Here is a 52,557-nt window from a genome sequence, read left to right on the forward strand (position 1 = left end):
AATGACAAAATAACGAATTTTTGGAGGAGAAAGAGGAAAAGTATACAGAAAATTATTGAAGAGTGCGAAAAATGAAAAAATGAGAATAAAAACGAATGGTAGAGAAATAGAAATTGATATAGAGCTATGGTGAAACAGTAGAAAAAATGGAGAACGGTAGGACCACATATTAACAAAAATGAAAGAAATAGTTTGGGCTGAAACTTGGATTATAAAAGATACCATACTTGTCGACCGGGCCGAAACGGGCCGTCACGGTCCGGTTCGTAACTCGCGTCAAAATGAAAATTATGTGCTGAAAAATATACCAAAATGTAGATCTTGACGAGTTCTATCTGCGTGACCCACTTCGGACCGCATGGCTATTTGTTAATATGCATCGTGCCGGGCTAGAATGTCTTTTTTGGCCATTTTCGCGTTTTTTTGGCACTTTTTCCCGGCCCGCGGCACATTTACGAATAGGCATCCGGCTCGTAGTAGGTCACGGACATAGAACTCGTCGAGATCTACATTTTGATATATTTTTCAGCTCATGCAGTAAAAACCCAATGTTCAAAATGGTAAAAAGTTGAAACAGGAAAAAAATTGAGATGTTATAAAACGTTTTATTCTAATTTGCTAATTGTAAGGGAAGCACAATTAACTTAAAAGCTTAATCTTGAAATTCTTTTTTTACTATGTTCAAAAAGTTTTAACTTGATCAGCCTTTTTTTTCCACGGAGAGAGGAAATATTGAAAAAGCAGTATGAGAGATAACTCAAGGACGCTTTAAAGAAGTTTGGAACAGTAAAAAATGAGTATACGGAAATTAAAAATAGCAATGAGAGCAGAACTAACAACTGAAATGGAAAAGAAAGATGAACCTTGAAACAGAAAGTTTTTCAAAGTGCGTCATAGGGAATATAGATGAACAAACAGTAACGATACCGTATTATAGATGATTGAAAAAAAATGAAACAGAAAATTTTTTGTTGTTGAAAAAATGTCGAGGGATTGCGTCAGAGAAAGACGTATACAAATATCAGGAAAAATTGGTTCCCGTGAGAAACGGATAAGGTAGTGAATGGAAAGAGGAAAAATAGAAATAGAAAAAATATGAACGAGGGAATCATTTTCGAGTTTTTCAATATAAGGTTGGAATTGAGTAAGTTTCTTTAGCTCCGCCCATATTTTTATTAATAATACGGATAGAAATAGGTATAGCCTCAAAAAAAGGTCGCATACATATTTTGCAGAGATAGCGTTGATACTAGAAAATCAAGACAACAATAATAGACAATCAACACTTGAAAAATAGAAATGAAAACTCTGAAACAGTGAAAAAACTGTTAATAGAGAAATGTGGAAAAAAATGTTCAACGAATTATAGAGAAGCGGAAAATTTAATAGTTATAAGGTATTACAAACAGTGATGGATAAATATCTTGAAAATATATTTCTGATGTTTGAAACAGTGAAAAAAATTGAACATTTTCTAGTTTTTCTACTTCTGGAAATATAACAATGGGAATTTTGACTCAGTTAATTCTTACTACTGACTAATTGAAAAAAAGAGAAAAAAAGAAAAAAAAAGAATTTGCAAGAAACTTGAAATAGTGAAAAATATGGAGGAGTACAGAGTTTTTAATAGATTTTTATAGACCAAACTGCTTTAAAATTGAATTTTTAATTTTTGTTTTTAATACACAAAAATTCTACAACGAATCCAGTGCAAAATACGGTCAGTATACGTTGGAATATTGAAACAGTGAAAACATTTGAAAAATAACTACGAAAAAGAGGACTTTTCATTAGGGTTGTGGGAATATGGAACGCAATGAGAAATATTGAAGCAGAAAATATAATTAAATGATGTTGAAACAGTGAAAAAATGAGAACTTTTTACAGTGAAAATGACTTAAAACAGTTCAAAGCCCGATTTCAAGAGGGTTTTTGAGCAGTATTAAGCAATTTTTATAAAAAACACATATTAAAAAATATTTGAAATGCAGCGAACCAAAAAAACAGAGGAAGAAATGCATTTAGAAAGTGAAAGTCAGGAATGGAAACTTAGTCGATAACAAATGAACATGCCATTAAAATTGAGTATGCAATGATTGAAACAGTAAAAAAATGTACGAATTTTCCGTTCAAAACACGCAGAAAATGTCATTTTTACTTTAAAAAATCATAAATTTGCTCACAATTTGGCTCATTTTCAAGATGCGCATAAATGATAGGTTTCAGATCTGAATCTACATATGAAAATTTAAGGCAAACATTATTTTTGCAAGAAAGTTTTTTTGTGACATTGAGTACAAAATGTGAACGAGAACTAAATGAAGTTGAAGCATTGCTCAGAAAGTTGAAAAAATTAGGATAGGAAAAGTTGAAACAGTGAAATATAGTGAAAAAATGAAGTTTCAACAAAGATTTTCAAAAAACACGTGTGCGGCAGGAAATCCATCTAATTAAATTTCTATTCTAGTTGATTAACAATATTAAAAATATGCGAATATACAGCAAAAAACGTCGAAAACACTAAGCTCCGCCCCACAACTCCCTGCCGCACTTAAAAATCCTGTCGAAACTTTATTTGTTAAACTATATTTTACTGTTTCAACCAATCCTATTCCATTTTTTAAGTTTCAACTTTCTGATATGAACAACATTCATAATTTTAAGTCGGAAATCTGACAAGGGAAGTCTTTGGAGGCGCCACTTTCAAACGACCTATAAACTTGGTTATAAGTACTTTCGACTACAGGGAGTCCATTTCTGCAGTCAAAACCTGCTAAATATTTCTGCGAGCCGAGTTATGAGCTTTCAAACGTTTCATATGGATAAGTTGTTTCACATGGAATTCCAAATCGACAAATAGTGTTTTTTTCAAGATTTTCTCATTTTTGCGACGAACGAGCACAATGGAACCGCGCGGTAATGTATATGCGGCCGATTTGGAATTCCATGTGAACAGGCTTAACCATATGAAAAGTTTGAGAGCTCATAACTCGGTTCGCAGGGACATTTAGCAGATTTTGACTGCAGAAATGGACTCAACGTAGTCGAAAATACCTAGGCACAAATTTATAGATCAGCACTTGCGTTTCTGCCCCTTTTCATTGAAAATCCTGTCAAAACCTTATTTTTTACTATGTTTTACTGTTTCAACCAATCCCATTCCATTTTTTAAGTTTCAACTTTCTGATATTAACAACATCCTAATTTTAAGCCAAAGATCTGAAATTTTTTTTCAAAACTCAAAAGTTCTTAGGTTTTTACATGATAACTGACCTACTAATGCTTCTAGAACTCCAAGATTTATCAAATTTTAGGGCTCTCCGTGTGCTAAAACATGTTATTAAGAAAGAGAGTCCAAATTCCAATTTCCTAGACCGCCACTAAGAAAGCCGAGAGATCACATGGGACCGAGAGAGTGCAGACGTGGGATTACGAAAAGGAGGGCAAAATGACATGTGTACCAATAAAATGTTCTATTTACGAGAAGACATAATAATACGCGGATTTTGCATCATGCATCACGAAATTTATTTCAAATTTTGGAGAAAAACAAAACAAAAAATTTGACCTTATGACCCCCCACACGACCTTTTTGTATACGGAAAATAATGAGAGGTGACAAAAATAAAAAGGGGAGACGGCTATACTTTGTGTAATCTTGTTGGAACCCAGAAATGAAAAAAAAGAGAAGAGAAAGAAGAGAAAACGACCAGGAAGGGGGCAAGAAATAGAGATTTGATGAGAGCTGGCGTGTCGGTGGACGCGTTTTGAGGGAGGAAGAGAAAAGGGGGTTGAATAGGTTTTAATCTGGGTAATGGAGACTCTTTATGTCAATGGGTAATGAGAATTGGAGAATAAAAAGAAAAAAAAAAGAGAAAACAGATTTTATTTCGATTGAAAATATTAAATCATCCTTATAAACATATTTTTCTTTGAAACAGTAAATTTTGTACATTTTTGGTGATATTTATATTATTCAAAAGCTGAGACCATGCCTTAAACGAATATGTAATTTAGAATTGCCCAATGCCCCTGTGGACTGAGAAATCTGGGTCAAAAGTCCGAAAAATGGCCAAAAATGTAGAAGAATCTATGGACAGGCACGTTGACGCAGAGGAAACAGAAAAAAAAGAATGTTTGAATTTGAAATTCCAAGAAACATGAGTGAATTAAAATATTAAATTATCCTTATAAACATATTTTTCTTTGAAACAGTAAATTTTGTACAATTTTGTGAATTTTACTGTTCCAACAAAAACGTGCTTTTTTGGAATTATTGAACATTGTAATCCACTTTTCAAACGTTTTCGACATGTTTTCAATTTTAAAACTCAAAAAACGTTTTTCTGTTTCACCATTTTCCTTTTTCTTCCCGAATTATCAATTATCATTGGGACGAATTCACAACAAAATTCTCTTGAAGTTAGAACTGAAAATCGATCTGGAGAGAGATCGCCCTAAAATTTAAATTCGACTTCCAGAAACGTAAAAACAAGCGAAAAATGGAGATATTAAGCGTTTAGAGAGTACATAACTGTCTGGAGACTGAGTTTCAGACCAACCTTTAAGAGAGTTTATTTTTTATTGTGAAATTCCGCGTTTTCCCATATAATCACTTTTCTCGGATATGTACCTGGATTCTTCTGCCCATAAGGGCACTGTACAATTTTTTTCGTTTATGGCATGGTCTTAGTTTCGAATGATGACTGTTAAGGAACGGATCAGTAATCTTCATGCTCAGGTATTTTTGGGCAAGGGTAGGGCAACGAAACTTTCGATTGGGCCATGTGGCCCGTGAATAGAGCACAGTGCCCACAAAAAGGGCCACATGGCCCAGTGGGCACTAGTTGGGCACAGGTTGGGCCACAGGCTGAGAGATAGGAAATAGTTGGTGGATGTGGGCACAGGTTGGGCGCTTGGTGAGGCAGGATGGGCACAGCATGGGCACGAAGTGGGCACAAGTTGAGAAATCGCGCTCTACTGCGCACTCTGATTTTTCGCCACAATTTTTCTTATTTATTTCGTTTCTTTCACAATTTTATCGTCTTTCAATTTTATGCTACTTATTCAAACAGAAGATGAAAAAAATCTACACTCGACTCATCAGGTAAGACAGTATTTTTTATTTGTTTTTGTTCAATTTTCATGAAATTTCAGCTGTACAAAAAATTATTTCAACAACACAATAATCATCATCAACTACGCTATTCAGCTGCCGACCTTCTTCTAGCTTTCACCGTCTTCTATCTTCAAATTTTTCCCATCGAGTGGGCCATGTGGCCCTGAAAATGGGCATAGTGACCCTCATTGAATGGGCCACCATGCCCATTTTCAGCGCCACATGGCCCAATTTGAGGGCAACTTGGCCCGAAAATACCTGAGTGGCATTTACTAGAAAAAATAGTTTTTTTGAAACAACACTTTTTGCAAATGAAATGTTTCACATTTTTCGTTCTGATTACTTCATCAAAACCGCAATGATACGCTTAAAATTCATGAATGTAATTAGAAAATTGTGAAACAGTAAACATATGTTTTTAGATGAGGACTAACTTGCATTCAGCGCTATTAGAATTCAGAACCCATTGAAAATCACTTTGAGTCCTCGGTAATGGAAAACGTGAGAATTTTGAAACAGTAAAAACTTGTAAAAATTTCGAAGTTGTTTTTTGAATAAGCACAGCAGTGCGAGGTGTAATTTTCGCAGAATTGAATTTTTCCGAGTCGCGTTGCGTGCGCGTCACGGTTTATATTAGAAATTCGAATTTGGCACCGTGCCAACCGTTCTACGACGGGGCTCGTTACGCCTCGCACAACGCGCTCAAAAACAGGAATTTTAAAGAAACTTATCTAAAGAACTGAGCAGAATTTCTTATCTTCAAATACATAAAATATTTGCAACAGTTTAAAAAATTTGCATACAAAACAAACAATTCAGATTCGAATAGTATGGGCCACAGCACTATGCGATATAGCACAATTCCCAGATTAATAAATTTTTTGAAAAAGTAATTTTTCTGAATATCCAACGAAAATGCAGTCCGATCATGCAATCCCATTTCTAATCCAAAATGCGGAAAATTTGAAACAGTGAAAGATTTCTAAAATGTCTAAAAGAGTTTCTACTATATTTATTCTTGCTACATACCCCTAAAAAGTGTAGTTTTGCAGTTAAACCAATCAAAATAATCATAATTTCAACCAAACCGATGAATATGGAATTGTGCAGTATTACTTTTCTTTAAAAATGAAAATTTTCTGAAACAGTAGAATCAGGAAAAACAAACAAACACTGCAGAGTCAACAATTGGAAAACTGACAATATTCTATGAAAAAAATATATACAAAAATTTTGAAACAGTAAATAAAACAAATCTAAATCCAGAAAAACTGAGAACTACCTATGTAATACATATTATCTAATAAAGGAGGTAGATAGGAGGAAGGTGGCTGTCCCTAATAACCCACACGGAGATCCGTATGAGCTCCGTGAGCACTAATAATGAGTGAGAGGGGAGTCTGATGCATAGTGCAACACATCCCCTCTCATTATAATTACACATCGATAGATTTGTTTACGGAATATGATACGCGCACCTTGGAAAGAGCCTTGGATAGAAAGAGAAGAAAGAGCGACAAAAATAATAAGTACAAGATTTGCAGAAAAAAGAATAAGGGGTTGGGGTACCGTTGACGCGTTTTTTCATAAACTTTTTGAAAAAAAGTTATAGGGAGAGCATAGTTATAACAGAACACTATACACCAAAAACAAGTGGGCGGAGCCAAAATTGCTCAAAAAACAGAATATCTTGTTGTTTTTCTATTTATAATTATGGGGTGCTAGCCTGTAATTTTAAGGGAAAAAAATATTTTTTCAAAAAAGAAATTATGAAAAAAAATTCAACACCTGAAGAACAACTGAACGATGATTTGCAAAAAAATTGATGTCTAGACTGAGAAACAGGGATTTTTTTCTAGAATTTTAAAAAGTTTAGTGTCCGGATGTCCAGGAATTATTCAAATTCACTATATAACGATATATTACCTAATAAGCGGTTAGAATTATACCTTGATTACTTGAAACAGGGAAAAATTCACTAAAAATAGGCTCCGCCCCCCCAAAAAACAGTACACCATGAGTGACGGTGAGGTCCATCTGTTTTACTATGAAGATATAGGGAACTAATTTAATTAATTGAATAATTATTGGATTGACTATCAAAAAGTGGACACACAGACTGACAGACAGACATATTTTCATTACAAGATAACTAGGCGGTAAAAACAAAAACTGCATAACAAGAAAATTTGAAACAGTGAATTGTGAAGACCACCAAACTGATAAGACTGAAAACTAAAACAGTAATAGTAAAAGACAATTCCACGTTTCTTATCAATCTTGGTGGTCGGTTATCAGTTGATAAGGTTTAAATTTGAATTTTAAACAACAAACTGTCGGGTTTTCACTGTTTTTTTCTGTTCAGGATGAAATTTTGAGCAAAGTTCGAGAGAAAATGGAGGAAAACGGCACTGAATAGATAGAAACGCGCCAAAGGCACCCGAGGGAGACTGCTGAAAGAGAATCGCTGGGGCGTAATAGGCGCTTTTTTGTTTTCTGCGTATTTATCGAGCTTAAAATAGTTTTTATGGTGTTTAGACGGTTTGAAACATGGAGTTTCAAAGTTTTTTTCTTATTTCTAGAAATTTTCGCATTTTCCATGTTTTGAGCCCAGTTTTTTACTGTTTCAGGTAGTATTCTGAACGATCCCAGGTGTCGGAATGTCCAGTGTAGATCTTCATGAAAAACAGCCAAGAACCTAATCGATGGTACTAAAACTTGAACAAAACTTCTTAAAAATGTCGAATAACTTGAAACAGTAAAAATTTGAATCGAGAAACGTTTGAAATTGACTAAAATCGGCTGAAATCGCTGATAACAAGAAAATATTGCATTTTTCGAGCATCTGGGGATTGGTCTCAATAAGGGGGCGGAGCTTGAAGCAAGAAAACTGAAATTCGCCTCAACAAAAGGAAGAGAAGGATTGAACACTAACTAGAATTATCTGGAATTGTTTACTTCCTGAAACAGAAAAAAAAACTTCAAAACATGGAAAAACTGAAAATCCACGCTTTAAACCGTCTGAATACAGTAACAACTAGTCTAAACTAAATAAAAAACACAGAAAATGAAAAAAGCGCCTATTGCGCCCCAGCGATTCCTGCAGATTCCCAGTCCCCCTTGCCTAACACCTCCCAGTCAATTTCTCACTATCAAAGAAAAAATGGCGGACAGATCAATTAAAAATGTTTATGATTCGCGTTCTTTGAGACGCCGGCCGCCGCAAAAAACCGAAAAAGTTTATGGAGACACACAAAGCGGGGCGGAAGCAAACAGAAAGGGAAGTGATAGGAGAGAGGGTTCCCCTCGCGCGCGGACGGTTTTTATAAAGTGACGTAATTGGTTTGGAGGGGGGGGGGGGGGGTGACACCTTTGGAAGCAGCAAGTGGATTGACACATGTGGGTGATGTTTGGGTGTTGCGTAATACGGTTAGCTGGTTGATATCTTGTGGAAAACATGAATAGGGGGAGAGCGCGTAACTCGCGTCAAACTCAAAATTATGAGCTGAAAAATATACCAAAATGTAGATCTCGACGAGTTCTATATCCGTGACCCCGAATTTTTTTCTCAATTCCGCACAATTTCAGCCGTGTTCAACTATTTATACCAATAATTCTGATCTTTGCGCTTACTTTTAATAATTTACAGGAACTACGCTGGGTCTCACGTAGTTTTTAGATGCAACACACTGTTTAAGACCAATTATTCTGTTTTCTCAGCTGAATTCAGCAATTTCAGATCAAGTAGATACCAATTTAATTCAAATTTCATAAAAATATTAATTCAGTCTGTCTAAATATTCAAAAAAATTTCCGTTTCAGTGATAGATTATTACAATTTTTGGGTGATTCAGTTGATTCACAATTTTCACGATGATACCAACATGATAAAGGAAATCACTAAATACTCAACATTTCCTATTCAATTTAAATGTAAGTACCCAAATTCATAATTTTCTCTGTGTCAGAAAAGTGACTGAGTGGTGTTAAGTGTGCAAAGGATATGAAAATTGGGCGATCCGAGGAATCGGGAGGATCTCACAAAATTGCAGTCAAATTGCGTATTAAAATAGCATAAAACAGTGATAATTAATATCAAAACTAGAAAAGTCTCAAGAATCGAAAAAAAATTTTCAATTTTTTTTTGAATTTTTGATCGAGAGGGTTTGCTAGTGGGTTTTAAGCTATAAATTATGTCAAAAATGAGTTTTAAGACCCGTGAATATTGTGAATTAACTGAATCACACAAAAATTGTAATAATCTATCACTGAAACGGAGAAATTTATTTGAATATTTAGACTGAATTCATATTTTTTAATAAAATTTGGCTTAAACTTATATTTAATTAACTCAACATTGCTTAATTTAACTGAGAACACAGAAAAATCGGTCAGAAACAGTTTGATAATCCTGAAAACTATGTAAAACAAATCGTAATTACTGTAAATTATTGAAAGTAAACGCAAAGATCAGAATTATTGGTATAAATAGCTGAACACGACTGAAATTGTGAGGAATTGAGAAAAAATCCGGGGTTACGTCGTAAAACCCGCAGAAATTAAAAAAATTGTCCAGAGATCAACTGAAATGCTGAAAAAGCAGTGAATAAAGACAAAAATTTCTGAAAAACTCAAAAATCTAGACGTAAATAGTTTGAATACTAGAAAAATGACTGAAAAATAGTGACCTAAGAAGCATTAGTATAAATACATTCAATAAGAAATAAGATTTGTCTGCTGAAACAGTAAAAAATTTGAAAAAAAACCAAAAATTGCAAGGAAAAATGTAAGGTTGCGGAAATGTACTTTGACTGACTTAAATTGCAGAACTACTAGCCTAACAACCGCTGAAACAGTAAGATAAATTTTGTCAATTTCTATCTCTAGAAGCAGATTGGAAAATTTATCAGTTTTATAAACCTAATTCAAAATTCTGCGCCTGCTGTAACAGTAAAAAATTTGAAAAAAACGCCAAAATCGATAAAGCTGGAGTCATCAAGACATATATTGTTGTTTTATCAGGTTGTTGGCACGGTGCCAGACAAATAACTCCTGACGTTCGTAACATTTCGAAAATGAGAGTAAGCCATTGACCACCCAGACAATTTACGTATGTAAGTGACAGGGCGCGCGCCCTTTTTTATAGGAGAAAAAGGAGAAACAGAGGGAAAGGACGATAAGAAATGCAGAGGGGAAAACGAATGGCAGGGGAAGTGGGGGACACGAACACACACACTCACTTGACAAAGACAATAAAATACGTTAATGTGAGAAAAAAAAGGGGGAGTTGGCGGGCGGTTCGAATGTTTACACATGTTGCATTAGTGAATTCAAATTTACATAAGCTGTTTAGAGACCGCCGGTATAAAAAAAGTTGATGACTACAACGTTCAGTCTACAGTACCCCACCCCAGAAAATTTTGTTTGCAATATAGGATAATAATTGGAAAAATTGCGGAGTTTTAAATTTTATACTTCTGAAAGTATAGTTTTTGTCTGTAATAAAAATATACATCTAATTCGAAATCTTGGTTATAAAAGACAGTTTACAAGATTTAGATTTTAAAAATGACTATTTTTGGTTCAGAATCTTATGTATACATCAAAATGTAGATTCTCATAGAGTTTATTCAGCTACAGTAACCCTTTTTTAATTTTTTTAACCTGTTTCAACTACAAACTATCGAAAATTGACAAAATCTAATGTGTTCTGATCGCTAGTTGTTGAATCTCCTCCAACGTTGAGTATTTATAATTATTCAAAAGATTCTGTTCCACAAAAAATCTGATATGTTCAGAGAGATTATTATTATTCTTTTATTAAACTCTACGGCATCATGAAAAAAAGAAAATAGTAATAACGAGAACCACAAGCCACTAATCAACGTAAAAAATCAAATTTCAAGCTATTATTTTACTGAAACAGTAAACATTTTTTTACTGTTCCAACTAATTTCTAAAAGTAATTGAGTTTTTTGAACAGTTGATAGGTGCAGTTGATACGTGAAAGTTGCTTTTGAAAAATCCCATAATAATACTTAAACCACAATAATTTAAAAATACTGTTTCAGAGCATTTTCATGAGAAAATGACAATAAAAATTAATCATTATTCCTACGGGTTTCACTTCACCAATTTTTGATGTTAGCCTATGATGAACAACTGTTTCAATTTCCCAATTTTTCTCAACCACAGTCTTATAAATGTTATAAAACTCAGACTAATATACAAACTTCACAATTAGTGCATAGTAGCTGTAGGGATAATGGGAAACGGATTTATACCATTGGATATATTAGGAATAGTAGAATTAAAGAATCAGTTCTAAAGAAACATAGACAGAAATTGATTTAAATAGTGACAAAATTTTGAAACAGTAAGAAATATTTTTTTCTCGCTAATCATATCCAAGTATTGCCTCCACTTGCTCCGTCAGCACCTTCAACTCGTCTCGATACTTGTAGACCTTACTCCAAAAACTCTCCACGTCTTTTTCTTTCTGCAATTTATAATTAATTGGAGTAATTAAGTAAACTTATATATCTAATACTAACACCGACTACTTCTAGAAAAGCGACCCACCAACGTGGCATGTAGAACGAGTTGATATGAGTAATCAGGTTCTGAAAACAAAATTTAGAAAATATTTTCTGAATTAATGTACAAAATCCACTTACATGAATCAAATTGGTCTGAATGATGCTTAAATTGAAAGTCGGAAGATTCAAGTGAATTGCTGTAAGGGTCCAGTAAACTTTTCCAGTCAACTCCCCCCATTTTTCAGTTTTTTCCAAAGTCATCGAGTCGTTACAGTGGTCACGGATAGCTGCCAGGACACTTGATGCAGTTTCTTCGATATCTGAAACCAGTGACATCAACTCATCCATAATTTCCAATAGTTTCTCTCGTGGGATGTTGGGAAGAACGAGGCGGAGAAGAACATTAATTTCAGAGAGAATGAGACAGATTTCAGATGACTTCTCCAATCTGGAAAAACATTCATTTGGGGAAGAGCAAAAGAGAACTTACAACAATTTTTTTTCATCCTCCACTTGTCGAGATATTATCAAATATTGGTTCCTGATCAATGGTTCGTTTAATCGGTTTATGCCGGTTTCAAAGTTGTTTATCATTTCTCTGACGGTGTTGTATTTTTCTTCCAGCATTATTCCCTGCAGTACGGATCATTTAGTTTTTTTTGCGTATTGCGTATCTTGCTTTAAACTGAGTTTTATGAGCTGAAACATATACCAAAATGTAGATCTTGGCAAGTTTGTGACCTACTACGGGCCGAATGTCAGATCGTTGAAGGGGGACGCTATTTGAATTAAAACGTTTTTTACAACTCGAAATTCTTGACTTATACTCCTTCCGTCACTGTCGTCTTGAAGTTCAATTAATTTTTCTTTATGATATCATTTGCGGCGGTAACTTTTTCCCAGTAATTCACTATTATGTCAGAGGGTGTCTAACTCCAACAGACGTCCCATGACCCTCATATGTATAAGACCACAAATGTAATACTTTTTCCCTTCCACACTCCCCATCTGGAATTCCATCACTCCTAATTCCCCTGATTTTCTCTCACCCGGTGAGTTCATCTCCCTGCTTGAACAATTCATTAATTGGTTATAATCTCCTCTCTCTCTCACCCTGATGTCATATATTGCTTCCCCACTTGTCCTCTGCAATCTTAGCGTTCAGTCATATTTATTTATTATTCCTGTCAAATTCTCCACACTCTCACGTTCACTGTTCGGTTTTATATTTATTTTTTCTCATTTCTATCTTGTCATCTAATTTTTAACTTATAATTTATTGTTCCCCCCACACATACCTGGCCTGTCGTCTCGTGAGTGGCTTGATCAAGGTCTCCAGTTTTCACTATTGATTGTTTTCTTGTCAATAAATTAAATTAAAATGATTAACCATCTGGATTGTAATAGGTCCCAAATATAGATCTCGCTGAGATCTACATTTTGGTATATTTTTCATAATATTACGTTTCAAGCGAGTTACGCGGCGGCCTGGTTGGTAAGTATGGTTTTTAGACTGCTTAGGAGACGGAGCCTAAACGCGGAACTTTTTTTTCAATATTAATCTTTACAATAACTGTTCAGATTCTGATTTCCAAAAAATAACTTCAAATTTATAAACAATCAGCTAAATACTCACATTCTCATCAAGCAGAATCATATCTTGTCTCGCTGTAGCTAGAAACTTTTCCGCTGCTTTCAGAACATGGTTTTGTTCCGCTACTTCAGCTCGGGCTTTTTCAATCACTTGCATACCAGTCATCTGGAACAAAAACGTAGTTTTTGAAATTATTGAATAATGTATACTCCAACGGGTCTTGTCCGACGTTCCGCCATTTCTGAAATGTCGTATATACAAAAAACTTTTGACTTGATATTATAAGGTATTTAATGTGTCAAACAAGGTAAAAAAAACAAGAAAAAAAGATAATTATTAAAAATTTTCATTTCATAATAATATCATACGGTTCAAAATTCCCAGGAAATTATCAATTTGTGTATGGTATAAAGCATTAGATTCCGCACCAGGGTTGTCCTAAAATTCAAACTTTTATTTGTAAAAAAAACTAAGATCCTTACCTCCAAATACATCAAAACATCTAGCACGAAGTCAGGGATAACCAATAGTTCGTCAATGTCAGTATGAGTATACTTTCCCGATAGAAATAGTTCTTGATAGTGATTTTCAAAGGAAAAATAAACAAATGACATCCGTCTCAAACTCAATATGTTGTTCAGCTCATTTCTCAATGTCTTGAGTTCAGTACAAATTTCAATAAGATCAGTCCGTAGACCACCTCGATGGAATTGTACTACCCTATCACTAAGAATCCTTGTCTTTTGTTCCTTCTTCTCCAAAACTTCCTTGCCAATCCGTCTCAAAGCACTAATCCTTTGAAATTTTAGAATACTTGCTTCGATTCTCAAAAAATGATGAAGAATGGAAGCTCCTAGCTTCCCTTCATTCTGGGATTGATCTTCAAGTTTTGCCTGTTTATATTCTCCTTTGCAAATTGCAATAACATTGTCGCAGTTTATTTCAAGAACTGCTTGGAACACGGATAATTCCACACAGCCCAACTCTTCTCTTCCAATATGACTGGCTAGCATGCTGCCTCCCGATACTTTCCTACCATCCAAACCAAAGGATGCAAGTTGATTCTTCAATTCATTCTGTTTCAGTCTTGCAGTTCTGATTTGATAAAACAGTTCTGATACAATAGCCTCCTGTGTTGTCGTCTCTTCTTTGTCGTTCATAGAGGAAAGCTTCTTCTCAAACTCATCCAGTCTTCTTGAATTTTGAGCAATGGTTGTCTGAAATTTATATGATACCAGCCAGAGTGGTCCAAAGCGATGGCCGCTAAAAGTATTTCTTTCTTATTTCTCAAAATTTCCGGAACAGATGAACATGTATTTTATATATAAAAATGATTTGTATGCTCATTCTCTGTAATCTTACCAGACATAACTTCATTTTATCTTCAGCTGCAACACAGTCTACGAGAAAATCATTCACTTCGTTTTTGAGATTCGAAACTGGAAAAAAATGTGTTAGTGGTCTAAACAACTGTCTAGTTACCGTGATCTTCTTGCTGTTCCTGATTCAGATCGATCCTTGCAAGCTGCGGTTCAAAGTGGCGAAAAATTTCCACCGGTTCTCTATAAGAACTCCCATGTCCTTCAGAGCTCCAGTCTCTACGGGAAGCCCCGCGATATTGGCAAAATTCCTGATAACAGGTTAAAACATCATCTTCATCTTCAGAGTCAACTATTTCCAGATTAGATTTTATCGAGTTTGAAAGTTGCAAGTCTACAAAAACTAACTTTAAATTAATTTTTAAATGGAGGAGACGTTACCAGCTGTCTGTAATTCTTCCGATGGAGTTCCAGAAGGCGCCTGGGATGTTGATGGCTCATCACTGGCAGCGGTTTTCTGATAAATCCGTGGAAAAAATTCTTCTGAAGTAACCTCACTTTCTTCATCGTTTGACTGAAGCAAAAATGTATTTTTTACAATATAAGGGAAAATGCTTACACTCATGACGCTGGAGGAAAACGAAGTGTGAATAAATGGAAAGAAAAAAGAAAACGTTAGCAGTCGTTGTGATGTGAGTTTGCATAAAAGTTTTGAACAAACAAACTCTCGAGCGTAGAAAAGTTGTTTACAGCAAAAGCAAATGCTAAGTCTATAAAAACTGACTCGCCTTTTTTTTACTATCTTCCTAAAGATATTTGATTGTTTTGTACCTTCTTCAGCTATTCTGGAGTTAGGTTACTGTAACCCCAATCTTAAGTGTTCTGATCGCTAATTGTTGAGTCCCCTCCAACTTTAAGCATTTAAAATCACTTAAAAATTCTGATCCACATTTAAAATAATTATATCTGCAATTCAAATTCTAAGACTAGCATCATGGTGAACAACGCATCAAAGTAAACAATCAAATTGCCAGCTATTCTTTTACTAAAACAGTAAACATTTTTTACTGTTCCAATTAATTTCTACAACTAATGAAGTTTTTTGAATTTCTGATGTTCAATTGGGTACATTCGTCTTAGCTTATAAGAAATCCGATAATCAGTAAAACCGTCCTCATTAATCAAAAAATAATACAGTTTTTTGGGAAAATGGCAATAAAAAATAATTAAAATTATACGAAAATTTAGTCATATCCAAGAATTGCCTCCACTTGCTCCGTCAGCACCTTCAACTCGTCTCGATACTTGTAGACTTTACTCCAAAAACTCTCCACATCTTTTTCTTTCTGAAAATAATTAGTATCAATTAGAGTAATTAATTAAAATTATATATCTAATACTAACACCGACTACTTCTAGAAAGGCGACCCACCAACGTGGCATGTAGAACGAGTTGATATGGGTGATCAGGTTCTGAAAACAAAATTTAGGAAAATTTTTTCTGAATTAATGTACAAAATCCACTTACATGAATCAAATTGTTCTGAATTATGCTTAAATTAAAACTCGGAAGATTCAAGTGAATTGCTGTAAGGGTCCAGTAAACTTTTCCCGTCAGCTCCCCCCATTTTCCAGTTTTTTCCAAAGTCATCGAGTCGTTACAGTGGTCACGGATAGCTGCCAGGACACTTGATGCAGTTTCTTCGATATCTGAAACCAGTGACATCAACTCATCCATAATTTCTAATAGTTTCTCTCGTGGGATGTTGGGAAGGACGAGGCGGAGAAGCACATTAATTTCAGAGAGAATGAGACAGATTTCAGATGATTTCTCCAATCTGGAAAAAACATTCATTTGGGGAAGAGCAAGAGAGAACTTACAACATGTTCTTTTCCTCCTCTAATTGCCGGGAAATTATCGAATATTGGTGGGTGTTCAATGGTTCGTTTAATCGGTTTATGCCGGTTTCAAAGTTGTTTATCATTTGCCTGACGGTGTTGTATTTTTCTTCCAGTATTGTTCCCTGCATTACGGGTTATATAGTTTTCACCTGAATTGCAGTGCGTATCTTGCTTCAAACTGAGTTTTATGGGTTGAAAAATATAGCAAAATGTAGATCTCGGCGAATTTTTGACCTTATTAGCGACAATCCGAAAATCGTGAATATTCGTTTGAAATCGGTCTTGAATCAGCTCAAAATCACTAAAAGAAAAGTATTTTTAGCCGAAAAATGGTCCAAATACAGTGAAAAAGCTACCAAATACTGATTTCAGCTTAATATGTTCGATTTTGACTTAAATTACTCAAAAAACTGCTTCTTTCAGCGATTTCCAGTCAAAAATCTCATTTTCAGTCTGAAAATAGGGCTTTCCATCTCTTATTGGTGCTAAACCATCCGAAATCTTCGTTTTTAGCTTTTTTGCGGCTGATTTTTGTCCAAAAATAGCAATATCAGATATAAAATATCGAAAATTACAAAATATTGTAAAATAGTGTGTTCAACAAAAAATTGGTTGAAATTTTGCTGAAAGCTGGCTAAAATTCGCTTGAAATTACATAGATTCCGTCAAAATTGATGAAAAACGCGCCACCTGGCCCGTAGTAGGTCAGGAATATAGATCTCACCGAGATCTACATTTTGGTATATTTTTCAGCTCATAAAACTTAGTTTAAAGCGAGTTAGCCCGGTTTGCAAGTATTGTTTTTTTTAAAACAATCTTCTGTTCTTGATTTCAAAAAAACTTCAAATTTTTCAAACAATATCTTCTGAAACTCACATTCTCATCAAGGAGAATCATTTCTTGTCTCGCTGTAGCTAGAAACTGTTCCGCTGCTTTCAGAACATCATTTTGCTCAACTACTCGAATTTTGGCCTTATCCAGCTCTCGCATTGCAGTCATCTGGAACAAAACGTTTTTCTTGAGATTATTGAACGTAATAACGCATACTCCAATGCTAACGGGATTTGCTCGACGTTCAGCCATTTCTGAAATGTTGTTACATACCTACTAAAGATTATAAGTTGAGAGATAGGAGGTATTTAATGTGTCAAACAACGTAAAAAAGGAAAAAAAAAAGTAGGTAATTACTCAAAACTTTTATTTCATGAGTTGATCAATAGTTCAAAGCTTCCAAGAAATTATTGATTCGTGCATGGTATGAAGCATTAGATACCGTACGAGGGTTGGCCTATAATAAAAATTTGCTTTCTGAAAAAAATCAAGATCCTTACCTCCAATTCCATCAAAACATCTAGCACGAAGTCAGGGATACCCAGTAATTCTTCAATGTCAGAAATGAAAGTACTTCCCGATAGAAGAAGTTCTTGATTGTGATTTTCAAAGGAAAAATAAAGAAAAGACATCCTTCTCAGACTCAATTTGTTGTTCAGCTCATCTCTCAATGTCTTCAGTTCCGTACACATTTTGTTTAGGTCAGTCAGTAGACCACCTCGATGGAATTTTACTACCCTATCACTAAGACTCCTTGTTTTATGCTTCCTCTTCTCCGAAACTTCCTTTCCAATACGTCTCAGGGCAGAAATCCTTTGAAATTTTAGAACATTTGCTTCGATTCTCAAAAAATGGTGAAGAATGGAGGCTCCTAGCTCCCCTTCATTTTGATTTCGATCTCGACGTTTAGCAAATGAATATTCTCTTTTGCAAATCGCAATGACATTGTCGCAGTGTATTTCGAGAACTGCTTGGAGAACGGATAAGGAGTGAGTTATAGGTTGGTAGACTCTGAAAGTGTTCAGCTACTTAACTCATCAGGCCTTTTCCACTCACAACAACTCTTGTCTTCTACTACGAGTGCTTCTCCCGGATACTTCCCTATGATCAAAACCAGGTGATGCAAGTTGATTCTTCAATTCATTCTGTTTCAGTTTTGCAGTTCTTATTTGATGAGATAGTTCTGACACGATAGCCTCTTGTGTTGCCGTCTTTTGTTTGTCGTTCAATGAGGACACTTTATTCTCCAACTCATCCAGTTTTCTTGAATTTTGAGCAATAGTTGTCTGAAATTCAAATGATACCAGCCAGAGGTGGTCTAAAGCGGCAAGCGAATTTTTGTTAACGTTTTAATTCAATTCTTTTATTTTTCGCACTGAAAATGCAGTATTTTTAGGTTTCCTGATGTCGCAATGGATGAAAAAAGATCACATCCATCAGAATTATGAAAAATCTGAATTTAGGTCAAATATTTCTAACTCATAAGATAGAGAATTTCATTTTCTACAATTCTGATGGATGTGATCTTTTTTCATCCATTGCAACGTCTCAAAATCTAAAAATACTGCATTTTCAGTGCATAAATCTGTACACTTACCAGACATGACTTCATTGTATCTTCAGCAGCAGTACAGTCCACGAAAAGATTATTCACTTCATTTTTAAGATTTGTAACTGTGAAAAAATGAGTTAATGGTTTAAACGACTGTCTAGTTACCTTGATCTTCCAAATCTTGATTCAAATTAATCCTTGCAACCTGCGGTTCGAAGTCGCCAAAAATTTCAATTGGTCTTCTATAAGAACTCCTGACTATACTACTGGATTCTATTGGTCCTCTATGAGACCTCTCCTCACAGCACGCAAGACTACGAGAATAAGATTTAGAACAAACCGGAAAAGTTGTTGCTTCTCTATCCCCTGATAAACTGGAGGTGGTTGATTGCTTATTCAACATCATCCTGAGTTCGTAAATCTCCTGAAGAGCCTCTTGGATTGTCGTAGAAGATCCAGTTTCCAATGAATGGTGTAAAACCAATTTTATTTTTACACTCGAAGCACGTTGGAAAACCTCTTGAAACAATTTCCGGTGTTCTGTATTCTCGTATTCCATGTGCAGTGAAATAGCAGTATTCCATAAGGATCCGAGTTTGTCTATTATCTAAATTTTCTGATTCATTGTTGTTGTTATGAACCGAAAATCTACCTGACTGAATAGAACAGTCGCTGCGTCGCCATGTTTGTTTTCAAGTTCAACCAGATCACGTCTCACTTCTTCAACTGTTTCCAGAAGAGATTTTATCGAGTTAGAAAATTGCGAGTCTACATAAACTATAAGTAAATTAATTTTTAATTGAGGTTACCTGTTGTTTCAGTTTGTTCTTTTTCGGAATATTCTTTTAAAGTGACAATGGTTACTCCATTGTAATCTGGAAATACTTCTTCATCGTCGGACTGAAACAAAAATGTTTTTTTCTAGAATAAAAAGTAAATGTGCTTACACTCATGACGCTGGAGGGAAGTGAAGTGTAGAAGAGTGAAATTTAGATAGAAAACGTTATCAATAGTTGTGATGTGAGTACGCATAAATCGTTTTAACAAACAAAAAAGTTGTTTGTTGCAAAAAAGCTTTTCACTATCTTCCCAAAGCAATTCGAACTTTTTTTAGTTTCTGTGAGTATTCTAGTGTAAGGTTACTGTAGCCCTTACCAGATTACTGTAGGCGTGGTTACCGCTTACTGTAGCAGCTATCTATGGTTACTGTATCTAACGTTCTTACTGTCCTTTTTGAAATTTCTTTTTTGAATTATTGTTATTAAAGGAGGTGAGAACGCAAAAAAATTGTGATCGAAATTGTGATTGAGAAGCGCCCACATTTATCACAGTCCCGAGTCGGCAGCTGCGTTCTCGACCGTGTAGCTCAGCCGGTTGCGGTTTTGTACCCATGCGCGTTCGGTCATGTGTTCGGGTCCCACAGAGCAATCACTTACCGAATTTTGAGCCAACATTTTTTTTTGAGTTCTCACCTCCTTTAAATTGTTTAATGTTTCACGTGTTGCTTTAATAAAAACGTCTAGAAAACATAAGTGTTACCGTTTTTAAAGGCATTTTTTGACGGAAATTTTGAATTATCAGGTTTTTAGTCCGGAAAACTACAAAAAGTTGACAAAAAACCCATTTTTCAGTTATTTTTTCAAAAAATTTTAAAATGAGGCACACCGCCGCCGCCGCCGCCTAGCTCTCCCCTTCCCCCGCTTTCTTATACGTCCTGCCGGCCGTCTCTCCCTGGTGACTGCTTGGCGCAATGGTAGCGCGTTCGACTCCAGATCGAAAGGTTGGGCGTTCGATCCGCTCAGTGGTCAAAGTGTTTTTTCTTTTTTGCTTTTACTTTTTCACTCGTTGAATGTAGTTTGTGCTCAATTTAAGACCAATTTATAGGTACTGTTATACCGTGAGGTATATAAACCTCAACGTGAAACCCTAGTCACGTGCCCCGATTATCCTTGTATTCATTTCTCTATAGAAATCAGTTCTAATAAAGTTCCGAATTAGAAACACCGTCTGACTCACACTCCAGTAAAGGATACAACAGGTACATTTGCTCTTCTTATCAGTAATTGAGCACTTCTTATCAGTGAGACGTGTTAGGAATAGTTGACCATACATAAAAATCGATTTTAGATCTTACTCGATGACTCTCAAAAGAATTATTCGAAGTGAGTTGCTTTTCAACTGCAAAAAAAATTAAACAATTATGTTTTAGAACTTAGAAAACAATTTCAACACTCAATTACCCAGCGGAATTTAAAAAAGTGAGTTTTTATTTTATTTTTTGAAATTTTTAAATTTTCACCCAAAATGTTTCATTCCAGAACACCCATCTACGACATAATCCTTATTATATTCACTTTTCTAGCGTGTTCCGATATATTTTACGAGTATTACTGGAAACAGGAAGGTTTTTTACCCCCAGTATGCTGTCGCACCCTTGACGCGTTTTTTTCAGAAGTTCACGGTCAATATCAGACGGATCTCTTGTCGAATTTTATGGATTACTGTGCTTTGGCCACTTATGACCCATGGGATCCCAAAATTGTACCGTATCTGTGGGGAGAGGACCCCACGAAAAATTGTGATAGAAAATGGAGGCCTTATACGGAATTGGTGAATGGAACGTGGCGAGTGGTCAAGAAAAAAGAGGGTGTGGAGTGTAAGGCAAGGTAAGTGACTCAAAATAGGAATTAAGTAAGTTTTTTGAAATCTACAGGTCAAGAGCTTCAAAATGAGCCCCATATCGGGTAAATTTGCTTGAAATTAAAATTTGACCAATGCTCGCGCACGCGTCGCGGTCGCGCGTAGCCCATTTTCCAGATTCAACCAAATCTAGCCAATATGGGTGTCATTTTGAAGCTCTTGATCTTCTGAACTCAAATTTTTGGTTATTTCAGGTGCTACTATTCAATAGACTTCAATGGGCCACTGAATCGAACCGATTGGTTCCCACCCGGCCCGGTGGATTGTGAATTTTTGGAAGCGGCGTGTTGGGAGAATGGATATGAAGTGTACGGATACATACATACTCAGATTATAGCAAAACCGGTGGAAAAAAAGAAAAACGAGCACAAACCGAATGTTTTGGTCTATTTGATAGATTCGATGAGTGTTGGCATGGCGCAACGGTGGGTAATTCTTTGGGATTTGAAAATTTAAGGTTATCCCTAAAAAATTTGAGTTTAGCAGATTAAGAGCTTCAAAATGAGCCCCATATTGTCTAGATTTGGTTGAATTTGGAAAATGGGATACGCGGGACCGCGACGCGTGCGCGAGAATTTGGTGAATTTTAATTTTGAGCAAACCTAGCCGATATGGGGTTCATTTTGAAGCTCTTGACCTGCTGACTTCAAAAATTTAAGTTTCAGAGCTCACCTTATATCCGTGATCCATAAAATCCTTAAATACCTTACTTTTTGAATATCAGAGCGCGCGCGTGGTCATTTTGAAGCTCTCAACATCTCCAACCCATTTTTTTCATTCAGATCCCTACCAAAAACACTGAAATTCCTGAAAACCCGTTTCAAAACCGTCGAATTTCCATTTATGAGTCAAGTGGGGCTAAACAGTAAGCCCAACGGAATGCCTCTCTGGTTTGGTAAGTGCGCTCTAATTCGAACTTTTAATTTTTCAATTTAAGAGTAATATTCAGGAAAACAAATAGAGCCTGGGAAGCTGAAAGGCGGAGCGGATATCAAAGTGGATTGGAATGAGACAGAGTTTTGTCAAAGCTATTTGGATGGTGAGCAACATTTGTTTAAGGATTTTATGGAGCATGGATATAAGGTGAGCTCTGAAATTAAAATTTCTACAAATTTTGAAATCTTCATGTTGAGAGCTTTGAAATGAGCCCCATATCGGCTAGGTTTGCTCAAAATTGAAATTTGACCAATGTTCGCGCACGCGTCGCGGTCGCGCGTAGCCCATTTTCCAAATTCAACCAAATCTATGCATTATGGAGCTCATTTTGAAGCTTTAGACCTCCTGAACTCATTTCTTGCAATAATTTTATAATTTCAGACCCTCCACTCCGAGGACTGGTCCTACCAGACTGTATCCTCGTTCCCGGACTGCAAAGGGTTCAAAAATCAGTACACCGATCACACATTTGTTCCGTTCAACAAAATTCATGAGTTTGATGGGTTAACTGTCACCAAGGGACATCTGAAAGGGCGGTCTCTGTGTAGAGAGATTTATCACGCTGCAATTGATCAATTCGAGCAGTTTACGGAGGTGTATAGCGGTAATTTAAATTTTAGTACTTTTGGAAAAAGCAGATTCTGTTCCAGACCAACCAAAACTGTCGTGGATCTGGAATATCCGTGTTGCACATGACGAAATCTCTGGGTTAGATCGATTGGATGCACCACTTTTAGATTTTTTCAAAAAGCACGAAGAAGAGGTATGGAGAGACGCAGAGAAGCTAGAGTGTCTCGTTGTCTGCCTCTCTTCTAACTTTAAAGCGCTGTATCTGAAAAGTGGAAGGAGCTATCAAAAAGTAGTCAACTACAAAAATGTTGTAAATTTTACGTAAATTATTTTTGTAGTTGACAACTTTTTTCTAGCTCCGCCCACTTTTGATATAAATCATTTTTCAGTTCGACGACTACTTCATCTTCCTAATGTCCGACCACGGCTTCCGTCGTGCCCACTATCACATGTATGACACTGAAAATGGAGCGATGGAAAAGCACAATCCATATTTGTCGATTTCGGTACCCAAAAAATATAGGAACCCAGAAATTTTAAAAATTATGCAAAAAAATGCAAAAGAATTGCAGACTCAATATGATACTAGAGCGACTTTGCTGGATATTGTAAAGGTAATGTTTGAAGGGGTGTATCTCGGAAAGGGGCGGAGCTATCAAAAAGTTGTCAACTACAAAAATGATCTACGAAAAATTTGCTACATTTTTGTAGTTGACAACTTTTCGATAGCTCCGCCTACTTTTGAGATATGAGCTTTCAAAGTACCGAGACTTTATGGCGAGTGAGGGAGAGACGCAGACAACAAAACACTCTAGCTTCTCTGCGCCTCTCAATAAAGATTTTCAGTTCCAACCCGCTTCTCAATTCTCTAACCGTACCCTCCTGGAAATTCCAAATGAAAAAGGACACTCTCTAATCCGCCACCAGCCATCTACGCCAAGAACCTGTGGACGTCTTCCCATTCCGCAGCAGTACTGTATTTGTAGGACGGCTACAAAAGATATGAGAGAAGAGTGAGTAAAATCAGAAGAGACACAGACAATCAGACACTCTAGCTTCTCTGCGTCCCACCACAAAACTTCAAAGCACTGTAGCTTAAAAGTGGGTGGAGTTATCAGAAAGTTGTCAACTACAAAAATTATCTACGGAAAATTTGCTACATTTTTGCAGTTAACAACTTTTTGATAGCTCCGTCCACTTTTGAGATACAATCGTTTAAAGGTAGAAGAGACTCAGACAACGAGACACTCTAGCTTCTCAGCGTCTCCCACTTAAAAGCACTGTATCTCGTAAGTGGGCGGAGCTATCAAAACGTTGTCAACTACAAAAATGTAGTAAAATTCACGTAGATCATTTTTGTAGTTGACTTTTTTTTATATCTCCGCCGATTTTTGAGATACGAGCCTTCCCAATTTTAATTACCTGTAATTTTCAGCACAGCCCTCACCAACCGCCTTGCCACCCAACTCATTGCTCATGTCTATCAAAAATTAGACAAATTCAATCTCACCTCACTCTGTCATGAATATGAAATAGATTATGTAAGTGCGCTCTATTGCGACTCTGAAAAGAGCGCTTCCTTCGTTTCCCCCGCTTTCTTATACGCCTTGCAGGACGTCTCTCTGCCATGACTGCTTGGCGCAATGGTAGCGCGTTCGACTCCAGATCGAAAGGTTGGGCGTTCGATCCGCTCAGTGGTCAAAGTGTTTTTACTTTTTTGTTTTTTGATATTTTTACTTTTTCACTCAAAAAAAGTGATTTTTCAGGTTTCCCACCTTGATCTCTACCCGACTACCAATATCAACACGTCTACATACCGAATCGCTGTGAAAACGAAACCCCCAATATTTGCACATTTCGAGACGTTGGTCACCGAAGATAATAAGACGAAGAAACTGGAATTCGAGGAGGTTGAGAGATTGGATACATATGGAAATACGGCGGACTGCACGAATCGAATACATTCGAATCGATTGTGTTTTTGTAAAGATTGGCAGGTCTAACAATAGATTGAATAAAAAATTTAATTTATAATAAAAAGAACGGATGAAACAGAAATTTTTATTTAAAAATTAACAATTTTGCAACAGTAACCGAGGTTCTCAGTGTCACATCTTGATTTTTGATTTCAAAAATAATTAGTGGAACAGTAAAAAAAAGCTCTCGCGTTTTTACTGCAGAAAATTGAAAATTCAAAAAGAACATATCACTGACCATAGTAATTGCAAAAAAACAAGTGGATTTTTTGAAACAGTAAAATTTAGGAAGAAATGAATCGGTAACTACAAAATGCATATTTATAATTAATAATATTTTATGATCCAGGGACACTTGATAACAGTCTCATTAAGCACTTTTTTGATCAAAAAAGTAAAAAGATAAAAAGATAAAAAAGACTTTGACCACTGAGCGGATCGAACGCCCAACCTTTCGATCTGGAGTCGAACGCGCTACCATTGCGCCAAGCAGTCATGAGGGAGAGACAGTCGGCACGGCGTATAAGAAAGCGGGAGAAAGAAATTGAACACTATTTTCAGAGTAGCAATAGAGCGCACTTACATAATCAATTTCATCTTTATGACAGAGTGAGGTGACATTGAATTTGTCCAATTTTTGATAGACATGAGCAATGAGTTGGGTGGCAAGGTGGTTGGTGAGGGCTGTGCTGAAAAATTAGGGGTAATTAAGATTAGGAAAGGTTGTATCTCTAAACTGGGCGGAGCAATCAAAAAATTGTCAACTACAAAAATGATCTACGAAAAGTTTGCTACATTTTTGTAGTTGACAACTTTTTGATAGCTCCGCCCTTTTCCGAGATACATCGCTTTGAAGTGGGAGACGCAGAGAAGCTTGAGTGTCTAGCTGTCTGCGTCGCACCCAACTTTGAGCGCGTGTATCTCAAAAGTGGGTGGAGTTATCAAAAAGTTGTCAACTACAAAAAAATAGCAAATTTTTCGTAGATAACTTTTTTTAAAGGGTGCTCCTGAAAATGTGGTACAAAAATAAATCGAAAATTTTTCAAATTGTCCGAAAAACATTTTCAAAACACATATTTTTTACTGTTTCAATTGTTGAAAAACCCCTTTTTTCAATATTTTTTACTATCCATCATAATATAATTATTGTTTCAACAGTCTCAACACAAACCCTTACAGAATGACAAATATTTGTCAATCGTTAGATAAAAAGAGCGGTAATATTATTAAATTTTGCTGAAACAGTATTTTATTAGAAAAAAAAGTAAATTCAATTCGAAATATATTTACTTGGCTAATTATCAGCTAATTAGATGTAATTAGATGTAATAGTGTTGCACTTGCGTTTTGCTATTACATTAATTTAAAAATTGTAGTATTTTTGAAACAGTATTAACTTTTTTCTAAATTATAAAAACAAAAAAGTTGCGACTTTTTGATAGTTAGACAATAGGATGCGTGCATCAGAGTTCGATACTTTTGTTTCAATTCAGCACTGGAGTGAAACAGAAAAAAATACTGTTTCAAATGTTTTAAAATAGTTTACCAATATAGTAATCATACAGTTTTCAGATCATTTGTGAACCTATCTTTACCAAAACTCTTATCATTTAGGCTCAGGTATATGTATTGTAGAGTGCAGTACTGTAGTTAGTTAACACTTTACAAGTATTTTGAGTTTATTAAAAAAGTTGGGTAAAATCGTTTCTTAAATTTATATTTTGAAACAGAAATGTATTATGATTTATCGTGTCCCTTCGTCAATAATGAAATCAATCAATATAAAGAAACCACTGAATTTATGTAGAAAAATTGTGATTTGAAGAAAAAACAGTGAAACACTTAATACTGTTTCAAAATGTGTTGAATTTATATAAATTTTTCATTTCAGTAGTAGACAGCGAATACAATTTGTAAACTTCAATTAATCTTCATAAGGTTAATTGCCAAACATTAAATCAACTATAAACTCTGAAGTCCTTATGATAAATGTGAAACACGTTAATTAAAAAAACCATTTTTGATATTAAGATTAAACTCATGTTAGATAGGTGTTCTGAAAGGAAAAATGTGAAACAGTAACTTTTTCGAAAATTAATTTTTTACTGTTTTTTTTACACAAACTATTGAGCTTTAGAAAACTGTCTTTAAAAAAATCGAAAATAAATTTCAGAGCACAATTTATGCTACCTGCCTAATAAAATAACCCCCAGTACTCAATCTATACAAACAATTAAACGCGTTATATCCCTCAGGTCGTCCTCCAACATTCCATAGTCTAGATGACCGATTACATACTAAGATTGAAGTCACTTGAGTCGCGCTTGAGTTCACCTGAAATTAAAATTTTTAATTTTTTAATTATTTATTTCAAAAATGCGTTGCAAACCTTAAAACTATCATATTGAGATTCCGTTATCGTTGTATAATTGCCGAGTATACTAACTTCTGTGACAGGTAATCCAAGATTCGGTAGGTAACAGGTAAAAGTGATATCTGCACAATTTACCCAGTTAATTGGGGTGGGTAGAGGATAATTACAACATGCTGGAAATTTAATTTTTTTAAATTTTATGATTCTAAAATTCAAGGTTTTACCAGATGATACAGGAGGTGAGGTTGTTGGGATGGATACTGTAGAACCTGTCCGGGGTACTGTAGTTGTACTAATTACAGGAGGGGATGATGTGATAACTGGATAGCTACTGGATACGGTAGGAGCACAGCAAGTGGCTAGACGAATTAGAAACATTTGAAATACTAGGATATGGATTGGCATTTTAGAGAATGGATTAGAAAGTTGGAGATGGATTTATACTGGCAGACAGAAAAAAGAAAAAAATTGAATCCGTTTTAGTAAAAGTTGCTAATTGGTTTTGTTGGTCTTGTGATCTTTGGGAGAAAATTAATTAGTAAAATTAGGGATGAAAAAATGGACCTGCAACTAGAATGGGAACAATGCTGTATTTCAGAAGGGAGCGTGTGAAACAGAGAAAAAATAAAAAGTTACTGTTTTACGATTTTTAGTAATTTTTTAGATACTTTTACTAATAATTCATTGATTGCATATGGATCTTGTTGAATCAGCTGTATTACTGTGATATTCACTTTCTTTGAAACAGTAAACTATGATTTACTGTTTCGGGTTAAATTTTAATTCATTATATTAGATCAGCAATTGTTAAACCAGATTTATTAATACAGACAAATCTCCGACGTTAACAAAATCAAATTTTGAAACAGTGAATGTTCTCAAAATATTGGAAAAAATTGGAAAATTGGAAAAACTATTCTAACAACATAAATTATCGCTAATAGCAATTTGACTCTTTTTGCTTTAACTACTTCATGCTACTTTATAATGATTTCATCATAAAATTGTCACGCGTAAAACCGTGGAGATCTCTAGGAAGTTCTCTGTCTGTCTGTGTGTGGGGATGTTTAATTTAGAGTTCTAAAACTTGAACAACTAAAGATGAAGAAAATATAGAAAAGTAATATGAGCAAGTGACTTGCAATGTTCAATTATTTATTGTGTGATTGAATAGAAAAATGTGAAACAATAAAACTTGTTTTCAGAAAATTATGGGATAGGAACACTTGCAGTTGTAGACGGTTAAGCTGGTGAAGGAAACGTTGTAGCTGGTGGAGTTGTTGGAAGTCGTGGAAGTCGAATAGGAATTTGAGCGATAATAGAATCCAGGTCACTGATTCGCTTGATAGTGTCTCCAACGGGCTGAAATAACATTCATAAAAAATATAATTACAAATTTAACAATTACACTTGGAAGACTTCCTCCGAAACCCCCGATAATCGGAAGAGCAGAAGTCAAAGCGAAACAGAAAACGACGGCGAAGAAAACCTTGAAGAACATGATTCTGAAAATATCTATATTAGAAGAGTGTAGTAGAAATCTGGAGCTGATGACTTTTCACTGAAACTAACATTGATTTTTGATGAGGGAGCATCTATTAAATTGCAACTTTTGCTATTTTTTTTATATAAAAACATGTTTTGATATTGTGGCACAATTCAGCTATTGAATAGGCTCCCTCTCATAAAACTCTCCAAAACACAATAATAGAATAGTCCCAGTGTCTGTATCACTTCCGTATTTTATTAATGTGAAAAATAACCCTATTCCAAATTTCCTGTCTCTACCTACTGAACTTGAAACATCCAATATAATAGCTGGATTGTGTCACAATGTATGTCAAAACATGTTGTTATATGGAAAAATAGCGGAAGTTGCAATTCAATAGGTGCTCCCCTCATAAAAAATCAACGAGATGGTATAGAATAGTCGGTTAGTTTCAGATTTCCCTGGTTTCTACACTTTCTACACTCTTCTAATAAAGATATTTTCAGAATCATGTTCTTCAAGGTTGTCTTCGCCGTCGTTTTCTGTTTCGTCTTGACTTCTGCTCTTCCGATTATCGTGGGTTTCGGAGAAAGTCTTCCAAGTGTAATTGTTAAATTTGTAATTATATTTTTTATGAGTGTTATTTCAGGCTGTTATAAACACAGTCAAGCAAACCACTGTGTATCCCTTTGATCTTCCAGCAGAACCAATATTCATTCCCAAGGCAGACCTTCGGACTTTTCAAAAACTTCCGGATTTTATTCGTTGCCTGAAAACAAGTTGTATTGTTTCACACAATAAATAACTGAACATTCCAATTCTGTTTCACATATTCATATTACATAAGGATTCAAGCATAGATGAAAAAACAAATGGCAGGAGAAAGAAATTATGCAACCATTTATTTACATGCTTCCACGACAACCGCTGCCTAGACTCCACAGTTTTTTTATTCTGGACCGTTGGCCAACGATATTCAGCAGATGTCATTTCCTTATGCATCTGACAGCTTCCACACTAAATTTACCATTCGATGACACCTTGAGGGGGGACCAGAAAAAAAAAACGATGTGCTCAGTTTCTACTGTGACGGACCCACTATTATATACTTTTCAGTTGATTTTTGACATCTGTATCACTTCCGTACGTGTTTGATAAAAATATTGGACCGCTTATGATTGCTGGTTGTTGTAAAACCTAGCAATTTGATAGCAATTAAGTATAGAAATATTTATTTTTGCCAAGGAGTGAATTTGCGAAATATAGTAGCACATAAGAGATTTTTTTGAAACAGTAACTCCATATTTTTGAAAATTTTGCCTAATTTCGATGGTCCCCCTTACTCTACCATATATATGCCTTCTCCTCTTCCAGCATAATTTTCGGACATATTCATCATCTTTTTCCCAGCAATTTGCTCCACTGAGGTGACATACGCACACCCTTATTTTCTTGCCGGAGAAAAAAAGAGAGAAAAAAGAAGAATATATTGATGTGCACTCTTTTTGCTCCTCCCTTGCTCTTTTTTCTCCCTCTATACGAATGTGTGAGCTCCGTTCGTGCTCATGGAGCATGGAGGAATGTGTGTGCGGTGGGTGGGAAAACTAGATATTATTACAGCACGTTACTTACCACCGCGCTCTACCGAAATCAAAAAAAATAGCGTGCGAAATTGAGAGACTCAGAGAAAAAGAAACATTCTTCAAGGGTATTCCGGTGGAGCGCGGTAGTAAGAACTGTCTCGAGCTAATAATCAAAATGGAAAATGTTACTGTTTCAAAATAATTAACAAGATGAATCAAGCAATCAACTTACAATATTTGTAAGTGTGATGGGAGAATTAAGAAACAGAGAATTTTCAAATGCTGAAAATATGAAAATTTTACTGTTTCAGATGAACAATGGATACTGGGAGACGTTGTAAAGATAATATGTCGCTAATTACTAAAACGTGTGTTCACTAATTTTCATGTGTTTGGAATATTCTGTGATTTTTTTCTGAAACAGTAACTGTTGGGAAGATAAAATCTTAATGGCAAAAAATTGCTAAAAATAATAAAAATAGCTGGAAAATGGCTAAAAAATTCCTAAAATGGCTTAAAAATGTCTAAAATGGCTAAAAAAGCTAAATAACTGAAAAATGGCTACAAATAGCAAAAAATAGCTTAAAATAGCTAAAAAAAAATAACTAAACATGGTTTAAAGTAGCTGGAAAATGGCTAAAAGTGTCTGAAATTGACTAAACATGGTTAAAAATAGCCAAAAATGGCTAGAAAGGCCTAAAATAAATAAAAAAGTGCTTAAAAATGGCTAAACTTGGCTAAAAATGCTAAAATAGCTTAAAAATAGCTGAAAAAGCTAAAAATGACTTTCAAAATTGCTAAAAATGGTTCAAGTAGCTGGAAATTGGCTAAAAAAAGTCTAAAATGACTAAAATGGCTGAAAATATCTTTAAAAATAGGTAAAATGACTAAAAATGGTTGAAAAATTGTGAAAAAATGGTTAAAATGGCTAAAACTATTAAAAAAACGCTAAAATGAATAAAAATGGCTTTAAAAATTGCCACGAAATGGACCAACTAATTACTTTTTTTAATTGCGTAGGGTTCCTATTATTTTTCTGAAACAGTAGCTTTTAGACACAATTTTTTCTATATTTTTCTTTCTATTACTGTTTCAACCAATTCCCGTCCAATTTCACATATTTTATGTTCTATTCCTTCTCTTTTGTTCGTTTTCACTTCCCATATTTCCTGCCATTCCCCTTCCTTCCCTAACGTTTCAAACTGCGTTCCGTGAAGCAACAACGCAAGAAAAGGGGGACGGATGGCCTCGAAAATAAAGAAAATAAAAAGAGAATGTTCTCGATGGCAGGTGGGTTTAGTCGCTTTTGCAACATTCTTTTCGACGGCGGAACGGACAAATTTGAAAAATTTTGGAAGGCGAAAAAGAGATGGTGTTGGGGAGATAATGGTGAAAAGGGATATGAATTTTTTCCGTTTTAATGGTTTTCGCGACGAGACCATAGACATAACCTATCAAATGTTCAGAAAAATGAGAAAATATGTGAAAATTTTGAAACAGTAAATTTCGATTTTTCACTGTTTCAAAATTTTTTTCTAATTTTTAAATTTTCTTATACGTATTTAATAATTTCACCAGACATTAGATTCTGGGATTACGGATGTACGAACATACATGAATTTTTAAAAAAGAACTTTTATGTAATATTAATTTTTCACTGTTTCAAAACATTATCATTTTATAAATTTTTTTTTCAAAATTTCAGTGTTCTCTTCATGTTCGTTCTTATCTGTAAAAGTAGTCAACCGGACATGCGGACACACGTACACACAGACAGACAGAGCGGGAATTCATAATGTCCAAAAAATGGTAAATTTTCACTATTTCAAAAAATCCCAATTTTCAAAAAAAAATTCAGAAAGTTCGGTTTTTCAGTTAAGTTTTAGTTTCAGTTAACCATCAAATTTTTTCTCTGTGAAAATAGTCTTCCGGACATCTGGACATACAGACAGGCAGACATGGATCTGAAAAATACACAAAAAATTATTTTTTTACTGTTTCAAAAAAAATCTCATTAAAAAAATGTTTTTCAGAAAGTTCAGTTCTTCGCTGTGTTCAACATTTATCCAAAATCTTTTGATCTGTAAAAATAATCCACCAGACATCCGGACACACACAGACACACAGACAGACATGGATCTTATACAAAAAATATTATTTTTTTACTGTTTCAAAAAATTCACTATTTTATTAAAATTCCAGTCTCTGAAGTTTTCGACAAATATTTTGTTTTTGGACATCCGGACAGACAGACAGACAGACAGACAAGTTGGAATTTTGAAAAATTGGATATTTTTACTGTTTCAAGACTCTAATACCAATTTGATAGGCAATCGGGTAAGTGATATCACTTTCCAAATTATTTTATCTGTGAAATAGTTTTCTGGACATCTGGACACATATTCAGACATACAGACAGACAGAGAGACAAGCCGGATTAAAAAAATTGAATAATTTTACTGTTTCAACACTTTAATATGAATTTGATTGGCATTTTGGTCAAATTTAGATAATTTTATTGCTCCGTCATTTCTAAATTACTGTTTCAATAGGAGTTCCCCTGAATTATAGTCTTCCCGAAACATTCTTGCTTCCTATTCTTTTCCATTATCATTTTATCAAATCGCCTGTTCCAAATCTGCTAGACATGACATGTATCCGGGTATCCATCTTTTTTTTCTTTTTTTTTGCGTTGATTGCAACACACAGGTCGTCGTCGTCCTAATCAGAATGTCACAACATATCAACCCCCTTATCGACCACCGGGGGGCGCCGGGCGCCGCTCGTTCGCACTCTAACCAATTTTCCTTCATTACACCCCCGATGCATCGCTCCCGACGCACACACGCACACACACACATACATTCCTTATCATCATCTTCTACTTCGTTTTTCGAACATGTTGTTCTTTCCAAATGTCTCTGGTGTCTCTCGCAGTCACTATACTATTTCGGCGGGGTGGCTCCCCCCGGTCCCCCTTTTCTCGTGACCACACCGAGATGCAATGGCGAGAAAAAGAAGAAGAAGAAGACAAGGACGTCGACGAGGGAGCGGCGTCCCGCCCGTCGCCCCCCGTCCGTTTGATGTTCGCTCACTTTCTCTCGGTCTCTATACGCTTCGCACTTCTTTTTTGTTCATCGCTTCTCTTCTAGGCGTCCTGCCCGTCTCAGTTTTCTTCTTCATTCTTTTTCCTATTTCTTTTTTCTATTCCCCCCCCCCCCCAACATTGTTTCTAGTTGTTCGCTTACCCCTTTCCCCTTTCCCCTTTTCCTTACTACTGCTTCTGTTGATGGCGTCCATTTGTCAGTGGGGGGGGGACAACGGACAAGGGGGGAAGGGTTGTGTAATAAGTATGTGCCATTGTCTCTTAGTTTTGATAGGGGGCGGAGAAATCGGGGAATTAAGATTAGGATTAAGAAGAGAGGGGCTGGAATTAGAAATGAATGGGCGGAGCTTAGAATGAAATAGAATAGGTGACTGAAATTTTGGGTTTTAACTGTTTTAAATTGCTCACGTTGTGATTTATGACATCCTGAGAAGCTGAAATTTCAGATTTTAAGGATTATCACAATTTTGACATCATCAAAAACTCCTGATTTTAAGGTTTGACTTTTTTCACTGTTTCAAAAATTTTTGACACTTAAGGGCTTAAATTCCAGATTTTAAGGTTTTACCTTTTTTACTGTTTCAAAATTTGGAAGCCTCGGTTTTGGGCGTAAAGTTTGCAGTTTTTTACTAACTATCTTTTTTTCTAATTGTTCTTTTTTGAGATCCTAGAAAACTGAAATTCCAGATTTTAAGGATTAGCATCATTTTCTATGATTTGACCCACCTTGACGTTTTTAACCCTTTTTACTGTTTCATAATTTGGGAGCATTGTCTTGAAAAATTGAATTCTCAATTAGTGATCAGTTTCCTGAAGCTTACTGATTTGAAATTTAGGATTTTTTTTGAAAAAAAAAGACATTTTAGAAAGCTATCATCATTTTGCACGGTTTTGACCGTTTTTTGACCGTTTGAAGGCTTAGATTCCAGATTTTAAAGTTTATCACAATTTTCAGAAGTTTGAGCTTTTTTTTACTGCTTCAATATTAAAGAGCCTTGTCTTGAAGCGTAAAAATTTCAGTTTGCCTTTCAGTTTATTTTCGAATATTGAAAACATGAGATTTTAGAAGGCTCAAATTCTAGATTTTAAGATTTAACCTTTTTTTACTGTTTCAAAATTTAAAAAATTATGTTAGGGTTAGGGTCTAGGTAATTATTTTGATTTCCGCGCATTGGCACTTCAGACTTTTTATTACTGTTTCAAAATTTGGGAGCCTTGTCTGGAGGCGTAAAAAATCTAGATTTTTTTCTATCGGCCTTTATATTTTTTGACATCCTAGAATGGTTAAATTACAGATTTTAAAGTTTCACATTTTTTCACTGTTTCAAAATTTAAGAGCCTTGTCTTTTGAAGTAAAAATTTCAATTTCCAGTTCTTTCTTTTTTTGAACTATTTTTGAGAATTTGAAAAGCTCAAATTCCAGATTTTAAGGTTTACCACAATTTTTTACTGTTTCAGTATTTTTGCAAATTATGTTAAGGTGAAATACGTGATTATCATGTTTCATTCCGTAAAAATTTAGTCTTTCTATTTTTGGCACCTTTTCTTGTTATGTTGACCTACCATGACACTTTTGGTTTTTTTTTACTGTTTCAAAATTTTTGGAAATTTAGTCAACGCGTGTTCACTTCAGTTATTTATAAAACAAAAATGTTCCTCAGATTTTTTCTGAAAAAGAAATTTTTACAGTTTCAAAAATGTTACATCTAAATTCAAACAACTCATTAATTTGATACTCGATTGATTAACGAATTTATTCAAGTTTACAGTTACAGTAATCCTACGAAAAAAGAAATCTACAATACCAACATCGTAAATTGGCATAACACGTTTTCAATGAATGTTAGAAATAAATTTTGGAACAGTAAAAAAGATTGTACCTACTACCTACCGTAACCCTTTCCCTCCTTCACCTAATCTATTCCCCCTCCCCTGAGCCCCTCCAAGCCCCGCCCACTTTTCCCTGCTCCTTCTCGAAAAGGGCTCCTCATGCGTTCTCTCGTTCCATCTTCCCCGGCGCTCACTCATGACCGAAATGACTTCCGACTTTCAACATTCCCTCGCTCCCTCTTCTTTTTTCTTCTTTTTTCTTCTCTTTTTCCGCATGAATTAGAGGAGAGAAGTGTGCCAGGAGGTGACACACACACTTCTGGCTCACTGAGCTCGACTCTTTTTTGTGTTCCTCTCTTGATGTTTCCGGGATTATTATAAGGAGATAAGGAATTTGGAACGGGGATCATGGACCACATGATATCACTGATCCTTATCTGTGTGTTTTTTGATGTCCGAGTTTTTATTTAAATTTACTGTTTCAAGAAAATTTGAAAATGTTGAACTAATTATTAATATTCAATGATGAAACCCTTCATAGTCATGTCTGTTTGACCTAGCATCCAGATCTCTGTAGTTTGGTATTTTTTGAGTTGAAAACCAGCTAGCATGTGAATTATACCGGTCACTCATAATTTTTATTTCTTTAAATTTTGAAACAGTAATTTTTGTCTGAATTTTTTAAATTACTGTTTGCCATCTATTTATATGATTTTTGAAACAATTGTACACTATAGAACGACTGGAAACAGACTACTGAACTGTCATGAATTTTTGAAACAGTAAATTTTGGGTTATCAAATTTTAATGTTTCGAAATATATGGCAGCGGTAAAAACATTGTAGGACCACCTTTATTGTGACAATAATTTGAAACAGTAATTTTATTTTAATTGCATTTTTAAAATTATGAACATCTCCTGTTTCTGTGATTATCAGGATTCAAATGTGGATTTTCGAATTTCTTTGTTTTTTTGTGAAACAGTGAATTTCGAAAATAACTGTTACAAAAGTTTAGCACCCCGAGGCAGTTTTCCGACAAAATAGCGAACGACGTGTATCGAATGTCTGCTTGTACTCAGAATTTTAAAAAATTGAAACAGTAAAAAATTTAATTACCGTTTTTAGAGTATTTAGAGCATCTCTAGCAAGACATTATAACATACTGAACTATGACAAATTTTTGAAGCAGTGGATTTTGATTTTTCAAAAAATTGCAAAAAAAAGAAACCTTGTGACAAAAGTTGGAACAGTAAATTTTTTCAAAAATTTACTGTTTCAGAAGCTCAATGTGTTTGGAGTATTATGCCAATTTTAGTTCACCAGCTTCAAAATTTCAAATATTTTTGAAACAGAAAATTTTTAAAAACGCAGTGCTTTTATATTCTGAAATTACTGTTTTAATGACTTAATGTTTTGTTTTTTCACTTTTTTTTTCAGTCAAAACTGTATTTTTCTGATTTCTACTCAATAGACATGGATTAGCGATTTTCAAATCTAAAACTTACAAATTTCATAAAATTTTGAAACAGTAAAAAAAGCCTTACTGTTTCAAGAGTTCTACATCACTCGAGACAGTTTTAAATATTATTAAATCTCATTTTTGGTTTTTTACACCTTCCCTTGGTCTATTAGTGAGTGTCTAGCTGTTCTCGATATGAAAAAATTTTGAAACAGTAAAAAATGATTAAATTCGGTTGTCTGGCGTGTTTTTGGCGCGTTTTTGAAAAATTTGGCTCAAAATGCTTCAGTTTTGAAGAATCTTGAAATCTGGCGTGCCTTTGACGCATTTTCTACAATTTTGGCTAATAATTTAAGGAAAACGTTTTGTCTGGTGCACCTTTGGCTCAAAATGTTCCAATTTGAAGATTTTCAGCTCAAAATGATCAAAATTAATGGTCTGGCGTGCAATCAGCGCGATTTTCAAAAATTTTTTACTCAAAGTGCAATCTTTAGACTTTTAGACTTGTCTGGCGCACCTTGGACGCGTGTTTTAAAAGATTTTACAGTTTCATATTTGTTGAAAATTAAGCTAAGTGTAACCACGTTTCAAGTCTTAGGAATCTTGAAACAGTAAAAAAGGAGTTACTGTTTCAAAACTGATCAAAGTGATTTCATGTTTTTCTAGGTCAACCAGTCAACAACCATGCCCTTTTATAAAAGTGCAAAACATCTCTCCCAAAAATATTATTATCTCCAAATAAAATCATTTTCTGAATGTTCGTTCCGCGCCCGCTCCCGCCCACCCATCTAACCTTGAACCTGTCTTCCGATTCTCTCGAGAATACGGCGAAGAAATTGATGATGATAAGGAAAAGAGAGACTTTTTTCTTTTTTTACCCCGTCGCGCACCTTCCAAAATGTTCTTTCTGGTTTTTCATTGAAAATCAAATTTTACTGTTTCAGCGCAAAAATGGAGACGATCCCACTAGGTCTTCTGGTAGAACTTCTGAAATCATTCCACTGGGCGCTTCCCAACAACATCTCGTTGGAATCCATTATAGAATCCGAGCTACAATTCCGTCAGCAGCTTCTACTCCTCCAACAGAATCCACAATTATCACCGATGACCGTACTACCGTCGCCTACAGTAACCCCGGAGTCGGTGGTGACGTCATCACCGGTGTCGGTGTCGGTGGATGAGGTGATAGATGTGGTGAAGGTGCAGGAGCAGCGGGTGGAGCCTATGGAGCCAGAGGCAGAGCCAGAAAAAGGAAAAGAGAAGACGACGAAAAAGAGAGAAAGAAGAAGTCCAGTTAGCCCGTCGAAGGTAACAATATCTCAAAAAGGGGCGGAACTAGAGAAAAGTTGTCAACTACAAAAATGATTCTCGAAAAATTCTGCGCATTTTGTTAGTTGACAACTTTTTTCCAGCTCCGCCCACTTTTGAGATACAGCACTTTGAAGTTTGAGAGACGCAGAGAAGCTGTAGTGTCTGACTGTCTGCGTCTCTCCTCAACTTTGAACGCCTGTATCTCGAAAAGGGGCGGAGCAATCAAAAAGTTGAAAACTAAAAAAATGATCAAGGGAAAATTTGCTACATTTTTGTAGTTGACAAATTTTTTCGAGCTCCGCCCACTTTTGAAATACAGCACTTTGAAGTTTGAGAGACGCTGAGAAGCTAGAGTGTCTAGCTGCCTGCGTCTCTCACCAAAAACTCTAAACGCCTGTATCTCAAAAAGGGGCGGAGCAATCAAAAAGTGGTCAACTACAAAAATATTCCAAATTTCACATAAAATCTTGCAGACCTACTCGGATTGCGAAAAAAAGCATTTCCTCGACGTGGCCTACGAAAACAACTGGGGGACTACTGTAGCAGCAAACAAGTTCACACGAATTTGGGGAAAAGGACCGACAAGACGAATGTTTTATTGGTGGAGAGAACAGTTTAAGTGAGTTTCAGCCAAAAAATTTCAGATTTTTACTTTTTTTGCTCCAGACGTGACAACGACCGTGACCACAAGACATTGAGTGTGCTCAAGGACCGTAAAACTGAGTTATCCTTGGAATTGACCCAATTTGTGCAAAATCAGGAGCAATTGAAGATCAAAAGTCAGGCGGATCGAGCCAAGGCGTGTCTTCACCAACTGGAAGCCGTCGATTCAGAAATTGAGAGCTTTTTGGGAAAGAAGTAGGCTGAAACAGTGTTTTTTTGAAACAGAAATATTATTTTTGTTACTGTTTCAGACAAAAATCAATGTGCTCAATTACCGGCGAAAAATGTGTTCACGGGGATGGTATTCAGGAGGAGAACAACGCGATCAAAAAATTCACCAACTCGTTTGTATGCGATTTTTGCAAAATGCCATTTCAGAAGGTATGTGGGTAATGTAGTTGTCGGCGTGGGACCCGAAACTCAAATTTTACTTTTTAATTGAAAAAAATGGCCAAAAATAACCAAAAATAGCCAAAAATAACTAAAAATCTGAAAATTTTGATTTTTGAAAAATTTCGAACATTTTCGAAATTCTGTAACATTTTGAATTTTCAACCGAATTCATTGATTTTTAGCTTAATATACTCCTGGTTATCTAAGTTTTTCATAAAAATATATTACAGACTTTGGTTTCTGAAAACTGCAATTAAACGTGTCAAACATCAAAAATTGGAAAATTTTGATTTTTGAAAATTTTCGAAATTCTGTAACTTTCTGAATTTCCCACCAAATTTTCCGGTTTTTATCTTAAAATAGTTCTTATAACCTTAACTTTCTTGGTAAAATATATTTTTTCTCATTTTCCAGGAATCCACCTGCTTCCTGCACCAAAAACTGTGCGAGTCCCGCTTCATCAACCCAATCCAGTTGACCGCCTCGGATCTTGCTAAGACTTCCGAGAGAATCGTTGTGCAGAAGCTTGATGAACCAGCTACAGTACCACCACCACCACCTACAGTAATCCAACTGACTCCGCCCACTTATGAGTCTTACAACAACGAGTTGACAGAGCTCGCCGAGCAACTCATCGCTCGTTTGGCTGCATGCGCCGCCGGCCAGACTACAGTAATCTCAAATTGAAATTTTTTTAAATTTTAAATTGTTTAATTACCCTCTAAATTGTTTTCTATGCGCTAAATCCTTCTAGCTTCCCTATTAGTTGTTACTATGTACCTTTGCTTAGTGTTCGGTGGAGCGCACTTGCCTCTCAATTAGTTTTTCTTGTAGATCAAATTTTCCCGCCCAGTGAATCCTGTCCTCACCCCGATATTTCTGCCATACTCTGTCTCTCTCACCATTCCTATCTTCAATTCTTATCTCTATGCTATTTTAAGTCACGCCCATTTTGAAAAAAACTACAGTATCCCTCCCCACATCTAACAGATTCCTCAATTACCATGTCCAAATGTTCTCGGAATTATTTTTAATGTTTTTATGCGAAAAATGGATTATTTTCTCGTTAATAAGATGAATAATAAATGAGATTTTAAAAAAAGTGAAATTGGAAAAAATAGTGAATACAACATAGTGGATACAACAACTATGTACATTTTTTAATTAACTATTAATTAACTACTAAAACTTTGTCAATAATAATGTAACCAGTATGAAACATCAGTATGTGAGTATTTGGTTTTTTTATGAAACAGCAATTATTAGTCCTAAAAAAGTTATAAACTTTTTTTTACTACTGTAACTACCACACTTTATATAAAAATAATTTGATTACCGTTTCAAAATACAATAATATTGAATACTATGTTAAATGTGAGCTCGTGTTTAAAAATATGCGTAATAGTGAAAAAAAATCGTTTGTATTTATAATTAGTACAGTTTTTGCTGTTTCTGAAAACTTTTTTCAAAAAAAATCTTTTTTATTTCACTGTTTCAGAACTCCATTTTCTATTTCAGAATTAATCCTCTTTTGTTAAATGGTGCTTCATGTCATTTACTGAAATAGTTTATATTTAGACATTTTTATTTGCTTCGTCACATTCTCATCAATACATTAAACATGTAATTTATTGCTTCGCGAAAATAGCAATCTTGAAACAGTAAAATATTAATTATAAATCGAAGGTAAACATTATACGCGGTGATTATTTGAAAAAACGTTTAGTTATGCTTCTGAAAATTTTGAAACAGTAAATTAGAAAAGTTTTGAGAAATTAGTGAACAAAACTTCGCCGCAAGTTCATGAGCATGAATATGCTGGTTTTCTTGAAACATTGATTCCAAAAATTCTGCAACACTAAAAAATATTTCTCATTTCCAGAAACGCAACAGTAATAATGAAACTTGAACCCATTAAACATACACTTACTGTTTTGCTAATAAAGCAAATTTTGAAACAGTAAAAATTCAGTTGTTAAACGAATATAATGATTTTTTTAAATTAATTGAAATTATGAAAATTTTGCTTCTGAAAATTTTGAAACAGTAAATTAGAAAAATTTTGTAAAATGTAACGTCGGTTTTAGAAATAGTGATAATGGTATCAAACATTTTAAAACTCATTTTATTTAAGTGAAAAAGTGAAACAGTACAATTTTTCATACAATTCTGTTAATCAAAAAATATTTTACTGTTTCAACAAATCTGAACATAAAACATCTTCATTATGACATTAATACAACGGCGGAATATTTTTGAAACATGAAAAAATAGATTTAGTTTGTGCCTGAAATTACTGTCCAGAACGGAGTGAAAAATACTGTTTCAGAATAATCTAAAACATGTCGAAACAGAATGAAACCCCAATGTTTGTATTCTGTACACAAAACGTTTTTTTGAAAACACTAAACATTTATTTATCATGATAGAAGCATCCAGAATTTTGTGTAGTGAGAACAAAAATTTTACTGTTTCAGAGAGTTAAAGAACTATTTTCAAAACACTCGAAAAATTGATAAATAGGATATTGTCCCAACTTAATAAGTTACTTTTTTTAAATATATCATTATCAGATTACAAAAAATCAGGACACGAATACACTGGTATTCTTGGAACATCGATTTGAAAAATTATGAAACAGTAAAAATTATTGCTCATTACCGAAATAGCAACAGTTGATTACTGATTACTCAAAGCCCTTTGCAGTTATTTTTCTGGAAGTTTTGAAACAAAATTTTGGAAACATTTTGTGAAACATTTTGTGAAATGTAACGCCGGTTTTAGAAAATGGTGATAATGTTATCAAACATTTTGAAATTCATTTTACCCAAATGAAAAAGTGAAACAGTGAAATCTTTATACAATTCCGTTTTACAAAACATTATTTCACTGTTCCAAGAAATAAAAACACTAAAATAGCTTGTTTATAACATTGATGATAAATACGAAATAGCAAATACTATCCAAGAATATTCCAAAACATGTGGAAACAGAACGAAACCCCAATTCTAATAATCTGTGAATACCACAATTATTGAAAACGCTAAAGACTCCTTTTTCATGGAAGAATGTTGAAACAGCAGGAATTTTGTGTAGTGTGAGCAAAAATTTTACTGTTTCAGAGAGTTATTGAGATATTGTCGCAACTTAATAGGTCACTTTGTTTATAAATCACTATCAGATTACCAAAACATTCGGGAACATGAATACACTGATACTCTTGAAACATCGATTCGAAAAATTCTGAAACAGTGAAAAATTATTGCTCATTAACAAAAATGGGACAATAAATTACCTGGAAAACACTTGAAGTTATTCTTCTAGAATACTTAAAACAGTAAATTAGAAGCATTTTGTTAAATGTATCAGCGGATTTAGAAACAGGTCATATTTTTCTATCATTCTATTTTAAATTACAGTTTTTTTCAGGAAAAGGTGAAACAGTAAAATTTTTCATATAATTCTGTTCGGATTCCCAATTCTTATATTCTAAGAATACTATAATTTTTTTTAAAAACTTCCTTTTTCATGGAAGAATGTTGAAACAGCAGGAATTTTGTGTGGTGTGTGCAAAAACTTTACTGTTTCATAAATTTATTAAACGTTTTTCAGAACACTCGAAAAATTAATGAGAGGATAATGTTCCAACTTAATAACTTTTTTTGTTCTGAAAATAACAACAGATTACAAAAAAAATTCAGAGAACGAATACATTGGTATTCTTGAAACATCGATTTGAAAATTATGAAACAATAAAACTTTTGTTCTTTACTAAAATCGCAACAGTAGAAATTATTCTTATGGAAATTTCAAAACTGTAAATTTGAAACGTTTAGGGAAATCTAACAAAAGACATAGATATATTACTCTATCAAAAATTAAAAAAATTCAATTTTTTTAAAGGAATATGTGAAACAGTGCAACTTTTTATTCAATTCTATTTATCGAAAAATTGTTTTACATTTTCAACAAATTTGAAAAAAACCAAACTGCTTGTTCTTAGCATTAACTCAAAGGTGAAATAATCTTAAAACAGGAAAAAAATCGATTAACCTGAAAAGTGCCATTATAGTTAAGAACGGAACAGAAAATACTGTTTCAGAAAATTCCTTAGCAATTCACTGTTGCAGAGATTTAATTAAAAGTTTTTTTTTAGAATACTTGAAAAATTACTTATTGAGGGTCAAAAAGTCTTGAAATAGTACAGTATTATTTGCAAATTTAATCTCAACGCTACATGATGGTCATTACTCGGAAAAACATTAAAAGTTATTCTTCTGGAAGTGTTGAATTGGTCATGTAATGGTATCAAAAAATATGGAAATACAAATTTTTTTAAGTAAAAGGTGAAACAGTAATATGATTTCATTTTGTTCTGTGCATGAGAAAACCGCGCCGCACACACACGCGGCGACCACGCCCACTCCCATTTTAACGCTGCGTTCCATTTTTGAACACTGTCGCAAAAAATGGGCGTGGCCGCCGCGTGTGTGCGGCGCGGTCTTCTTATGCACAGAAAAACTTGAATTCATAATACAATTATTACATACAATTTGTTTTTTTTTTCAAAACATTATTTCACTGTTTCAACACATTAAAAAATGAAACGGCTTGTTGCTAACATCGATTATTGGTTTATATAAAAAATAGTACAACCGTGTCCTTTTTCATTTCCCTATTAATCCAGAAACACACTTTCTATTTATTTCAAAAAACAGAACCCGATAAAATCACTCATTTCTATTTTATCACAAATGCGATTCAACTTGCTTTTTATTTTAGTTGTCTGCCACTGAATCACCGTCTCCAATTGTTATGGTAAGAAGTATTTTCTGATGTCTAGGGCGCTTCTAAATATATAATTTCAGACACACTACCTGATTTTCCAACTGTACGTCCTTCGGGTCAATGGACCAGATATTATCCAACTACTCCTTCGATGCACAGATTTACTTATAGTTTGTTCCAGATTATAAAATAGAAAACACAAGAATGATATATTTCAGATACCAGAACGCGTTCAAACACACCGCATAGTGAAAAAACTGTCCAAACGACTCCAACAACCCCATTTGTGACCAGTCCACTGTATCCCGATTATGGTGAGTGAAATCACAAAACTAATTAAGGTTAATTAAAGGAGGACTGAAGTCATATATTTTTAAATTCTGAGCAACATATGCAAAAATCGCTCTAATGGCTCTAAATTCCTGTTTTTCCGACTCAAAAGGAGCTATCGTGCAAGAGTTTTTCTTTCCTCTTTTTTGAACAAAATTTTGAAATTTCTTTTTTTACGATATAAAATGAAAAAAAAACACAAAATTTTGTTGAAAAATAATCGAGGAAACGAGGAATTGAGAAGTAACTTTGCCAAGAGGACTACAAGGTGGAACAATTTGCGTGGGAAAAGTCTTCCATGAAGTTCCTTTTCAGTCGGAAAAACAGGAATTTGCTCAGAATATTTCGAAGTTTTTTAATCTGAAATGATAAATATGACTTCAGTCCTTCTTTAATTACGCATGTCGCTGTTCAGACAAACCGATCCATCCCAGTTTCCAAACTGTCTTCGCCAAACTTAGTCACATTGCTCGTCTTGCCAACGCCATCCAATTACAGTCGGAGATAATGGAACAGGACGACGTCGACAGCTCAATAAATCGACTTCTGAACAATAATGGGACAAGAAGCATTCAGACGTTAAACGTGACTCAATTAAAAGAATTTCGAACGGATTTCGAAAGGGATATCAATTCAATTGAAACAACTTATGAAACAAAGGACGCAGAGATGGTCATCAAAACTTGTGAGAAAATCCGCTTCGACACAATCGATGTGTCATATGATTTTCCCAATCGAACAAGTTTTTATAAGTCTTTGGATGACTTTTACGCGAATTTCAAACCTGAAGTTGTCACGAAAGCTTTCCGACCCGTTCAATTTTACTCAACTTGTGTCGGAGAAATTGAGAAAATGTCTCCAAGCTGTTCCGAAAAGATTTCTTACATCATTAAAAATATTCTCGATCTATACGATCACATTGCTAATCTGGAGGATTTCAGGTATTTCTATTCGGTGTACCAACGGAATCCAGTGTTGAAAAACGCTAAAAAAGTACTAGAATTGATCAGTCTCCGATTGAAATTGCCACTGGTTAACGAAAGAATGCAAGAAATAGTCACACTGATCTTCAGTACTTTAAGTCAAATTAAAACGGCGATGGAGAAAAATGGGAAGGATTTGGAATTTATTGGGAATGCAATTCCGATGTTTTCAAATAGCTCAATGGAAGGATTCTTGGCAATTAAATTGTTGTATACGGAATTGAAAGAAGATGGAAAGAGGAGAAAGTTATTGAAAGCTTTAAAACCAATTTTTGACACACAGAGCAAATCAAAAGTCACATTTCCAACATCGTGGAAAGCTCTCAAAAATATTAAAACGCTGAAAAAAATTATGAAGACTATTTCATTAGAAATTGAGCAAAAATCGATAATTCTGGAGTACAAAAAATGTTTCGAAAGAGGATTTCAGTTCAAATTATCTGAAATCACTGAAGCTTCAGGAATAATTGATCAAGCAGAGAAGATAATTGAAAGTTTTAAGGAATTTTCAAAAATCGCGGAGGCTATGAAGAGAACTTCACGTTCAGATATAATGAAGTGGAATGATGCACAAAGCGCGGCGAAAGAGCTCCAGAAATTATTCAACAATTTCAACGCGAGTCCTCTTAGCAAAAACGTCAAAAATTTCTTAGTTAGCAAGGGAAAATTGGATAAAATTTTGGATCCTGCTAAAAAAGAGAGCAACGTTCACAACTGTTTGAAAAATATGGCTGAAGATTCGGAAGAAGCTTCTCGAGTTGTTCGATTGGGTCGATCACTCAAAGAATGGTTTGGAAGGAAAGAGTTTGAAGGTTTGGGAGAATATATCGATCAGATTGAAGTTTCTACGAAAAATTTGGAGTCAATAGTAGAGGAGATGAGGGATCGAGAAGCAAATGAAAACCTCACTCAAGAACTTTCCAAAATAGACAAATCTCTGGCAACTAAAATTGGTCGTGCTGTGGCAGGAATGAAGAATGTTCTAGAAGTGAAGAATATTGGTTTGGTGGAGGATCTTGAAACATATAAGGATACTGTATTCAAGGAGATTGATAAGATTTTGGTGTCAGCTGGGAAAGATGAGTTGCGCAAAAAGTGGGCAGCAGTTGATGATGTTATCAATCGACTGAAATCTGGACTCTCGTTTTTCTCAAGTTTCACCAATGAAATTGATGCTCGAAATATTAGTCACATGGAAAGTATTACGGATTACGGTACAATTTTTATTGGATTTGATGGAATGCCTGATATGAAAGTGGATGAGTCAATTGGAGAAGTACTGGATGTTGTGGTTGGTCACAATGTAACGTTGCTCGAGCTGAGAGGGAAAGTGATGAGAGTGAGCTCGCTGGATCTGGAATTTTCGAAACACAATTTGCGATGGGTTCCGAACGTTTTTAGGAAGTTTGATGAGTTTTTGAATAGGTTTTTGGCGGATGTTCCAGTTGTACCTCCGGCGAAGAAAGAAAAAGATCCAGCTGCTATCCAAATGGTGACTGAAATATCCGTAATTACTCAATTTTTGAAAGAAGAGGCAGATAAAACGCGAGTTGATAATTTTGAAACCGGAAAGTGTTCTAGTTTTAAAACTTCCCAGAGTCAAGAAAAGCGAAATTCATAATCTCAAAACCAGATATTCAAGTATTAACGGCTATGACACGTAACATATATCATTGGAAAGCTGAAATCGCGCTGATTCCAAATATTTATTCCGTTTTTGCCCTCGAGGTTTAGTATTCAAGAAAAATCATACTTGCAATCCGGGCCGACCCGGGCCGACGGTTTTTATTAAATAACTTTCTTCAAAAAAATCGTGTCGGGTTGGTTAATAGCTCAAATTATAGGCATTTGGACCTGTTATCAGAAAGCAGACTTGTCAAAAATCGGGCCGGCCCGGGCCGGGCCGAGATTTTTCCTGATTTTGGCCCGGTCGGGCCCGGCCCGTGACAAGTCTGTCAGAAAGAATCAAAACAAACTTCGCAAAAAATACACAGAGACCCTGGGCCGGCTAAAACCGCTGTCGGCCCGGCCCGGCCCGGGGCCTCTGTAGATTTTCTGCAAAGTTTATTTTGATTTTGTCTGATAACAGGTCCAAATACCTATCATTTGAGCTATTAACCAACCCAACACGATTTTTTTGAAGTAAGTTATTTAATAAAAACCGTCGGTCCGGGTCGGCCCGGATTGCAAGTATGAGAAAAATGAAGTTAAAGTTTTAACCCCAGTCATTACCTTACGGACGTGTGCAAGATATTGGCGATTTCCAAACGTCCGTTAAATAATGATTTGGCATCGAGGACAAAAATTGAATTTATATTTGAAATCAGCGTGATTTTAGTTTTCCAATGATATGGGCCACGTACTATATCTCCACACTGACTCCATAGAACCGTTTCAGAACTTTTCATGTCCCGTTTCTTCCAGACTCCTCTACCTTGCTCTCCTCCTCATCTTTCTTGCTATCATCTCCCTCATCGTCTTCTTTCTTCTCTGGCACTACAAAAAACTATGTTTCAAAAAGAAATGGGAAGTGTGTCCAGTGATCGATTTAGATGAAAATGACCCACAAGTCGTCGAGCTTACTGAAGACTTGATTGTCATACTTGTTGTCAGACAATCCATTGGGCCACACTCTCAAAAGTACATTCTGTGGGCGGGGCTTATGAAATTAGTTGATACCGAGAAGCGGGATGAGAGCCGCCCGTATCCTTATATCAATTTGTCACCAAGGAAGTATCTGTAAGTTTTGATTAGAGATGGAGGAAAATTAAGAATAAGAATTGATTTTCAGTGACCCAGGCATTCCGCTTATCCCGGGGAACGCACTTCAATCTATTCGAATTCATGGAAACTACATTAAGACTCGACTCGGAAATGAATTCTACGCCTGCCAGGTAGCATAACTCTAAAATATTCAAAAAAAGTTATCCAAAAACATTTTTTATGTTTCAGGGACCAACGAACGCATCGGAGACTCACGATGACACTCGTATTGATCTACTCGCTCTGATCTTCAAAGATGAGGTGGAATGTGTGGTGATGCTTGGCTCGACTCGTCTCCCCGGTGGCTGGAGCCTAATTGATGGATTATATTTCATGGAAAATGAGCGCGGTTCAATGGAAATTGGTCCGTATACTGTAGAGACTGTGAACTCGGAGCCATTGGTTGTAGAAGGAGAGCCTGGAGAGAATGTGACTTGTAGAAAACTGAAAATCACGAATAGAAAGAAGAAGGTGTCTAGAGAACTTCAACATTTCCAGTACGCCACGTGGAATGATAACGATATTCCACCAGGTGGATGGGAAACGGCGTATCGAGTTATGCGAATGGTGACAGGTTCTAAAGTAGGGCTCCGATTTTCTTTAATTACCTAATTATCTTTTTCCCTAGAAACCAATTATTGTCCATTGCACGAAAGGAATCGGAAGGACAATGTGTTTCATCGGTTTGGAATACACGTCACAATTGCTGGTAGCTCATGAGAATTGGAGTTTTGAGGAGGTATTCAAGAAGCTCATCGAAAAACGATATTGCTCATTCCAAAATACCCGACAAATCGGGTGGTTGCATGTGGGAATGGTGTACTTTATTACACGAAAATATAATTTGGATATGTACATGGTTAAGGAAATGGAAAAGGTGTTCAAGGAGATGATAATTAATAAGACTGGAATCCCGAAGGATGGCAAATTTTGAAACGAGTGGATAGGGGAGAGTGTATTTCTCGATACTTTATTTCAAATAAAAGAGAGCCTTCTATTCCAAGTATTCCGATAACACTGCAACTGCACAAAAAATTGTGAAGTATGCGTCTGAAACAGTCAGCGATATTTTCGTGGTATCAAGTTTTCAAATCGATTCTAATGAGATTAGTTTAAAATTGAACTAATCGAACAGCGGAATACAAAAACAGGACACAAATTGAAAATTTACTGTTTCAGCGAGTTCTGAAACATAAAATTCTGGGGAAGAAGGCAGTTGGATGTGTGCACTGACGGAATAGCAAACACGTTTTTTTTTTTGAATCAGTACTGAAAACTTTGGTCGAATCAAAAGTGTCTAAACATTTGTCAAAAACTAGGAAAAAATTACTGTTTTATGAAAAAAGTGCGTAATTTCAACAAATTGTTAAGTATAGTAGAACATTTTGAAACAGTAGAAAATAGGTGAAGTCACATTTATCCCGAGTCTGATAACGGTGTACAATAAATGATATTTTGCAATCAATTGTTGAGAATATGAATTTGAAACTAGAACTTGATAACTTATTTTTATTTGGGATTTACTGTTTCGAAATTTTATAGAATTATTAAATATCACTGTTTCAAACAAAATTAATATTTGAATTTTAAAATGTAATAATAATATCGATAATTTATGGATACTTTATTTATGTAGCCTTTAAGAATTACTGTTTCAAGGTAATAGTACTTTGATCTGTAGTTTCACAGGAACATATGTACTGTTTCAAAAATAACTTTTCATGGTAAGATGTTTTTGAACATTGATAATTTGTTGGAATTTAATCGATTATTTTATTTTTTTGTTTGAAAACTTTTTTGTCCACGTGAAAAAAGTTTTAGTTACAATGACAAAAATGGGTCTCTTACAGTAACCAAAATGGTCTGCCCATTTTTGTCACTGTAACTCAAAAAGGTGGTCCTACAATCAGAATTATCTCACAATGATTGCGGTAGATTTTTTTATCACTGTTTCAAAAGCTTCCATTTATGAAAATCAGTATTTTCACTGGTAATGCCAAATCGAATGAATAACAGTTCTAATTTGGAGACAATCGCTGTTTTGAAAATTAATTAACAAAAGATTGTTAATTATTTGTCGTTGCAATTCGTTTAATTGAGTTATATTTTAAAATTACAGAATTTGATTACAATTTGAAAATTATTAATTACTGTTTCAGAATTATTATTCCTTTATTTGTTAAGTTTCAGAATTTAGTTTCAGAACACAATTCAAATTACTTTCAGATTCATAAATTTAAGCAACGAGTCAACAGGGAAAAAAATTTAGCTTCAGATTGTTCTTAAAACTTTTTTGTTTTTTTTTACTGTTTCAAGTTGAAGTTGTTACATTCATCAGGGCAAATATAATGTTACGACTAGTGTTGAATTTGCATCTGTATCCAAAATTTTAGAAAAACATCATTTTTTAGTTAACCCTTCACTGCTTCCGAAGTAATTTGTTATTTTTGGTAGTTTTTTGAGAAATTAATATAATAGTTTGTGTCACTTCAGCATAATTTCGATTTTTACTTGATTATTCAGGTCCGAGAAAGGATTCAACACATATTTGCAAAAACTCAACAAAAAATGAACTGTTTCAGCCATAGGACATATAAAGCTGAGAATAAGAAAATCTGTTTTCTTTGGTCAGACAATCTCAGATTAAAAAAAAATCCAAAACTTCCTAAAATTACTGTTTCAGAAAAATGATATACACGTTTTTAGTTTTGCTGGAACGCTTCAGTTACTAACAACATCTGCATTATCGAGGTTTTTTGAATGGCCAGGTGAGAATGTTAGCCAAAAATTAAAAAAAATTTTTTAATGAAAAATTAATACAAAATTTTAAGACTTTACAAGAAGTTTCTATAACTAATGGATTTATTGATGTGGGCAAAACAGAAAGTTACTGTTTCAAAATAACAACTTTTTAAATAGTAGCTTAACTGAAACTATTATTCGTTTTCAATCGGTTTGTTGAAAATTTTCAAATTTTTTCCCTGTTTCAAAAATGTTTTAGCAATTTTAGAGTTTTTGAGCACTTGCTTTTTTTTCCATTTGCATAGCAAATTAACGCCAACTTTCTTTTCAAAACTCAAAAAAGTTACTGTTTCAAAAATAGGATTTTTGAAACTGAAAACCTTGAAATGTGATAGTATAACTAATTAAACAATCTCAGATAAAAATTAAACTAAAATTTCAAAAAAACTACTGTTTCGGATTGTTTGATTTGAAAAAAAGTTTGTTGGATGATTCTTTTCATTGACAGAATGTTTTTTAGTTCAATTTTTGAAGCTGTGAAAAATATAAATTTGAAATTGTGTGAAAATGTTTATTTTCGTTTCAGAAACTTTCGAAACAGTTAAAATTAATTTTTTATTGTTCTAGAAATATATCATTCTATTCGGGAAATTGTTTCCATTACAAAAACTTTTGAACAGTATCAAATTTATAAAATTTCAAGAACAAATTTCCAATTGTCAGAAAATTTCCATTTTTACTATTTAAGAAATTTTTGAAACAGTACTTTTTTTAAATTGAAAATTGTTTCCAGAATTTCTCTCTTTTTTACTATTTCAAGTTTTTTTAGCGCTCTTTTCACTTGAAAACAGTAATTACTCAAGACATACTTTATTAATACACAAAAACATGCAAAAAAAATCTGAGTACAAGATTTTAAGTTGACCATGTTATTAAAATTATTCAGCTACTGAAAGAAACATTATATTGAATCTTGAATAATTGCACAGAGACTTTTTCACTGTTTCAAGATATATTGAAACAGCAACATTCAGTTTGATCATGTTTAAACTTTGCCATATCGATTATCAAAACCTCTATTGTCGAAAAAAGAATTTTCTGTTTCAAACTGTTGGAAACAGTTTTTTTTTAAATTTTACGTTAAAATTTTTTACTGTTTTAAAGTTTTTTGAAATGAGAGAGGAGTGATAGAAATTTTTGATTAATCCATCATACATCTGGCTTTTTATTGCTTTAAGTAAATATTGAATTAACACAGAATTTTAGCGCAGAAGTCTAAAACTAACTGTTTCAAACTCATTTCTTTAATAAATTAAGTTATTGATGAGTTGCTTGATTTCCGCTTAATCTAGTTGTGAACAGAAAGTTACTGTTTCAAGATAATCATTCTTTGAATAGTAACTAGAATTATTGTTCGTTTTCAACCGGTTTGTTGAAAATTTTCCAATTTTTTCACTGTTTCAAAAAATTTTATGTGAATTTTAAATGTTTTTTAGCATTCGATATTTTTTCAGTTGCTTTACGATGTAACTCTAGGCTCAAAAAAGATACTGTTTCAAAAATAGGATTTCTGAAACTGAAAACCTTGAAATGTAATAGTATAACTAATTGAACGATCTCAGATAAAAATTAAGCCAAAATTTCCAAAAATCACTGTTTCAGAAAAATATAATATAGGTTTTCAGTTTTGCAAGAGCGCTTTA

The 52,557-nt window shown here is 34.6% G+C and overlaps 7 protein-coding genes across 7 annotated transcripts; 3 read left to right on the forward strand and 4 right to left on the reverse strand.

The window, feature by feature from the left end:
* Positions 1 to 11,516: 11,516 nt before the first annotated feature.
* Positions 11,517 to 15,196, reverse strand: GCK72_015964 (uncharacterized protein; the record flags this gene model as incomplete). The annotated part of the gene is made up of 10 exons (XM_053731237.1): positions 11,517 to 11,618; positions 11,674 to 11,742; positions 11,797 to 12,106; positions 12,149 to 12,291; positions 13,295 to 13,417; positions 13,735 to 14,469; positions 14,615 to 14,691; positions 14,735 to 14,965; positions 15,013 to 15,145; positions 15,191 to 15,196. 10 exons carry the CDS (start codon positions 15,194 to 15,196, stop codon positions 11,517 to 11,519), a joined length of 1,929 nt encoding a protein of 642 aa, XP_053586009.1.
* A 619-nt stretch (positions 15,197 to 15,815) lies between these two features.
* On the reverse strand, positions 15,816 to 17,556 carry GCK72_015965 (uncharacterized protein; the record flags this gene model as incomplete). The annotated part of the gene is made up of 6 exons (XM_003098720.2): positions 15,816 to 15,917; positions 15,976 to 16,044; positions 16,100 to 16,409; positions 16,453 to 16,595; positions 17,350 to 17,472; positions 17,521 to 17,556. The coding sequence occupies 6 exons, from the start codon at positions 17,554 to 17,556 to the stop codon at positions 15,816 to 15,818; spliced, it is 783 nt and encodes a 260-aa protein (XP_003098768.2).
* Positions 17,557 to 17,686: 130 nt separating this feature from the next.
* Positions 17,687 to 19,809, reverse strand: GCK72_015966 (uncharacterized protein; the record flags this gene model as incomplete). The annotated part of the gene is made up of 8 exons (XM_053731238.1): positions 17,687 to 17,761; positions 17,805 to 18,315; positions 18,361 to 18,590; positions 18,902 to 18,978; positions 19,022 to 19,463; positions 19,509 to 19,576; positions 19,666 to 19,756; positions 19,804 to 19,809. 8 exons carry the CDS (start codon positions 19,807 to 19,809, stop codon positions 17,687 to 17,689), a joined length of 1,500 nt encoding a protein of 499 aa, XP_053586010.1.
* Positions 19,810 to 21,160: 1,351 nt separating this feature from the next.
* GCK72_015967 (uncharacterized protein) lies at positions 21,161 to 25,065 on the forward strand (the record flags this gene model as incomplete). Its single annotated transcript, XM_053731239.1, has 11 exons — positions 21,161 to 21,260; positions 21,309 to 21,522; positions 21,751 to 21,981; positions 22,339 to 22,451; positions 22,506 to 22,639; positions 22,874 to 23,096; positions 23,143 to 23,255; positions 23,452 to 23,676; positions 23,909 to 24,075; positions 24,498 to 24,603; positions 24,829 to 25,065. 11 exons carry the CDS (start codon positions 21,161 to 21,163, stop codon positions 25,063 to 25,065), a joined length of 1,863 nt encoding a protein of 620 aa, XP_053586011.1.
* Positions 25,066 to 28,654: 3,589 nt separating this feature from the next.
* On the reverse strand, positions 28,655 to 28,913 carry GCK72_015968 (uncharacterized protein; the record flags this gene model as incomplete). Its single annotated transcript, XM_003098700.2, has 2 exons — positions 28,655 to 28,774; positions 28,821 to 28,913. The coding sequence occupies 2 exons, from the start codon at positions 28,911 to 28,913 to the stop codon at positions 28,655 to 28,657; spliced, it is 213 nt and encodes a 70-aa protein (XP_003098748.2).
* Positions 28,914 to 37,832: 8,919 nt separating this feature from the next.
* On the forward strand, positions 37,833 to 39,935 carry GCK72_015969 (uncharacterized protein; the record flags this gene model as incomplete). Its single annotated transcript, XM_003098686.2, has 5 exons — positions 37,833 to 38,189; positions 38,666 to 38,811; positions 38,859 to 39,050; positions 39,107 to 39,236; positions 39,663 to 39,935. 5 exons carry the CDS (start codon positions 37,833 to 37,835, stop codon positions 39,933 to 39,935), a joined length of 1,098 nt encoding a protein of 365 aa, XP_003098734.2.
* A 4,252-nt stretch (positions 39,936 to 44,187) lies between these two features.
* Positions 44,188 to 49,046, forward strand: GCK72_015970 (uncharacterized protein; the record flags this gene model as incomplete). The annotated part of the gene is made up of 7 exons (XM_053731240.1): positions 44,188 to 44,206; positions 44,255 to 44,350; positions 44,782 to 46,841; positions 47,748 to 48,088; positions 48,141 to 48,243; positions 48,302 to 48,694; positions 48,741 to 49,046. The coding sequence occupies 7 exons, from the start codon at positions 44,188 to 44,190 to the stop codon at positions 49,044 to 49,046; spliced, it is 3,318 nt and encodes a 1,105-aa protein (XP_053586012.1).
* Between the last annotated feature and the right edge of the window lie 3,511 nt (positions 49,047 to 52,557).

The sequence above is a fragment of the Caenorhabditis remanei genome, chromosome IV, assembly GCF_010183535.1.
Source record: "Caenorhabditis remanei strain PX506 chromosome IV, whole genome shotgun sequence".
NCBI lineage: Eukaryota > Metazoa > Nematoda > Chromadorea > Rhabditida > Rhabditidae > Caenorhabditis > Caenorhabditis remanei.